Below are 72,089 nucleotides of genomic sequence, written 5' to 3'. Positions count from 1 at the left end.
TCTCTCAAAATAAATAGATAACAAAGACACAAACATTAAAATGAATATGCACAAGATTCTTTTCAAATAAGACATCATTTTCTACAGGAGGCTTATTATCTTTGAGTTTTGGTATTCATAAGGGTTCCTGAAATCAACTGTCTGTAGACACCAAGAGACAAGCATATTTACTTGCTACATGACCTGAGACAAATTACTTCTCTGATATGCAATGCTCTCATCTATGAAATAGAAATGCAGGGCAGATGGTGTAGGCAGGGACTCTACTACTGAGCTCCACTAGTCCAGGAGCTTTGTGAACAGAAACACTTCATAGCCACAAAACTAGGCCACTATTTCAACTAGGATTTTGGGGCAGAAACCTGTATTTTCTACAGTGGGGACTGTGAGCTTGTGTCTGGCCCTAATAATTGCTAGTCCAGTGAACTTAAAATGTGGAATATTGGCAACTCTCAGTAATCCATGTACCTTGGCTCGAGCCCTTAAACCCAGGAACCTCGTTCTGAATGGAGGAATAAGAAAGGTAAATTCTAGCCACAAATATTTCCTCTGAATCTAATTACTCCTAAGTTTCAGGTAGCAGGCAGATGGTGTGATTTTATACTCTCTCCCCGCCGCCTCCCCCTCCCCCCCCCCCCGACTCCAAAATCCAGCTGTGGAAGACTTGGAGACAAAGAAAGAAATGTTAATTCTTTGTGCTAGAGACAAAAAACAAATCCACATTCTGCAGGAATGGTGAGGAAAGTTTTCAGAGAAGAATGACCTTGGCTTTGAAATGTAGGTAAGATTTGAACTAGCAGTGGGAAGAATGAGAAGTTCTTTGGGAGAAGAGATGGCCAACACGGGATGAACTAGAGATGATGAAGAAGTCTGAATGAAGCACAAGGTTTGCTAGAGGAGGCAGTGGGGTGTAGGGAGGAAAGGCAGCTTTGTGTCCTGGAATAACACATAAAGGTCAGCCAACTCTATCTTCTGGGGTATTTTGGCTTTATGAGGAAGGCTCTCACTATGTAGCCCAGGCTGTCCTCAGATCCTCATCTTCTTATGTCCACCTCCAGGCAGTTGACACTACCAAACCAACACCTGCTTTGTTCTTTAGGTTCCTAAGGTAAGGGCTGTGTGATGAATTATTTGAGCATCCAATCAAAGGCTGTATATGTTGGAAAAGAATATTCCTGGTATTGCACAAAGGAACACAAAAAGTGAAAGTAACTCATCAAGGCAATTTTTACTCTTGCAAAGAGGCATGCAAAGACCCAAAGCAAGCAAGTACAGTGCGGGTTGGAACTCATTCAGTTTTTGTGAAAACTGTGTCTCAGCACATTCATCGGTAAGAGCTCAAGCTCACAATATGATATGATTGACTGATTTATAATCAATCAGAGGGGAAGGTTCTGATGAGAGTCAAGTCTCAGGAATGTCTGGTTCCCCAAACTTGGGCAAACATGCACAAATGCATGAGTTTCACAAGACTAGGGAGGCTTCTTTGGTGGGTTAGCCATTGTTTTATAGCTTTTGTCAACGTCACATGAACTAGAGTCATTTGGAAAGAGGAAAATTTAATTGAGAAGATGCCTCCATCAGATTGGCTTGTGAGCAAGTAGGGTCATTTTCTTCATTAATGATTACAATGGAAGGCACAGCTCACTATGTGCATTACCACCCCTGAATAGGTTGTCCTGGGCTGTATAAGAGAGCAAGCTGAGCCAGGCAGTAAACAACAGTCCTTTATGGTCTCTGCACTAAGCCCTACCTTAAGTTCTTGCTTTGGCTTCCCTTAGTGATGGTCTGGGATTGGGACATGGAAACCAAACCAATGTTTCCTTCCCAAGTTGCTGTGTTCATGATGTTAATCACAGCAATAGAAAAAAAGCTAGGACAATAGGAAAGACTAAATAACTACACCCCTTCCCTATGAGACATGAAACAAGAAAGAAATATACAGAAAATCAGATGGGAATCAACTCACGAATTCCATAATGTAAGGAAGATATATTTCCAGCAGGGGGCTTATGATAGTAATGCTGTCATGCATTGAGAGTCTGATGTAGAAGGATTGCTTTGAGTTGGAGGCCAACCCAGGATACAGAATGAGTTCCAGGGCAGCCTGGGTTACAGAAGGAAACCCTTTCTCAAAAAATACAAAATAGGAAGCTCGGCATGATATCATGATATTAATTTCTTCCTGTCGTTTAGCACTCAGGATTTGGTAGCAGAAGGATCAAGAAGTTCAAGGTCATCCTCTACCACATAGCTTGTTTTAGACCAGCCTGAGCAACATGACACTGTCTCTAAACATAAAGTCCAAAGAGAATATAGGATGGCTATAAAGACAAAGTGGACCTGGCTATCCATTTCTTATAAATGAGACATGTTTTTAAATATTAATGATTCTTTCCAGGTTCAGTAGAAGGACATACTGAGGCTGGTTTCAGGTGATCACCTCCTTTTCAGTTGTATGGCATGATCTTTTTGTTGGACTCCTGGCAGAGGGAGTGGGGGGGGCTGTTGCCTCCTCCTGGAACCCTTTCCTCCTGCTGTGTTGCTGAATCCAGCCTTAATAGGAAAGCAGGTGACTAGTCTTGCAGCAACTTGGTATGCCATGGTGGGCTGATATACATAGGAAGCCTGCACTTTTCTGAAGGGAAGGGAGAGGGAGTCAATGAGGGGAGGGTTGAGGAGGAGAGGAGAGATGGAGAGGAAACTATGATTGGTCTGGGAAAGAATTAATTAACTGACTAATTAATAAAAATAAAACAAGAACTTCAGCTAGTAACAGCTGGGGAAAACTGGACTATGATGTAGAGCCAGCAGAAACCCAAAGAACAAATGGAAATCCTTCCATTTATAGACTTAAAGGGCAAGGTCTCTGAATGTTGCCAATTAGTGAAGGTACCACATAGGATACATGCCCATAATTTAGGCAACTAATCCTACTGACCCATCCTATCTTGGGCTTTCTATAAGCCAGGAGTTCAGCAGCTCAGGGAAGGTACTGGCTGATCCCTTCTACAGGGGCAGAATCTGTGGATCTAACATACTGTAAAAGGGGGAACCCCAAGAATTTGGTGCATCAATTTTAATTGGCTTTATTTGTAATCCTCAAACAAGGCAATACTTCAAAAAAAAAACCTACCAAAAACAATTGATGCTTCCACGTTCCTAAGGAGTTTGGTTTTGCAGACAATGAAAGCCTTGGAGAAAACAGAAAGAAGAGCAGAAGATTATTGGCCTTTGCCAAGTTCCTTTCCTTGTAAGGCAGGAATCCAGAAGACAGAAAAGGAGTGGTTAACATCAGTAATTCAGGTGACTCTTGTGCAAAATTTAAAGAAGAGGGAACTTCATCATCTTGTCAGTTGAAATTGACTCCTTTGAGAAATCTGCCTGAAATCCTGAATTTTGCAAAAGGCTGATAAATGGCTTACTTTTTTTTGTTGTTGTTTTTCATAATACATTTTAGTTGAAGAAATAGATCTAAAATCTTATCTAGTTGACAAATGCTCTGTATAAAAATCACCAGTGAGGTCATGTTTGTTCTTTTTCTCATATTAAATTTTAGAGCTCTGGAATATATTTTCTATTTCTAGTACCTACATTCCAAGTGCCCAGTAAGCAAGTGTCTTAGTTAGGATTTCTACTACTGTGATGAAACACCATGACCAAAAGCAACTTGGGGTGGGAAGGGTTTATTTGGCTTCCACTTTCACAATGTAGTCATCACTGAAGGAAGTCAGGACAGGAACTCAAACAAGGCAACAACCTGGAGGCAGAAGCTGATGCAGTGGCCATGAAAGGGCACTGCTTACTGGCTTGCTCATCGAGAACATTCAGTAGCGAGCAGCAGTCCAGGGCTTCTGAGCGTGTGTGTGTGTGTGTGTGTGTGTGTGTGTGTGTGTGTGTGTGTGTGTGTGTGTCTATGACCCTTTTCTTTGACCTCGTCCATGCTTGACTCAGGGCTATATGAAGATTCTTTGGAAATTGATCCAAGTGCAGCAGCAGAATTCGAGGGCCTGCTTTCCTCTTACCAAGTGCTCTGGGTGCATGGAATCTTTCAAAGTTGAGATGCTCACATGTGACAGAACCTCCTCTGGGAGCCTTTTTAACGTTCAGGTTCAGATGCAGAGGTCTAGTAGAGGAGGGGGCAGTCTGAATCTGCCTTTCTAGCTAAATAACTTATTTTCAATTTGGTAACAGTGGAACCTCAGCATGTGTGACTCCATTTTGATTTTTTGCCTTCTCTAAGAAACATTGTAACACGAATTCTCATTGGTCTTAATGATAAAAGCCCGGATTAACATGTAGGGGTAAACGCTGAGAGATCAGAGAGACAAAGGAGTCAAACTACAGCCACCTTACCTATTCAACTTCCCAGCTGAAAAGAAACTGAGATCCTGCCTTGTCACTTCCTGTCTGTCTGTACAGACCTCCAGACCTCTATGGTTAACTAGTGTTTAGCTCCACCCTCTGATCTTCAGGCAAGCTTTATTTGTTAGTGTATAAACAAGATATTACAGAGCTTATTTCAAAACAACTGCTTCCTATAATATTTAATATACAGAGTTACCAATCTAATCATATACAAGTGAAACTGTGAGCCAGTCACTGAGGCAAGAAACAGGGTTTTATATATATATATGACAAGAGGATAAGTTAATTGTGTGCAATGACCTTTAACATAGCAACCTAACCCAGAATTAGCAGCAATGGAATCCAGTCCATTAAAAGTATTAGTCCCTCTTCTTTCTTTAAGGAGAAGCAAATGAAGGGTACAGAAGGAGGCTTACCAAACACAGGAGGTCACCCTACCATATACAGTGAATTCCAAGCCATTCTTAGTTATATTGTTAGAATCAAGAAGCAGGAGAGGAGTACAAGGGAGGTGGAGGGGAGGAATTGGGAGGAAGGGAGTAAGGGGAGACTTTGCTTGGGATGTAAAAACAAAATATTAAAATAATAATAGTAGAATACAGAAGGAGCTGGATATGTTGGTGGCTCATACTTTCAACCCTAGCACTTGGAGGCAGAGGCAGCCTAGTCTCTGTGAGCTTGATGTTAGCCTTGTCTACAAAGCGAGACCTAGTCTCAAATACACACACACACACACACACACACACACACACACAGAGAGAGAGAGAGAGAGAGAGAGAGAGAGAGAGAGAGAGAGAGAGAGAGTAAAAAAGAAATAAAATGTCCTTCTTAAAGAGTATAGAAGTGTCCCTCGCTTCAATGGAGATATGGTTATAAGGGTGTCTTGCAACAAAAGCAAAAAACCTTTCAAAGAAAATGACAAGCTTTAAATATAATTTCTGGGACTGGAGAGATGCTAAAAGTGCTTGCTACAGTGCCCAATGGTGTTTGATCTCCAGAACTCACAGTAGGAGAAAACCAAGTGGCAAAAGTTGTCATCTGATCTCTATATGTACCGGGGCATATTTCTGTGCACACACACATACCACCATCACCACCACAAATAATAATAATAATAATAATAATAATAATAATAATAAACTAAATAAATGAATAAATAAAAATAAATATAATTTCTAGTAGCAAATGATCCTCTAGAGTAGAAGCCCCTGGTGTAAGCAATACCATCTTCTTAGTAGCAGAGTGAAGGGAAAAATTAATTTGACACTGGCACATAAGAGAAACTAAGGAGGCTATAGACAAAGAGATGCTACAAGACTCCTGAAGTTGCATGTGCTGCCACATGCTTGTCATAATGGCTGAGGCAGGGAGACCTCAAGATCGAGGTCTGCTGGAGATACAGGGTAAGGTCCTACCTCAAACAAAATAAAACAGGACCACTTACTCCCAAAAGTGTGTAAGAAACCCTTTAGATTGGATACCAATGAATTTATTGATTGAAGGGGGATTGAGACAGGGTCTCAAGCAGTCTAGGCTTCCATCTTACTCATTATGTAGCTGACATAATAACTCTGGGCTCCTTATCCTCTTGTCTGCCTTCCTAATGCTGGGCCACATATTTGACTATCCGTACCTTAACTGTTATTATTGTTGGTCTCAGCAGAGATGAAGCAAAGCAAAACCTGTTGTATGAGCCTGTGGTAAGGACATGCATTCTTCACTGTATGTCATTTTGTGATTTGGATTAATTTAACATGTGTGTATATTCTTTGTAGGTTTTTTGTTTTGTTTTGTTTTGTTTTGAGACAGTCTTGTCTCATGGAGCCCAAGCTCACCTTCAATTCTTTGTTTATAGGTGTATGCAACCATGGTAGGTACTTGTTTATTTTTAAGGAAAATCTGTTGTAAAAATAATTTAGTTACTAGAATCAAAGTTGGTTTGTGTTTGGTTTGATTTTTTTTTTTTTTGTAGAGATGTATAGTTTTTGAGACAGGATTCCATGTGTCCTGAAACTTGCAGCATAGAAGAAATGTTCTTCAACTTCTGATATCCTTGCCCTCCCTCTCCAGCCACTTGATTACAGGTGTGTACCACCATGCTCTATTTGTGCAGTGTGGGTGCTGGTAACCAACCCCAGCTGTGAGGCACCATGTCTATGCTAGGTATGTAAACCACATCCTCTGTGGGAACACCCAGTGCTCTAGTGCTCTTAACCATTGAGCCATCTCTTCAGGCCCTCTCCTCCTTTATGAGACAGAGTTCACTAAGTTGCTCATGCTGGTCTACAACTCTGTAGCCCATAAAGGCCTTGAACTTTCGAACTTTCATTCTCCTTGTCCCAGCCTCCCAAGTGGCAAGAATTACAGGCCTGCTCCACCAGACCTGTGTCAAAATAGACTTTCATTGAAGAAAAAGAGACATACAAAGAAACATTGTAGTTGGAAACACATGCATGTGTACATGAATGCTTGGGTGCTGATGAAAAAAAAACCATTTATATAAATGCAGAATATTCTGGAATAATCTGTTATTAATGCCATTCTTAATGAATGATATGCTAGAGAAAATCCTCTCTAAAGATATAAAAACCTTAAACAAGTGTTAATTAGGTCTTGATACCCTCATATCCCTGTGTATGTGTGAAAGCCCATGGCAAGGGGAGATGAAGGATATGGATGGAATAAAGCTGGTCCTGTAATGAGCATGAGCTAGGGAAGTTATCCTGAATCATTCAGGAGTGCTTAGTGCAATCACAAAGTCCTGTAAGTGAAAGGGAAGCAGGAAAGCAGAGCTAGCGCCAGATAGAGAGCTGAAGATGCTATAGAGAAAGAGGTCTTGGCCAAACAGTGAAGGTGATGACTAAAAGAAGAAAGGCAAGAGCACAGATTCTGCCCTGGAGCCTCCAGAAGCAACTCCTTTCTTTTTTTTTTTTTTTTTTTTTTTTTTATGTGTATTAGTATTTTGCTTGCATATGTGTTTGTGTGAGGATATCTGACATTGGAGTTACAGAGAGTTGTGAGCTGCCTTGTGGGTGCTGGGATTTGAACCTAGGTCCTCTGGAAGAACAGTCAGTGCTCTTAACCGCTGAGCCATCTATCTCTCCCAGAAGCAACTCCTTTCTGCTGACCTATTGGTTTTCTCCCAGCGAGACAGATCTGGGACTCTGACTCTCCAATTGTAGATAATAAATCTGTGCTCCAGCCAGTGAATTTGTAGTCATTTGTTCCAGTAGCAGCATGTAACTACATGAAAAGGGAATGGAGGTAAGAGGATTTGCTGGAGTACTTCTTTGTTTGATATAGACAGGATCTTCTAAAGCAAAGGGTGGCCTTGAACTCCTGATCCTCATGTCTCTGCCTCCTGAATGTGGTAATATAGGTTTTCATCAACACATTCACTCTCTCTGGAATGCACACACTCGGTCCCAGAACAAGTCTCAACTTATCAAAAAACATAAAATAATCTCCTGTTTGTATCAGACCACCATGGATTAAAGCTGGGTTTCAACAACAACAGAACGCCCACAAACTCATGGGAATTGAACAATGCTAAATTGCATCACCCCTGTGTCAAGGAAGAAATAAAGAAAAAAATTAAAGACTTCCTAGAATTCAATAAAAATTAATACAAAACATACCAAAACTTATGGGACACAATGAAAGCAGAGTTAAGAGGAAAGTTCATAGCACTAAGTGCCTATATAAGGAATGTGGAGAAATCTCACACTAATGACTTGAAAGCACACCTAAAAGCTCTAGAACAAAAAGATACACAGCAAAGAGGAGTAGATGGCAGGAAATAATCAAACTGAGGGCTAAAATCAATAAAATAGAAACAAAGAGAACAATACAAAGAATCAATGAAACAAAGAGTTGGTTCTTTGAAAAAATCAGTAAGAATCATTATGTCATGCTTCAAAACCCTGTACTCCACAAAATTGGAAAATCTAAAAGATTTATTGACAGATACCACATATACAAATTAAATCAAGTTCAGATAAACAGTTTAAACAGACCTATAATTCCTAAGGAATTAGAAGTGCTCATTAAAAGTCCTCCCAACCCCCCCCCAAAAATCACATTAGTGTGTAAAGTTATGGATATAGTTCAGCAAGTAAAGTGCTTGTCATGCAAGCATATGCACAGGTCACCGGGACTCACTTAAATAGCAGGTAAGTGTGGTGGCCTGCTTATAACCCCAGTGCTCTGTAGATGGAGACAGGGGATCTTGAGAGCAAACTGGGTAGCTAGACTAACCAAATTGTTGAGGTCTGGGTTCAAATGAGACACCTTGCTTCAATACATGTTGAAGAGCAATTGTGAAAGACCCAAAAGCCTCTTGGTGCCACAAACATGCACACACACACATGCATGCACATACCTATGCATGTATGTGAACACATATACACGCGTATGTACACTATACACACATATACATGCAAAAAGAAGAGTCTAAATTGAAAAGTACAAGCGTTCCAGAGAGATTTGGATACATTGATGGAAGCCTATAGTATCACACTCAGGAGGCAGAGACAGGAGGATCAGGAATTCAAGGTCATCTTTTGCTACAGAAGAGCTGTATCAAATACGAGTTCCAGCAACTCATCTTTCTCTGTTTGGAAGAGAAAAGGAAACAAAATTACGAAGTCAAAAGTTAAGTGAGGACTGTATATGGAAATTTTCATCAAAGGTCTGGAGCCCACAAAGAGAGAGAGATTGATTCTGAGCAGATGGGTCCCTGGCCTGCTAGCCCTGTGACAACTGAAGACTTTTCACCTGTACTTGATATCAGTATTCAGCTTTGCTGGCTGTATTGGAGTACTCCAGAGAAACAAAACAAATAGGATATAACTGTGGAGAGGAAGAGGTTTATGTCAATGAATTGGCCCTTACGATTCCTGAGGCTGCCAAGTGATCAGATACGTGGGAGGTAGCAGTGTGCTGGGGAAGCAAGAAAATGTTTTACTTTCAACTCAAAGACAGGAATAAAGCCAATATCCAACTTCAAAGACCACAAGACAAGAAGAATTCTCTCTTGCACTAGGGAAATTCAGCCTCTTTCCTCTTTGTTAGCAGTTAACTGACTGGATAAGCCCACCCACATTACAGAGGACAATCTGCTTTCCTCGGTCTATTGATTTAAATAGTAATCTCATGCCAAAACACCCATACAGACACATCTAAAATAGTGTTTGGTCAAACATTCTCAACCCTGTGGCCCAGCCAAATTAACACATAAAGTTAAGCATCACAATGGCTAAAAAAGGTTTGAACATCATTGACCTAATTAAAAAAAAATCCCCCATTTTACTGATGACTAATGTGAAGCCAGGGAGTGAGCCTTTGATCTTCTCATTTTCTCAGCTATATTTATTTTTGTTGATCCATTTCAAGGTGCAGGGCTTCATTTCCCTGTGGGGTGCCAGAAGAGTCCATTTCCTTGTTTTGTCCAACTTCCAAAGGGCCCTGTATTTCTTGGCTCACTCCTTTCTTCCTTTCTGGTGAGATCTGTAGGTTAAGCTCCCTTTATATCAAATCACTATGGCAGGCTTTCCCGACCCCTTCATTTACTTACGAGGACTTTTGTGATTATCTTCCTCCCATTTTGACAACTCAGAAGACTCTCTCAATCTCAAAAAGGCCACTGGTCAATTAGCAAGATAAACTCCATCTAACTTATTTTTGAGTCAGGGTCTCATGGAGCCCAAGCTGCCACTGAACTAGTTGAATAGCTAAGGATGACCCTGGACTCCCAACTTCCCTATCTCCACCTGGCATTACATGTGTAGAACATCTGGTTTTTATTTTTTAAAAAGATTTTAATGCCAGGAATAGTGGCTGAGGCAGGCAGATTTGTGTGAGTTTGAGGGCAGACTGTCCTATGGAGTGAGTTATAGGCCAGCCAGGGATATTACACAGAGAAATCCTGTCTCAAAAAACAATGAAGTTTTTGTTTGTTTGTTTTTAATGATGTGTATGTGTGTGCTTGCCTATCTCTATGTGCACCATGTACATGCAGCACCCATGGAGGCCATAAGAGGGCATCATCAAATTTCCTGGAACTGTAGTTACATGTGTTATGAGCCACTTAACCTGTGTTGGGAACCATACTTGGGTCCTCTGCAAGAGCAATATAAACTCTTAACCACTGAGCCACCTCTCCAAGCTAATGCCTTTATTTATATTTGAGACAGATTGTCATGTGGCTCAGGCTGGTCTGAAACTATCCAGCTGAGATGACAAGCATGTGCCACCATGCCCTGTCGATACAGTGCTAGGCATCAGAGCTTATGGCTTCCCAAATGCTAGTGCAAGCATTGTACCAGCTAAAATATATGCCCAGCCTGTTCTACCTACATCTTATTCTTTCCTACCCTGTAACAATTTATGCACAGATGCTGGGTGTGACAGTTAATGTTGCCAACTTAACAAAGTCGGGAAGTCCCTAGCCTGGAAGTCCCTTCCACTTTCTGGAATCTAGGCCCCTCTTACAATAGGGTATTACTCTTCTGAGCCAGCATTATAATCTCAGAATGTCTTCTTTCACTGACTGTCCTGTCTAGAAAGTAGTTATATCTCTTACAGCGTAGATTACAGGACCAACCTGATCCATTCTCATTATTGAATAGTACACTCCACCGAATCTAAGATGTTTCTGTATACATGAGGACTTTACACTTACTATCATCAGTACTGGGAATGTTGTTCCCCCAGATTATGGCACTCTTTCTCTCTTCCTTCATTATCTACTCCTTCCAAAATTGTCATGTGGCCTGGCACAGTGGTGCAAACCTTAATACTGGCACCCTGGAGACAGAGGCAGGCGGATCTCTGTGAGTCCAAGGCCAGCCTGGTCTGCAGACTTAGTTCCAGAAAAGCCAGGGCTGTTTCACAGAGAAAACTTGTCTCAAAAAAAGAAATAAAAACAAGATTGACACATAAAAATGGTATTTCTCTGTCCCATTCTTTGTCTGCTCTTTTCTTGTTTAGTATTTATTCATCATAACCCACTATACACCATTTATAACATGCCTTTTTTAAGGTTTCTTTTTATTTGTGTATGTGTTTGTGTGCCTGTGTCATGTGTCAGTTGGATTGTATGCCATGTGTGAGCACCCATGGAGGCCAGAAGAGGATGTCAGATCTCCTGCAGCTGGAGTTACTTGATGTGAGTTCTGGGAATCAAACTCAGGCCCTCTGGAAGATTAGCAAATACTTTTAAGCATGGAGCATCTCTCTAGCCCATGAAGTTGCTTCTTTTTTGTTTGTCTGCCCGTTTGTTTACATACTAGTAATGGAACATAAAGCCCCAAACATGCTGGGCAAATCCTTTACCTAGCAACATACCCAGCCTTTCTATCTTGAGTAAAGGTCTCATTAAAAGTTGCATAGGCTGGCCTTGATTTTACCATTGTCATGCTTTGGTTTCCTGGGCAGCTGGATTCCAGGTTTGAGCCACCAAACACAGCTTACTAGAAGGTGAGGTCTGCCAGACTAGAAGTTAGTTTCATTCACTGCAATGTCTTCATGATTTAGGACTAAGCTTGCTATCAACTAAGTGCTCAATAATTTTGTGACGCCACCTTAGTCAATCTTCTATTTATTCCCCTGTCACACATAGTTTCAGTGTACACTATCTAGAATTTGGATATTCAGCAGGTCTTCTATGCAGCCTTCCAAATGCTCATTCTACAGTCAAAATGACTTCGAAAACAACAGATATTTTTACCTTGGTGACTTTGGTGGTGCAGGACCATAATCCTAGCACTTGGGACTCAGCAGCAAAAGATCAAAAACAAAAGCTTCAGATCTTGTTTGTTTCTTTGTTTGTTTAGGTTTTTGAGACAGGGTTTCACTGTGTAGCCCTGACTGTCCTGGAACTCACTCTGTAGACCAGGCTTGCCAAAAAACTCACAGAGGTCCACTTGTCTCTGCCTCCTGAGTGCTGGAACTAAAGGCATGTGCCACCACTGCCCACTTGTTTGTTTGTTTGTTTGTTTTGAGATAAGGCTTCCTTATTTATCCAGAAGCTGATCTTGAATGCCAAGCAATCCTCCTTCAAAGTTCTGGGGTTATAATCATGTGCCACAATATTAATTTTCTTTCTTTCTTTTTTTGTGAGACAAGACCTCATTCTGTAGTCCTGGCTGCTCTGGAACTTACTACTATGTCATACAGGCTGGCTTTAAACACTCAGCAATCTCAGGAGCCATTTCACCTACCTGTAATTTACTGCAGGAAGCAAAGAAATTTGCCTTACACCAGGTCACCATGACATATACTCTGTTATTGATACAAGGTTGCAGAGATGGCTCAGTGGTTAAGAACACTAGCTATCCTTCCAGAGGACCCAGTTTTGAATCCCAGAACCACATGGCTGCTAACAACTGTCTCTTACACCAGTTTCAGTGGATCTGATGGTCTTTTGGTCTCCCTGGGCACCAGACACACACACACACACACACACACACACACACACACACAGAGAGAGAGAGAGAGAGGGGGGGGGGAGAGAGAGAGAGAGAAATTAAAAAATAAGTAAATCATTAACAAAACCCACAAACGAATGGAAAAGTCTTGGAATGTGATTTGTTGATAAACTGTAAAATTATTTTTGAAAATTCTCATCAGTTCATGGATCTTGCTTTCTACAACTGCTCTATTAGATTCACATGCTGAAGCATACATTGCCAAATTGCCCTTTATTGTATGTTTATTTGAGAAGCATGAATATTTCCTCCCTAGAGTGCAATAAAAAGGCTGAGGGACATTCTGCTTAATGCAGATTATAATTTAATAATACATTTCTAGCTCTTTTCTTCTGCCTCACTGAAATATTTAACGTGTACATCCCTGTAAGATGAACAGAATGGCCATTCTCCCTACCCCCACACACCTCAGTTCTAGGGACTGAACTCTGAGACGTGCATATGCTAGGCAAGTGTTCTTTCTATCACTGGGCTAATCATGCTTGAGTCTCTTTTTTACTTTTCATTTTGAAACAGTCTGACTAAGCTTCCCAGGCTGACCTTGAATTCACTATGTAGGTTAGGCAGGCTGTGGAATTGGGATACTCCTGCTTCATATTATCAAGTGCTAGGATTAAAGACAGACAACACAATGCTTGGCTTCTGTTTTCTATTTGTTTTGTTCTGAGACAGGCTCTCTCTATGTAGCTTTGGTTGGCCTGAAGTCCCAATGCCAAGCAAGCCGGCCTCAAAGTCACCTGTTGCTGCCTTCTGAATGCTGGGATTAAAGGCATATGCCATCACACAGAGAAATGACTTTTTTTGAGCACCGCTTCAGTGACAGACACTGTCTAGTTGTGACACACATTATAACACCTTGTACAGTCAGCTTCAATATGGCCCTCCTTGGGTTGAAAATATATTATCTTCACTTTACCCAAAGAAACAGGTTCAGACTGGAATAATCGACAAACAGCAACGTCAGATACTCTTTTTCTATGTTGTTCCCCAAATTTCCCTTTATTCGTGGGATGGAATATTTTATTCCCCCCTTTTGGATTTTAGGTGAAATGGAGGGCATTCTCAATTCTTTTCTCTTGGCTTGCTTGCTTGTTTGTTCTGGGGTACTGAGAACTGAACATTGACTCTTTTGCATCATAAGCAAGCAAAGTACCGCTCATCTTCATCTTCAGCTGTCTTCCTGGTATTTTTCTTCGAAAACCTTGCTATGTAGCCATGGCTGGCCTGGCACTCACTATGCAGCCTACTTTGGCTGCACACTCACAGCAATCCTCCTGCCTCAGATTCCTGAGTAGCTGGAATTGGAGACCTAAGCCAGCATGCTAAACTGTGATAGATTTCAGAGTGATATCCAGGGTTGAAAGGAGACGGAAATAGACAGGAAATGATATGCAATTTAGAGGAAGTTAAAGAAAATGAACCTGTTCCCCTTTTCCTTTCCTCACTTCCAGTCCTGCCCCTGTACCACTTACATTTGAAAAAAAAAAAACAATGAGAAATGGTACAAACTATTAGGAGCCGCATGAAACACAAATGACTGGAGTACATTAAGTACACTGAATGTTCGCGGAATGTCAAAGACTCATACCTTTATTACATACATATACCAGTGCTTAAAAGGAGGCCAGGGTCACCTTGAACCCTTGAAATATCACCAAGGTAATAATGGCAACAAAAACAAGATTCTAATAATAAGAAGCCCTAAGCAGTCATGTAGCTCTTAACAGCCTCAATGGCCCGTATAGCAGCTTCTCAGCTATGAGTAATGTGTGGGCCCTCTCTGTCAGGAAGAATTCACTGAGCCACTTGCTGTTGATGCTTTATTTTGACGTTAAATATGTTACATCATAAAATGACACATAAACTCCTTATGCTTTATGCTGGTAGACAACTGTAATACAGAAGGGTTTTGCATGTTAAACGTAAGCAAAGTAAAGAATTAATGCAACTTTAGTTATCAATATTCAGTTAGTATGATGGATGGCATTGATGGGTTGAAATAAAACCTCATTCTCCAATGTGAATATTATTCTGTGCATTGCTAAAAGCATTTCCTTTGAATCGATTTGATATGGTCTGCCTTTGTGTAGAGTAAACACTTATGGATTGGGGTTGACCTCTGTGTGTGTGTGTTTTAGTTTTCTTTTTTTTTTTTTTTTCTTGGATCCAAAATAGTACTCATTGGCACTATTAGGATTTTGAATGGAGATGCAACAAACTCTGTTGCTAACTTTCATTACAGTAAGTGCTTCTGGGATGGTCATCCTAAGATACAACTGGAGGATCAGTTTCAGAGACAGAGGCAAAGAAGAGCATAAGCCTTGGACTCTCAGATCTGAAATTGTGTCCTAGCTCTGGCTTTTCCACATTCCAGCTGTGTGTGCTTGGGTAAGTTACCTAACTTCTCTGCTTCTCAGCTTATCTCCTCTCTAAAATGGGGAGGGAAATAATAGCACTTTAGTTTTTCTGACAAGGTCAGCAAGATACTTCCATGGTAAAGGCACATGCTACCAAGCTTGACAATCTGAGTTTGGTCCCTGGGAAAGAACCAATTCCTACAGGTTGTTGTCTGAACTCCACACATGCCCTATGGCATGCACTCAAACACAGAGACTAAATAAATAAGTAAATACCTGTAATTTTCAAAACCAGCCAGCTGGTATGTTGGTACACACCTTTACGTCCAGCATTTAGGAGGCAAAGGCAGGTGGATCTCTACAAGTTCAAGGCCAGCATATTCTGTATGTTGAGTTTCAGGCCAGCTAGAGCTATATACTGAGACCATGTCTGAAGCAAACAAGCAAACAAACAATCAAACACAGCCAACAGAAATAGGCACCATGGCCTACTTTCTCGACATGTGCAATGTTTTAAGAGTGAAACTCTAGAGAAACTAGAAGTCAACCAGTGCCACTTCACAGCTCCTCTGTAACTTGAGAACGACATGGGCAGTTTGCAAAAAGACATCCCTCTGCTTTCCCCCACTTTTCGCTCACAATATCTGCATCTACTGACCCAGGTTCGTTCGTAGAGTAGAAGTGGAAATCGGATTGAGTATATAAAGGGAGATAGAGAAAAGACAATGCACATACACAGTTGGGAATCTCTGGAACAAATGCCTCTAGACAGCTGATGCTATCTAAAGCCCACCGACAGGGCCTTGCTTATTTGCTTCCTGGCTTGGAATGAGGCCCTTGATTCCTGAGGCCCCCAAGGTTGAAAATAGCCCAGCCACCTGCCAATGGTTGGTGTATTTTTAGGTCTAGCAGGACTGGAAACCCAGATCTGTATGCCTGGAACTTGAGCCAGGCTGCTTGGTGGGTCTTTCGCCTCCATTGGTGGCTTGGCCTGGGCTGCTAGATATAATATCCCAGTAGAGGAAAGAGCTACTAGAATAGACTGGAACAAAGAGAGAGGAAGATGTGTTCGTTTGGGGAACATGTATGCCAGGTTTTAGCTAGTGGGTATATGGTAAAAGGATATAAACAAGTTTTGTAAATGACAGGACCCCACAACAAACAGAAATCGTAGCAGTGGACTGTTTTTTAAAAAAAAATGGTATTGTGCCTTGGAATGTAACTCAGATTTGCCTACTGTACACGGTCCTGGGTTTGATCCTTAGCACTACAAAACAAACAACCCCCAGCCACACACACTCTGTACTGACCAGGTCTAACAGCACAAGTCTGTAATCCCAGTCCTAGTGAAGCTTGGTAAAAAAAAAAATATTGAGAATGCTAAGATTTCCTGGGCCACAGGAGGAGTTCAAGACCAGCCTTGGCAACTTTCCAAGACTGCTTCAAAGTGAGAAGAGAGATAGGTATATCTCCCGGTGATGGGTTCTTTTGACTATCAGGCATGAGGGTCTGAGTTCAATTCCCAGAACCACAGAAAAATTTCTAACATGCTAAAGCAGATGGGAACAGTCCATGACAGAGACAATCTCTCAAAAGAAATCAAAAGAGAGGCTGAGGTTATAGCAATGGTAGAGCACTTGCTTAGAATATATGAGACCCTAGATTAGATCCCCAATAATTTGTTTTAAAAGTTTGATAGTCACCTCATGGTTATAATCCCAGCACTCTGGAGGCTGAGGCAAGACAGTTGTCAAAGGACATTCTTGGATATATAATAAATGCAGGCTATCTTAGGTTACAGAGTGAAACTTTGTCAAGAACAAGGAAAAACTGCTAAGTGTTGTTGTGGCTCATGCCTTTAATCCCAGCACTCAGGAAGCAGAAGCAGGCACAGGTGGATCTCTTTGAGTTCAAGGCCAGCCTGGTGTACAGAAGAGTTTGAGGCCTGCCAGAGCTGTATAGAGAGAATTGTACAGGGTAGGCAGGCGCTATCACAGCCCAATCCAACACATGTGAAATTATTCATACAATTATTGTCTTGTAAAATTATATTATAATAAGCCAAGGATTATGTTCTCACAGTTTTTAGAGGCAGGATGTCATTTAGCCCAAGCTGGACTTGAATTCTCTATGTAGTCAAGAATGACTAAACTGCTGAACCTTCTCCTGCCTCCATCTTCCAAGTGTAGCGAGTATGACATCTGCTATCAAACACCCCAGGTCTTTCCCCATTTTACTATTTTACTGGAGAATAAGAATAAGAGGAAGACTGTCTACTGTGGATTAATCCATCTGTATACTATGAGTAGGTATTACTCTCACTGGTTTTAATAAAAAGCTGATAAACAAGTAGCCAGTTAGGAAGTTACTGGGAAAGCCAAACTGAGAATGATGGGAAACAGGAGGGTGGAGCCAGAGGGATGCCAGCCAGCTGCCCAGGAAACAAAATATGATAGAGAACATGTAAAAACATGAGCCACGTGGCAATATATAGATTAATGGAAATAGGTTAATTTAAATGTAAGAGTTAGCTAGTAACAAGCCTGAGCATTTTTAATTAATATAAGCCTCTTTGGGTTTATTTGGAAGCAGGTAGTTGGGACAAGAAAACTCTATTGTTCTATCTTGATAATTCAAGCCCTTCTTTTAGCCCAACATGATGTCACATTACATGGAACACACACATCCAGATAGAGAAGACATGAGTAGATGAGATAGTGGGACAGGAGAATCTAAGCTAATAAGGAAGCCAGAAAACTTTTTTTCTGAGCTGGTTTTGGTAGTCTGTATCACCAACCTTTGGAGGACTGCAAGTGAGGACAAAACTGGCTAAGGTTACAAAGTAAAAGCCTAAGCAAGACCTTGTCACAAAATGAAAAATAAAGGGCTTGGCGAGAGCACACCGTTAGTTCTAGCACTTGGTAGGCTGTGAGTTCAAGGTCAACCAGAGTTACATAGTGAAGCCCTGTCTCAAAACAAATAAGCAGAAATGGGAATTTAGCTCATACCATGTCTGAGGCTCTTAGTGCTCAATCATTGTCTTAGCTAGGGTTTCTACTGTGTAAAGAGACACCATGTCCACAGAAACTCTTATAAAGGAAAAACATTTAATTGGAGTGACTTACATTTTCAGAATTTTACTCCATTATAATGCTGTCACATGGTGGCATGGGGGTAAACTTGGTGCTGGAGACAGAGCTGAGAGATCTACATCTTTACTTGCGAGCAACAGAAAATGGTCCATCTCATCAGGTATAGCTTGAGCATAAGAGACCTCAAAGCCCAACTCCACAGTGATACACTTCTTCCAACAAGGACACACGTCCTAATAGCATCACTCCCCTTGGGGGTCATTTCTTTCAAACTACCACATCCCACACCCTGGCCCTCAAAGGCTTATTGCCATATCATAATGTAAAAATGCATTCAGTCCAACTTCAAAAAAAATCTCCATAGTCTATAATAGTCTCAACAATGTTTAAGAAGTCTAAAATTTCAAAGTCTCTTCTGAGATTCATGTAATCTCATAACTGTAATCCCCTGTAAAATCAAAATAAAAAAGAAGACATACCTCCATCATATAATGACACAGTATATACACTACCATTCTAAAACATAGGGAAGGGAGCATAGTGAGGAAATACTGGACCAAACAAGACCGAAAACCAACTGGGAAAACTTCAGACTCTGCATCTCCGTGTCTGATGTCAAAGCGCTCTCCAGATCTCCATCTCCTTTCAGCTGTGTTGAGTGAAACACACTTCTTTCTCTTGGGCTGCTTCCCCTCCCTGTTAGCAGCTTTCTTGGCAGATATTCCATGGCTTTGGCATCTACAATATCTTGGAGTCTCCAAAGCAATACGAGCTTCATCTTTAAAGCCTCATGCCATGGCCTCTCTAGGCCTCCATTCATGGACAACCCTGACGCATGGCTGGCCTCAGTGGCTTTCCTTAGTCACAGAGGCAAATTCCATAATCCCTTTTTTTCTATCATTAATGCCAGAACCAGGTAGCCAAAGCTGCCAAGTTCTGATGCTGACTAGGGCTAAAACATGGCCCCTTTATTCAATTGCGTCTTCACCAGCTTTCTGTTTTTGATGGTGCCTTTCACTGCCTAAGCTTGGATGTCCCTAAACTGGATCTGTAGAAAAGGCTGACATTGAACTCAAAGATCTTACAATTACATCTTCGCCAGTTTTCTGTTTTCAATGATTTCCTAATCTTGGCTGTTCTTGAAGCTACTCTGTAGACCAGACTGTCTTCAAACTCAGAGATCCACTAGACTCTGCCTCTGGAGTGCTGAGATTAAAGGCATGCACCACCATACCTTGCTCTAAGTTTTTTTTTTTTTTTTTTAATCTCTTTTCACAAGTTGGAAACTTAGCTGCTTGGGATCTTGCCCTGAGGTCACCACTCCCTTTATTTGATTTCTTAATCTGTTTATTTCCTCGACTATAGGATTTAGCTCCATTCCATTTTCTCTTGCTCCTTTTCTAATTAAATATTTTTCCTTGCTCGACTTTCTTCTTTTCATTATAAATCTTCATTAAAGTTACCACTAGTAACCACATAACAGAGTCTATATTAGGCTGTTTTAAGTTTTCTTCTGCCAATAGAATTAATCCAAAACTCTTCACTTTAGCCTCAAGCAGACTTTTTGGACAAGGGCAAAGGGTAGCCACATTCCTCACCAAAATATCACAAGACAGATCTCTAGGCAACATGCTAAAACTCTTCTCCTCAGAAACCCCTTGAGTCAGTCCCCCACAGTTCAAGTCATTATCAGCACCTCTGTCATTCATGCTCCTACTAGTATGGCTCATTAAGCAGTGCTTAAAACATTCTACTGCTTTCTTAACCCAAAGTACCAAAGTCCACATTACTCCTAACAATAAACATGGTCAGGCCTATCACAGCAATATTCCACTCCTGGTACCAATTTCTGTCGTAGTTAAGGTTTCTATTAATGTGAAGAGACACCCTGATCAAAAAAAAAAAATTCTTTTAAAGGAAAAATATTTCATTGTGCTGGCTTGCTTACAGTTTCAGAGGTTTAGACCATTATCATCATGATGCCACATGGTGGCATACAGACATGGTGCTGGAGACAGAGATGAGAGTCCTACATCTTGACTTGCAGTCAACAGGAAGTAGTCTGTCTCACTATGTATAGCTTGAGCATAGGTGACCTCAAACCCCATCCCACAGTGACACACTTCCTCCAACAAGATAACACCTACTCCAACAAGGTCACACTTCCTAATAGTACCACTCCATTTGGGGGCATTTTCTTTTAAACCACCACAATCAGCATTTTAAAAAACAAAATGAACAAAATTTTTTCCCTGGAAAAAAATTATAGGACTAAAAATCACTGTGCATAAATGGTCATAGTTTTTTTTAATGTGGTTTTAGTTTTATGAGACACAGTTTTAAGTGTCCAGGCTTCTTGTGTAGGCCAGGATTGTCTCAAACAAACAAACTATATAGTTAATGTTGACCTCTAACTATGGCATTATAGGTATATAGCACCCCACCTATCACAGCAGAGGGTTTTTTTTTTTTGTTGTTGATGTTAAGATTTTTTATGTTTATGGGTATTTTGCCTGTATGTTTGTCTGTAGTGCCTGAAGAGGCTATGGGAGGGCAACACATCTTCTAGAACCTCAGATTGTTAGTCACCATGTCCATGCTGGGAGCTGAACCCTGGTCCTCTGCAAGTGCAACAAGTTGTCTTAACTGCCGAGCTACCTCTTCAGCCAAGACAATTTTATTTGTAATTGCTTTAAACCAAAACCAGCACAAATGTTCTTCAAATGGTAAATGGATAACCTGTAGTATAGTTATAGAATGAAGTATTTTTCAGTAGCAAAAGGGAGGATACTAGTTGGGCTTCACATGCACACCTATAATCCAAGCACTTTGGTAATCTAGGCAGGAAAATTGCAAGCTCAAGCCCAGACTGGATGACAAGAGAGGACTCCAGTTCAAAAAGGAGGAGGAGCAAACTATCATGTACACAAACACATAGATTAACCTAAAAGTAATCATGATGAGTTAAAGAAGGCAAACGTAGTTTATCGCTGTATTTGTACACAACTCTAGGAAATTCACATTGTTTCATAACTGCAGAAAGCATGTAATCAATGGATGGGGGTGAAAGGGAGAAGTAATGACAAAGGAGCACTAGGAACTTTTAGGGCTGACGGTTATTCACTATGTGACTGCTGTGGTTTCATAAATGTTGCACACATCATGTTGTATCAGTTGGAGCCTTAAACAAGAGCAATTTGTGATATGTCAATTCCACTTTAGATAATATAGCTAGAAGATTTTTCTTTTCAATTCAATTTTAGATCTAAAGGACAAATAGGAAATTGTGGTTATGGAGTTGGGGGAACATTTGATGGGATGAGGGGGGAGGAGAATGTTCCAGGCAGTGAGAACAGTATGCAAAGGTCCTGAGTGGGGGAAGACTAGGACATACTTCAGGAGGTCAGAAATGTCCTGTTGGGATTGAGTTGAGAGGTCAAAGAGAATCAGTGCAAGGAAATAAGGCTGCAGAGGGTTGAAGGGCCAGGAAGTTGCTAGTCTCTTTTTGGCAAATATCTGCTGAGTCCTCACTGGACACCAAAGCTGTGCTGGTTAAGAGTAAATTAGTTTTTACAGACACCCAATAACAAGGTACCAAATACTGGCTATCTTAAACAACAGGTTTATTTCCTCCAAGATATAGAGGCTGGGATGTTCAAGATCAAGGGTTAGTCTCTCTAGGGGAATTCTCTCGTTGGCTTTTAGACTGATATGTTCTTGAGCCAGGCATAACAGCACAAGCCTGTCATTACAGCCTTCAGAGAGATGGAGGCAGAAAGGTTAGGAGTTCAAAGCCAGTCTGGGCTGTGTGATATTTTGTCTTTATAAAGAAAGGAAGGGAGGAAGGGATGGAGGGAAGGAGAGAAGAAGGGAGAGAGGGAAGAAAGGAAAGAAGAACTGAAGAAATGGAAAGCCTAGAGATTTCTAATCTCATGGAATTTCCATTCTAAAAGGAGAGATAGGCAAAAAATAGCAGCCAAAATAAAGCATATAAAAGAAGTGAGTCAAATGTTGTGGTACATACCTGCAATCCCAGCACTCAGGAGGCTGAGACAGGCATTTTCACGAGTGTGAGGCAAGCCTGAGCTGCCAGACCTTATTTCGAAACAACCAAGCAAAGGATAACTTATTTGGAAAAATGAAAAGTCAGCATGAGGGTTCTGGGAATGTGAGCAGTGGGATAGGGGCGGTGGTATGGAAGGAATCAGGAGGATCTCCCAAGTTTGGATGTAGGTTCTTTATTCTAAGGGCAATGAAAATCTACTGAAAGGGTTTAAACAAAGCTGGCTTGTATTTCCAGACTCAAGAGACTGCAACAGAAGTGACTTTGAGGCCAATCTGGGCTACAAAATGAGTTTTGTGCCAAGCACGGGCTTGCTACAGAGTAAGAGTCCTTTTCAAAATAATTTTTTTTTGAAAGACAAGCAAACAAAAAACATTGTGCCAGATAGAGGGCTAAGTGGTAAGGGGCCCTTGCTGCGCACAGGTAGCACAATTGCCTATAACTCTAGCTCCGCGGGTCCAATGCCCTCTTCTGACCTCTGTAAGTAAGTGTGTGTGTGTGTGTGTGTGTGTGTGTGTGTGTGTGTGAGAGAGAGAGAGAGAGAGAGAGAGAGAGAGAGAGAGAGAGAGAGAGAGAGAGAGAGAGAGGTGACATAATTTTCTTTTGAAAAGAATCTCACAGTTCTGGGGAATGTTTCTCTGTAATAAGGCCCTGGATTTGATCTCTAGTGATTAAAATACATAGGAGATCTTTAGTGGCTTGGAGACGTCGCTCAGTTGGTAAACTGTCTGCCATGTAAACATGAAGATATGAGTTCAGTTCCCCACTGCCCACGTGAAAATGTGTTAGGCGGTATGTGCTTGTAAATCCAGAAATGGGGAAGGTAGCCAAGAGGATTCCTGGGGCTTGCTGACTAACTTGTCTAGCCAGTTGGTGGGCTCTAGGTTCAGTAAGAGAACCTGTCTCAATAAAAACAGGGTGTCCAGTAACAGAGGTAGACATCTGACATCTCTGACTTCCACACATATAGCCACATGTACACAATGCCACATTACATTACTACACACACACACAGAGAGATGGGGGGGGGCTTCAGACTACTATGAAAAATAAAATCATAGGTGGGAGCAGCAGAGAGGAGGGTCCAGATGAAAAATAATCTTGACTCTAAAAAGAATAGCATTGGGTAACAAATTAAAGATGGGCTGAAGAAATGGATGGATGGAACTGGTAATTGATTGAATCTAGACTGTAGATAAAAATAGACAAATCAAGACTGACTCCTAGGGCACTACCTTGCACAATGAGATAGGTGGTGGCACCATTTCCTAGTATAAGGAACACTAAGGGAGGACCTGGTTTGCAAAAAATAATGAGCGTGGTTTGATTTGGGATACAGTGAATGAATGTATTCATGATGCCCAAGTAGGGGCATCCAATAGCTATATGTGAGTCTGGAGGTCAGAAGAAATATGTAGACTAGAGGAATAGATTTGGGAAACCACAATTTATAAATGATAGAGAGCAAAGAGGATGGATGAGTTCAAGAGGGCTTGGAAAGTTCATTTTGTTTCTTCAGTGTGTTTGATCTCCAATTTTTATCCAGCAAGTTCTTGGGGTTTAGAACCAGAGCCTTGCCCAGATTAAGCAAGTGTCCTACATCCTTAGCATCCTTAGTCTATTTTATTTTGAGACCAGTTCTCATTAAGTTGTCCAGCCTGGCCTTGAACTTACTCTCTAGCCCAGGCTAGTCTTCAGCCTCTTGAGTAGGTGGGATTATAGATGCTGGGATTACAGGTGTGTGTTGCCATATCTGGTCAGAAACAGGGTCTTAAACTTAGCCTCAAGGTTTCAAAAACAAACAGAAGCCATGAAGCCAGGAATTGCAGTGCATGTCTTTTATCCCAATACCCAGGAGACAGAGGCAGGCAGGTGTTTATGATTTCCAGGCCTTTGAGACCCTGTCTCAAAAAAAAAAGGTCATGAAAGTATCATGTCCTAAGGTCCTGTGGATAGCAGGGACAGGATGAGACAGATGAGTAAGAGCTGATGGCTTTGGTAATTTGTTAGATTACAGGACACTTCAGTTAGCTCATTCCTATCAAAGGAACCATTCCTAAAGGAGTGTGTAGATCTGTATTTTTTTTTTTCAGATGGTCCTGGTGATGACCCTGGGTCTTGACTACTCCACCACTAAGCTATATAGTCCCTACCCATTTTCATACCTCCTTTTTCATTTGGGGGTTTTGTTTGATTGTTTTAAAATGACTTTTCATTGTATAGTCCTGGTTGGCCAGGAAGTCACTATATTGGCCAGGCAGGTCTCAAAGTTCCAAAGATTTCCCTGTCCTTACTTCCTATGTGCTGAACTTGTAAGTATGAGCCAACATACCTAGCTAGATATTTGTTCTTTGGTTGGTTTGGTTTGAGACAGGTCTCATATATCCCAGGCTGGCTTTGAACTTTCTATGTTGTCCAGAATAAGCTTGAAGTCTTGAATCCTCCTGTCTTTACCTCCTAAATCCTAGGACTACAGGTGTGCAGTACTATGCCTGCCTAGCCTTTCATACTTCTTAAGAGATGGGCACAGGGCTGAAGAAATGGCTCAGCATGCTTAACATTTAGTTATCTATTTTAGAATTTGAATTGTTTTTTAATTTGATACATTTATTTGTGTGTATTGTGAGGTGCACAAGACACAGTAAGAGTGTGGAAATCAGAAGATAACTTTTGGAAGTTGGTTTTCTCCTTCCACGGCATGGATCCTGGGCATCCAGCCCAGGTCATCAGGCTTGATGGATAGCACATTTATCAGCTGCAAGGTTTCCTGGGCTGAACTTGGAGCTTGCCTCAGCTTCTCCGGTGGTGGGATTACACATAAGGGCACCACACCAGGATCATCTCCATTTCATAAATGAGAAAACAAGGGCTACCATGGGCAAGCTTGACTAAATTCACACACAGCTAGGATGTGTCAATGGTAAAGTGGTAACCTAAAGCTGAATGCATCTTCTCCAAGCTTTTCATCAGTACACTGCAGTTCAGGACTCCTGCCTCCTGCCATACACTTTTGGAAACAATACAACTGGATTATAGGGCTGGTTACTTTGAAGTAGGAAATCACAAGGGCTGAAGTGCAGTGTAATTATACACAAGCTACATCTTAAGTATGTGTTACTGAAGGAGCTCCCTGCCTGGTTTACTCATCTCAGTCAGCAAATCAGCTGTGTCTCTGCGCAGCAACATTCCAGATGTGCTATGCCATCTGTGTTTTCCTTTCAAATACATTTGTTTGCTGTTGCCCAGATATGAGTTCTGTTTGTGTTCCAAGTTTGCTTATGGAGAAAATTGAGAAGTGGATAAATGTGATATTTTCTAGATCATGGATGGTCCCCTCCTCATGTGTGTGCAATATGCGCTGGGATTAAAGTTATGCACAACCTGATTTTTAAGAATATTCATATTATCATTTTTAAATTGCTGTTTTCACAAATGAGTGCATGAGCCTTTAGAGGCCACAGATGTTTGGTCCTCCAGAACTTGAATTATAAGCATTTGTGAGTTGCGCAACATGAGGGCTGGGAACCTGGGTCCTTTGTAAAGGCAGGATGCACTATAACCACTTAGCCATCTCTTCAGACTCCACAGTTTGAAGTATACTATCTTGGTATCTTCCTCACTTTCCTTTGTTCCTTTCTAAAGCTTCTATAACCTGGGACCTTGCTTTTCCCATTCCTCACATTGACTTTTCTCCTGTTTGACAGGTCATCAGGCTAACCTAGAAATTTCGATAATATTCAATGAAATCAATGTATCTGTAAGGCTCACATTTGGGCTTAGACTTTTAGGACACAGTGTAGAGAACATATTAAAGGGTGATACTAAAATCTCATGATGCATCTGAGGTGTAAATATGGATGGGGTGGTCAATACCTGTAACCTTTGCACTTGGAAGACTGATACAGAGACTCCCAAGTTTAAGGCCAGCCTGGAATCTCCCTGCCCTTCAAAAACAAAAAGAGTAGAAAGTTATTTAAAATACAAAATGGGAACTCTACAACAACCACTTGCAAAATGAGGTAAAAGTAGCCTGGTATGATGGTATACACCTTCAATCCCAGAAGCAGGTGGATCTCTGTGAGTTTGTGGCCAGCTTGATCTGTCTAATGATTTCCAGGACAGCCAGAGGTACATAATGAGACTCTGTATCCAAAAAAAATGTTGAGATAGTTATCTAATGTAGAAAATGCTAAGTATATCTGGATTTCTTATAGAAAATGGAAAAGCATAAGATTTGATGTATAACAGAACCTAAATGACATGGACATTTGTCCAAGAGCAGGGAGATACTGAAATATGAGGAACCCCTGTGCTGATTATGAAGATATGTGCTAGATCTTGGAGTCAACCTAAGATAGTATTCGGGTCACTGCATAATTATTGTAGACCCCACTCTTTTTTTTTTTTCTTTTGAGACAGGGTCTCCCATGACCTTGAACTCATTCTGTAGTCCTAACTGGCCTCAAACTTGAAGTGGTCCTTTTACTTCAGCCTTTCGAGTTTGAGGATTTCAGACTTGCAGTAAACATAGCATGCCTACTTTATGCAGTATTGGAGATTGAACCCAGGGCCTCAGGCAAACACATTACCAAATTGAACCACATCCCAAGCAGCCCCACCCCCTGTTGATGTAAAACAAAGTTAACCAGTTTCTGTAATTCTGGGACTTTCTTTAAAGCCCTGGATTGTGTGTAATAGTATAATGGACTGAATGTTCTACTCTCTATACAAATATACATCATTCCCTCAGCTCAGCTCAGTTAAGCAATTTACCCTAGTTTCCAGAAGTCATTAGTCCATGCTTTTCTGAAAGTCCATGTGCTTCAGATGCTTCATTCCACAGCCATCTTGTACAGTCAGCAAGAATTCCAAACTGGGCAAGGTGGTGCTTTCCTGCACTGCCAGAAATTGGGACCTAGAAGCAAGAGAATAAGGAGTTTAAGGCCATGGGTGACAGAGTCAATGTGATTGTTCATGAGTCTGAAGCCAACCTGGGTCACAGAGTGAAACTCTGCCTTAAAAGACAAAAGCAAGCTGGGTGTGGTGGTGTACATCTTAAACCCCTGCACCCAGAATGCAAAGGCAGATAGCTCTCTGTAAATTCAAGGCTGTCTTTGTCTACTAGCAAGTTCTAAGCCAGCCAGGATGATATATTGAGATGCTATCTCAAAATAAATAAATAAGCACACAAACAAATAAATAAGGTTTGGGCTTGAGAGATGAATCACCAGCTAAGACTACATGCTGTCTGTGCAGAGGACCTAGGTTTGATTTCCAGCATCCACATGGTGGCTCACTACCATCCATAACCCCAGTTCCATGGGATCCAATGCCCTCTTCTGACCTTCATGGGAACAAAGCATGCACATGGTGCACATACATACACATAGAATAAAATGAATAAATCTAAACTTTTTAAAATCAACAGATAAAAAATAATTCTTTTATCTCTTTTATCTCAGTGCTATGTCCAAGACATTCTTATCTTAGTCAACTTTATTTAGCAAGATGACTTGAAAACCTGTGTAAATATTGTTGTAATTTGACAGATACAAACAGTACAGGTGCCCTTATTACCACAACAGAAGATGAAAAACATCCTTAGCTTTACCTATAGGCTCTAAGTAACCCACAGTTCAAGTCATAGGGCCCCCTTGCCATCTCTAAAGCTACCCCAAACTCCTGGAGCATTGAAAGTGCTTCTCCTCTTTAAAAAAATTAAAAAGTCATGTATACAAAGTGTGAACATATAGCAGACAATTTACAAAGAATTAAAAAATTAACTGATGATTGTCAGTACGTGTAAAGATGTGGAGATGTGGCATGGCTATAAAATACAGGACAATTTCTCCTGTGGTTTGACTCTGTAAGTTTGGACAAAGAACCAGACAGGAGATTCAGATGGTGATGGCTATGCTATGGGTGGCTATTCCACAACAGCTATACATGTAACATACACACACACACACACACACACACACACACACATCACCACCACCACCACCAGCAGCAGCAACAGCAACAGCATGCATAATGACATGAACATGGTGTGTGCTTGATATCAAGCTAAGACATGAAGGTTCAAAACTGAACTTTGGCTGCCCCTGATAAGCTCCTAGTCTAGTTTGTGAAGTAGACAATGACCTGGCAATTTGAACAGTCAGCTCTGTGTGAGCTCCTACACTATATAAGGCACAGTGCAAAGCACCAGGTGTAACAGGGTGTGTCAGACTGGGTCTAGTCCTTATCACCTGAGAGACAAACAGGAAAATGATGACAGTACTTAAACACCATCAAAGAAGGCTGGGGGCTGTGAGAACTCTGCAGAAAGGTTCTAACAACACTAGTTGGTCAGAACCATTGTGACACTAAGAAAAATTTGGATCCTCACCAATTAGTTTGAGGCAGTAAAGATCCTGTTTAATCATATGACTTCCCTGGTAAGTTAGTTAGATTAACTGCAATGCTTATTTCCCCTGGAGCCAGATTCTAGAACATTGGGAGCAAGGATAAGCAAGTACAAGGAGGTTTTATCCAGACTAACTGTCGGCACAATTTGACTATTTGTTTGTTTGGCTGGAGATTCCTTCCAAACTCTGTTTCATGTCCCCCTCTCTTTTTATGTAAAAGGACTTTTTCAGAATGAATCCTAAATGAGCTTGTATTGATATGTGCCCAACTGCTTATATGGTTAACCATTTGGTGGGTCTGGTGTAGACTCTGGAATATGCTTTTTAAAAAGTTATTCTTACCCTTTGTTAACTTTGGAAAGTCATGTTCTAAATAAACAATACCCCCCCCAAAAAAAACTACCATATAACCTAGCTAGACCATTCTTGGATATATAGAAAATGAGTATATGCACAATGGAGTTTTATTCAGCAACCACAAGAAAATGAAATTACAATTGTGGAAAAATAGTTGCAGTTGGAGATCATTATATTAAGTGAAATAAGGCAGACTCAGAAAGATAAATACTGTGTGGTTTCTCTCTTTTGTTGATTCTAGATTTAAAAGTGTGTGTGTGTGTGTGTGTGTGTGTGTGTGTGTGTGTGTGTGCGCGCGCGTGTGGTAAGAGAGGACAGAGAGGATCAGGGGTGTGTGTTATGAAATTAGAAAGTGGATCACGAGAGGGGAGGAAGAGATTTGATGGGGAAACAGCAAATGGAATACTTGATATGAAACAGTAGGAAACCAGCCACAAGAGGGTGGGGGGGATGAATTAGAACCAAGAATGATACATACATAAGAAGGAAAATGCCATAATTACTTAAAAAACAAAATGTACACATTAAATAAGGGTATTGCCCCAAGATTTGTAATAAAGCACCTTGATTCCAAAGCAGATATGTATTAAGAATTTTAATACAGATAGCTCAGTGATTGGGAGTAGTTGATGCTCTTCCAGAGAACCTGTGTCAGTTCTCAGAACTCACATGGTCATTCACAACCATTTGTAACTCTGACACATTCTTCTAGGCTTTGCAGCATGTACACAGTGCACAGAACCTCCCTCTCACAGACACACATGTATACACACAAAAATAAAAATAAATATTTTTAATTTTTAAAAAGAATTTTAAAAAGAATTTAAATAGCAAAACAGAGCTTATGTTTGAAAAGCATCATATAGTTTGATACCATATACACCATACATGTTACCATAATACAACCTCCCAAGAGCCTGTAAATCATATAGGCTATCTTCATCAGATTGTCTGGACTTGTTGGAAGAGACCATCGAAGCCAGGTCTGTAGACTGTTGACATTCCCTCAAAGAAAAAAATGGGCTGGGGTGCATCATTGGACCATTACCTGAGGTTCCAGCCATTCTGCTCAGCCATTTGTATGTGTGCAATTCTGCCTTAATTACTCTTGGCCTCAATGGTCTCTATGGGTGCTAGAGTCAATATAGGCTGAGGAAGGTTAACAAGGGGATACCCCCTTATGCAGCTAAGAAGAAGCCATTGTTCATGCTGTGTGAAGACTTTCCAAAGTGACTACTTTGGGGTTACCCATACACTTGTAGGCAAGCCTTCAGTCATGCTCTATAACTAAGCCTCATACTCCTTGATTCCCCAGGTTGATCTTCAGTGGAATCATATTGGGGCCCTATAAGGAGGAAGCAGACTTTGTTTACAACTCTCCAGGGAAGATATTTTCTCTCTTTTTTTTGAACAAAATTTATGTATTTTATTTTTCTGAATTCATTGTCAAGTAGCTTAAGTATAATCATTAAAGTACAAATTCATATCTTAGCCATTCATTTTAACTCAAGCTTTAATTGAAAGGTATGATTAAAGGTGGAAACAAATTTCACAAAATATTGCATAGTTTGAAAGTTAGTCTATGATAAGAAATTTAATAATAAGAATTAAGTCCCCCCCCCACCAACAACGTCCTCAATTTAGTGGGAAAGAAAACAATACTGTAGGCTACTATTATAAATTCCTATAAAAGTTTATAATTTCTGAAACAATTACGACATTTCTGAATGTTATCATCTTCCTTTTAGCCTTTAAATGTTTTTAAAATGACTTACTTTTATGAAGCTTGAGTATATGCTCAATTTTCTCAACATCTGCCATAATATTGTCTATAATACAATTAGAAAGCAACCACACCTTAAATGATGGGAGAACAACACAAAGGTGCCTATTGTTAGATCACAGAAGCTACCCCTGTAGAGGGGAATAACCATGCTTTTCATCCTATATAGTGTATTCTCTAAAACTGCTAAGCATGTAGCAGACCCAGAGTTATGTGGGCCAATGGGATTAGCTTTCCAAATTAAGGCATTGTATTCTATTTAGTACCTTCATTAATCTGCTACACTTAGAGAACTCTACCCTCTAAGCTCAAAAAACCACTTACCTTCTGAAGTCTACAACTGTAGACTTGTTCTGGGAGTGGTTGCTGGGTTGTCACCATATTCCAGCTTCCCCTCATCCCAGCTCTCTAATGAACCTGGAAAAACCCTTTTTATTTTAATGCCCACTTTTGCAAAATACTTTATGTCACAGACGATGCATGGTAAGGTTTGAACTGATAGAGCCCAAAGATAGCCTGAACCAATAGGAATAAAAAAAAAAAAAAAAAACCTCCAAAAGCTAGGTAGTGTATTTATATGGCAACTCAATCATTTTCTGTGGTACCATATACTTCTCTGCACTGTTTTCTCCTGTGAGCTGCACCAGTTATGTCTTCCACAACCACATATTGTACCACAAACCAGTCTGACCTGCAAGAGGAGTGCAGACTATGGTCCTTTTGCAATGCTCTGCTGCCTAACCAGTTTGTGTTTGCAAAAGCAACACTTGGTCAGGTCAAGATGGAGAGATGTCCTAGTGAAGAAAGGGTGACTATTATATGAAGCCTTGCTTAGAATTCTTTCTGGGCCTACTTAGGATTTCTGATGCAGTAGAGATGGAGTATCATATTTAATTAAAGTGTATGCATATATGTTGTAGAAGGGGCATTGTGCTGGCAGCTGTGGCATGTTCTGAGGTAGAGTAGAAGGGAAGAAAGAAACATGTTACCTATATGAGGAAGAATTACAAAACAATAAGCAGTGCTCTTTGGTGACAGAATAGGAGTTAATGGTCCCTGTGGAAGAGTCTGCTGGGCTTGGTGGTATATGCCTGTACTCCCAGCATGACAGAGACAGGAGGATCACACTAAATTAGAACTATCTTGGTCTGTACAATGAATACCAGTCCAGGGCTACATAGTTGGGCCATGTTTTAGACAAATAAGATACAAGGTTCTTATGGAAGATTCTAAAAGGTTAGGCGGGAAACTGACATTACTCCTGGACCCTGAAAGATAGGTATTCAAAAAGACAGATAAGAACATTACACAATGAATCTGTGAATAAGGGTATCCCTTAGGCTCTAGCCTCTGACTAGCGGATAGTTGATGGCTACCCATTGTTGTAGGACAGCCAAGAAGAAGTCTTTGGGTGTTATACTTGTGAGGAGAGGACTTGTGACCATTGTACCTTATTCTTCCTTTTTGAGTAAATTAAGTTTGAATTTTCAATTTATTTTTGAGACAGGCTCTCTCTGGGTAGTCCTGGAACTCACTTTTTAGACCAGGGTGGCCTTAAACTCAGAGATCCCCCTGCCTCTGCCTCCTAAGTGATGGGATTAAGGGTGTGTGCCAATAGCCCAGCAAAGTGTTGGGTTTTTTTTTTGTTTTGTTTTTTTTTTAAACACAGGGGTTCCTAATTAAGCCCAGAAGCTATTGTTTCAATGAAACAACATGACCAAAGCAAGTTGGGGAGGAAAGGATTTATTTGGCTTACATTCCATATCACAGTTCATTATTAAAGGACGTCAGGACAGGAACCTGGAGGCAGGAGCTGATGCAGAGGCCATGAAGGAGTGCTGCTTACTGGTTTGCTCAGCCTGCTTTCTTATAGAACCCAGGACCACATGCCCAGAGACGGCACCATCCACAGTGGACCCTCCCACATCAATCACTAATTAAGAAAATGCCCTAAAAGCTTGCCTACAGTCTGATCTTACGGAGGCATTTTCTTAATTGAGGTTTCCTCCTCTCAGATTTTAGCTTGTGTCATGTTGACATAAGCTAGCCAGCACACTACCCCACCACACAGGGTCTTGCTATGCAGATTAGGCTGGTTTGGAATGCAATCCTTGGGATCTTTTTAAGTGATGGGATTACAACTGTGTAATTGCAACTGTGTTCTACCATGCCTAGCTAAAAAGAAAAAGAAAAAAAAATCTCTGGTTTTGAGACAAGGTCTCACATGTAGCCCTGGCTGTTCTAGAAACTGCTGTGTAGACAAGGCTATGTAGAACAGTTTTGACAAAAGTAGCAGTGGAAGGAATGAATCCAAATTGGAGCCTACTGTAGTAGCACGAACAAATAGTCCTGGAGCCTAACCAGTCTGCTGTGCTGATGTTAGAGTAGAGATATAGGGCTGGTCATCAAAACATGTTTCAGAGTAAGAGTCATTGGTCGTGGGTATTCATTGAGTGTATTCTGGATTGGAGAGAAGAGTAAATGAGACCGATGCCAATGATTACTACCAAATGAATGCAAAGAGATTGCTCTCTGAGAAAGCCTCTAAACCTCTCAGGGGTCAGAGGAAGAGGAGGGACAACCACAGGACAAAGAAGGAAGTAGTTTGAAGCATTGAGAAGGAAGAAAGCCCAGAAGCCAGGTGGCAACAACGAAGCCCCGCCCCCGGTTAGACCCCGCCCCCGGGTCCGCCTTCTCTCCCTCTTCTCACCCACCCTCCTGTTGAGACTCATCCTCCTGGGCGGGGAGAGGTGGCAGTCGAGTCCTCCCATATCCCAGCAGGCAGTGCAGTCTGGAGAAGCTGACAAAGGAGCAAGGAGCAGTCGCAGCTGCTTTGCAAGGAGCCACGGTTAGTGAGGTGAGAGTCCCCCAAAGTCCCGTCACCCACTTCCTCTGACTTGTGGGGCGGGGGGGTGGGAACGTGGAACTTACGTGGCCGAGGCCCTCGGTGTAGACAATGCCCAGGACCCGCAGCTAGAGCTTGGCTCGGTGACTGACAGCAGGGCTGCACGGTGCCGGGCTGCGGTGGGTGGCTGGGACTAAGCAGCGGGTCCACCTCTCTCTGTCTGCTGGTGGTCCTTCCGCATGGTCGGGCCAGCAGATGTGTAGTTACCCCTGCCTGGGCGAAGGCAGCCTCCCAAGCCTCCTACTGCCTGGCTGGCAGAGTTCAGTTGCCCTGGGGATGCGGCTCCAGGGACAACTCTTTGGTGGACATTGCCTGGAGGGTTGAGGGAGGGAAGTCGATCGACTACCCTGTTGGGGTGATACTGTCCTCGCCCTTCCTGCAGTTCAGCCGGTCCCCCCAGCGAGCAACTGGGAGGAAATGGGGGGGGGCGGGGTGGCTGGAGCCAGGCGTCCCGGGATGGCTTTGCCTGAAGGGACATGAAAGGAGGTGGAGAAACGGGGAGTGCTGTGGGGGAAGTAAACGTCTTCTTGGAATTATAGGAGAGAAAGGGGGTACGTGGCCTGTCTCCCCACCCCTCCCTGGACCTCTGCATGGATCCTGATGGTTGCACCAGCTGCTCAGCTGTAAACAGGCTCACATGACCAGTTTCACATGGGGCCGGGCAGTGTGGGGATAGAGCTATAAAGGCTGGGCCCCAAGCAGGTGGGGCTGATGTCTTAAGGAGGAAGGGTTGAGTCCCTCTGTAGACATCAACCTCTTTAAAGTTCTGTGGTTCCCCTGAGAGGGAAGTAACTGACATCTTTCTCCCACTGAAGTAGCATTGCTGTCCCAGTGGAAGTGAAGGAAATTTCACTTGGGAGAGCCACAGGGCAAATATGAAAAGGGTCCTGGCATTTTAAGGAAATGAAGAGATAGTAATCTTGAAAAATTGCAGTTCCCGAATTTTGCCTAAAAAGCAGTCCTGTTCTTTTGGAACACATTTTGTTCTTAATGTGAATTCCAGACAGAAGGAGAAAGCCTACTCTTTCGGGAAAGACACACGTGGGATTTAATACATTCTTAGTGATGAAAATCTTGCCCACACTTCCTGTAAGTATTGGGAAATCTCTTTGCCTATTAAAGACTACATTCAGGAAATTGAGTAAGGGGTAGACACCCAGCTTTTCAATTACACATTTATTTGGTACAGATCAGTGATGTGTTTGGAAAACAGGAAACATGGTCTTTGAAGCTGTACAGTCTATACACTCAAACAGGATGTGACGTTAAAATGGTTTCTGAAGGATATGAAGAACTCGAAAAGCAACATAGGTTTTCTAACATGGCAGGTAGTTGAAACTTTAGAATTTATCAAATCTGTGAGACATGGTTGTGATAGATTCCCTTTACATGTAGTATATATCTAAGTGTAATAGGCAGTATTTCCATGTAGAGTGGTAATCTATCTTCCTCAAATTGCCTCAAATATTGTATGTATATTTTTTTCTCACAAGGTATTTACATTCAAGTCCACTGTCTAAAAACATAAAACAAGAAAGTACAAAACCCATCCCATTACTTACTAAACCTGGCCAGGGCTACATAAGGGATGTGTGAAAATATTGCTACTCTACACTTTTTAATCTTTTTTTTGTTTTGTTTTGTTTTTTTGAGACAGGGTTTCTCTGTGTAGCCTTGACTGATCTGAAACTCACTTTGTACACTAGGCAGACCTTGATCTCAGTGAGATCCGCCTGCCTCTGCCTCCTACATGCTGGATTTAAAGGCTGGTGCCACTACCGCCCAGCTCCCTTCTTTTGTTTTTTAAAAAGGCTGAAGATAAGCTGCTAAACTGCATAGTATACTGAGTTCGAGGCCAGCCTGTTCTACTTAGTGAATTCCAGGAGAAACCCTGTCTCAAAAAATAAATAAATAAATAAAAAAGACAAAAACAAAAAGGCAAACCAGATCAAATAAACAAAATCACAATAAAGCAGAAGAGGGGGTTTGAAATAGAAATGGAAAATAGCAATCTGGCTGCCATAGGCTCCCAAATGTTGGGAGTACAGGTGTGAGGCAAGTGCCTGGCAAGTGCGCACTTTTTGACTGGGAGCTATTTTTGGACAAATATGTTGGCCAAATAAGGCAAGATGTTGGTAACAACTAAAAAGCATGATAAAAATAGGAATTGTATCCTGCATTAGCCTTGAGACAGGTGGATCTGTGTGAAATTGTAGCCAGCCCAACCTACACTGTGAGTATCAGACCAGCTAGGGTACATAGTGAAACTCTATCAAAAATGGAAGTGAATTAGTCATGTTGGTTGACCTGCACCTGTCTTGCTTTTCATCAGGTAATTGAAGATGATGGCCCATACTAAAGCATGCCTCCAAAATTAGAAATAACAGCTCTACTTGGCTTTCTTGACTTTCAGGGTATAGCCCAAAGTCTAATTCTTCTACTCAGTTCAGTTCAAACTTCCTGCTGAGTTAAATGGGTTTACTGTGAGTTTAGTGACAGGTTAGGAAAAAGGAGGCGTGAATGACCTCACTTTGACTGTACCTGACTTTGATCAGCTGAGCCAGTGCCTGGCTTCTAGCTTTCTCAGGTTCAAAATTTGTTTCTATCAGCACAACCTAATATTATTAGTCTCTGAGATTAGTTCATACCAACTAAATTCACAAAAATATGGATATGTTAATATGTCAACCTATTGACTTCCAATGGAAGGTGGGACAACCAAGTAGGCTAGAAGTCACATTATGTACAAACCAGACAACCTTTGCTCTTGACTATAAAGAAACACATAGGAATTCAAGGCCAGCATTGTTTACAGAGTTCCAAAACAGCCAGGGCTACACAGAGAAACCCTGTCTCGGGAAAGGAAAAAAAAAAAAAAAGAAAGAAAGAAAGAAAGAAAGAAAGAAAGAAAGATACAGGAAATGTTCTCAGCTTCTCTTTTTCTGGGATCTACAAATTGATAAATAAATTGTAAATTCAACAAGACTACAGCTTTTATGTAAAAGCCACCTCAGTGACACATCTGTATGACTGTTTTAGTCACCTGATTGACCTTTGGTCACTTGAAACATTTCTTAAATCTGATTCCATTCCTACAACTTTAGCCTTGGCTTACGTCATCTCATCACGTCATAGTCATCCAATAGTTTTTTTTCTCCTTGTATTTATACTGGAGGCAGGTGTTAGACTTGGATAGTCAATGTCCACCACTCAGCCACCTCCAAACTCATCAGGTCAGTTTCTGTTGCTTAAAAATCCTTCCGAGGTTTCACCCTACCTGTAACAGTGGTTCTGTAAGCTGCTGAATCTGAGAACTACCCAGACAACTCGATAAAAAAACAGGCCCAGAGACTACTCCCACCTGATCCAGTAAGTGTAGGGCAGACACTAAGAATTTCCATGTCTGACAAGCTCCAAACATTGGAAAATTAATGATCTTCCACAATCTACCTCCAACTTAACTTTTCCAGTTTTCCCTCTTGTTACTCTGCCATACATATTTAATGGTATGCAGTGGCACATGCCCGCTGTGAGTGGCCCCCATCCCTTTTGAGTCTCTGCACATTCTTCTTGCAGTTCCATCCCAGATATAGGCCATCAGTTTTTTGCTCCCAGAGCACACCGTGTCAACTAGCGCTTCAGTATATGGCCTAATATCACAATAGCATCATATTTGAATACTTACCGATTGTATACTTTTCTTGCTAGTCTAGGGTTTTGAAAGGTGAAATTATTGTTTTCATCATTTCTCATATTCCCTACCACAATTCCTAATCTAATTAGGCTAAGTATATAGTGAACAAATTAAAGATATGATTATTTCATTTTGTTATGAGACAGGGTCTCAATATGTAGCCTTGGTTGGCCTGGTACTAGTTATGTAGATGAGGCTGGCCTCCAACTCAGAAATCCTTCTGCTTCTGCCTTCTGAGTGCTGTGCTGTGTTCAATGATTTGCTCCCCCAAGTCTGGAATTAAAGATCTTAAAACTCTATGTGCCACATGTACCAGCTGACATATTCTAAATACTGAATTAATATAGATTTTTCTTTATATCTTGTAATAATCAAAGACACTAGAGTGTTGTAAATTGTTTATTAAAATGGTGAAATAAAGTTTTTTTTGGTTTAGCAGGATATTTTGGGTTTTTTTTGTATGTAGTTTTCTGGGTGTTTTTTGTTTGTTTTGTTTTTTGAGATAGGGTCTCACTATCACTATATATACTCTGTAGGCTTGGCTGACCTTGAAATTACTGAGTAGACCACACTGCCCTGAAAGTAACAGAGAGCTGCCTGGCTCTGCCTCCTGAGTTCTGAAATTAGAGGAGTTTTTGGGACAGGATTTTGTTATGTAACTCTCACTTGTCTGGAACTTGCTATGTAGACCAGGCTGGCCACCAACTCATAGTGACCCTTTTGTATCTATATACCAAGTGCTGGCATCACAGGCTTGTGCTATCACACCCAGCAATACATTTACAAAAAGATGTTTCTCTAAGACATTGCTTTTTTTGTGGTACTTGAGGTCAATTCCAGGGCTTCATGCTTGCTACGTAAGCTTGTTACTACCCAGCTACCCTCCCAGCCCTTTTAAAGGTTGTGTTTGCTTATGCATTTATTTATCCATTCATTTGCTTTTTGTGAGACAGGTTTTCACTCCTAGGCCAAGCCATCTTGGAACTCACTATATAGCCCAGGTTAGCCTTGAACTCACCATTGTTCTCCCTCAGCCTTAGGGTTGAGACTATAATTGTATACCACTAATTTTACTTATTTTTGAGACAGGGTTTTTTTTACTTTGTAGCCCAAGTTGTCCTGAATATGCCATGTAGACCAGGCTAGCCTTGAACTCATACAGTTCTACTTGCCTGTGCTAGGCAAGTGCTAGGATTATAGGCATCAGGTACCATGCCCAGCCACTAATTTTATTTTGCTATGTGGTCTTGCTATGTGGCCCAGGCTGTCCTTGAACTTGTGATCTTCTTTTTAAATTTTATTTACTTATATTTTATGTATGAGTGCTCTGCATGTACACCTGCACACCAGAAGAGGGCATGAGATCCTGTTATAGATGTTTATGAGTCACCATGTGGGTGCTGGGAATCAAGTCAGGACCTCTGGAAGAGCAGCCAGTGCTCTTAACCCTTGAGCCATCTCTCCAGGCCCCCTTGTGATCTTCTTAAGATGCCAGAATTTATAGCCTGGCCCCACTGCTTCTGGCTAAGGGTGTTCTTTCATATATACCACTCAGCTTTTATTTTTGAATGTGGATTACCTTATGACTGTATGATTTGTAGTAGTCAGCTCCACCAGAGAGATAGCATATTACACCCAAACCCTAACAATGTAAAACAAAATGCTCTTGAATAATAGGCATTAAAATATGAGAATTATGATATCATTGGTGGCATTACAAGTTCTGATAGGTGATACTGGAATTCATATTTTGTTGCTGAGTTTTTATAACATGGAAGAGAAAGGGCTTTTATATTAAAGAGCCTAAAGTAGTAAAACTTATTGCTCTTAGCTAATTTGCATTTTTTCTTAGATTTTGGCAAAGACGATACCCAGTGTGGAGGACTAAGATAGCCCCTGCACTCAGATAAAAGGGGCCTGGCCTAAAGGTGGAGCTGAGAAACAAAATAACTTGTAGTGTAAGTAGCTGCCCCTCTGTGGCTAAGCAGATGGATCACGAATTCCTGGTAGGTGGAGGCTAGACTTTAATAAAACTGAATTGTTTTTTAAGATTTATGTATTTGTTTTATGTATATTTGTGTGTGCTTAAGTTGTATGTATGTGCACTACATGTGTGTGGATGTCTACAGAAGCCAGAAGAGGCTATTGGATCTCATGGTGACTGAAGAATTACAGGTTGTTATGAACCACTATATATGGATGCTGGCAACTGAACCAGGGTACTCCTTAAGGACAACAAGTGCTTTTAACCTCTGTGTCTTTCTCTAACCCTATTCTTCTGATCTGTAGTCAGACGTGTTATCCATTGTGCCACTGGCCCGCCATACTCTAGCCCTATTCTTAACTGTTTTTAAATTTGGAACCATTGCAGAACAAGAATCCTGCCCTTCTGATAGGCTCCATTTTCCCAAAAAGGCAGGAGATAAAAATATACTTTTAATATAGTTTTCATGCTTGCTAATATTCCCAGTGTTTTAAATCTACAGCGTTGGAGTCTTTTGAAACTTCCCTATCTTTCTAGGGGGCTTATCTTTTTCCTTCCTCTGCTCAATGCAAAGTGAGGAAAACAGCAAATGACCAGCTCTGTGGGCAATAGTTGAGACCAGCAGCAAAGAGTGTGAAATTTCAGGGTTGCCAGAAATGGTAGCATCCACCTGTGATCTCAGCATGCAGGAGTGTGAAGCTAGCTAGCATGGGCTGCATAGCAAGAGCCTGCCTCAAACAGTCAGGATAAAGCATTCAGTGTTGACATTGCATCCTGTGGGAGAGTAGTTTGTAAATTAGTCACAAGGTGGTGTGCACACATAAGCTGTTCTTTCCAATTTTACTCAGGAATGTTCTGTACTTTTAGGGGAGGGTCAAGGACAAGGCAGTTTCCCATATCTCCTCTCAGCAGGACTGCCTGCCTTTATGGTCAGGGCCATGTGGGAGTGTCGTGATTTATAAACACTGCTGGCCCAGATTGACTCTGAGGAGATGAAAGGGAAGCGAGAGGCAGTTGGGAATGTGGCTCCCTTCTTTCCTCTCACCCTAGCCTGTGGTCAGCAGTCAGCTCTCTGCGTGCAGTGCTATCTTAGCATTTCTATTGCCGTGAGAAGATACCATGACCACAGCAACTCTTATACAGGAAATTGGGGTGGCTCACTTACAGTTTAGAGGTTCAGTCCACTATTGTCATGGCGGGGAGCATGATGCTAGAGAGGTAACTGAGAGGTTACATCTTGCAGGCAAGAAGATCACACCTCCTAATAGCGCCACTTTCATTTGGGGGCCATTTTCTTACAAACCACCACAAATGCCTTCAACTAAGATCCTTTGTCTGTGTTTTATGTGAACAGCTCATGCTCATAGATGAAAGAACTGATTATTAGTAGACACCTGTGGGAAAACCAGTGGCCTCAGTATCTTCCAAGTGCCTGCATTGAACTTGGGTCTATCATGAATTCAGAATAAGATAAAAACTAATGTGACATTACGGCTAATATGTAACTGAAGAGACCAAATATCAAAATATTGAATCCATACAAGAAGAACATTAAAAATACAACCTTGTTGCCAGGCATGGTACCACAGATAATAATTTTATCATCTGAGAGGTAGAGGAAAGGGGATTAGGACTTAAAGGCTAGCCTGGGCTATGTGAGACCCTGTCCCAAAAATAATTCCAGTCCTTATACAAAGTCCCGAGTTCAATACCCAGCATAGAAAAAGGAAAAAGAAATGATAACACAGTGGTAATTTAAATTATGTTTGGGTCAGGCTATTTAAGACTAGGGCACATACAGCAGAGTCATGGGGGTAGGACCTTCTAATTGAGATGCAGAGGAGATAAACAGTATAAATGAGAGTGAGTGGACAGTATTTCTGCCTTTAGTAACCTGTACAACTCTGGGAAAATGTCTTAATCATCCTGGGCTTTTCTTATCTGTGAGGTGCTAACACACTTTGACTTGGCACACAGTAGACAGCACCTTCATAAATTGATTTGCAGGAAAGTTTTTTTTTTTCCCAGCTTAGCATATAATCTTTCCCCTGGATTTTTTGCACGTTATCATTTTGTAATATGAAGTAGGACAAAGAGAAAGTGTTGGTCTCCAGGAAAAACATCATCAAAGGCAAGTGTTGTGCTTCACGATGTTTGTTGGCAGCGCTAATGCTAATCTGCTGACCTGGTGCTAATTCTTCCCTTATCACCCCTGCTTGGAGTTGAGGAGGCAACTTCTATGCAGCCAGGATAAGTGATGAATGGGATAAGGGGTATGAAAAAGAAACAGCAAACTGCTCAAAAGCAATTAAGCACTTCTTTAATGTTGACAAGTGGATGGCCTGTTTGTGATTCATGGGGAAATGAGGACATCTTTAACTCACAAAGAGAAAGCCTCAAGATGAAGCTTTTATTTCACGCTAATAAAACTCCTCCTCTGACCTGTGCCAACTAAATTCTCCTTAAAGTTAGAACAGTGGCTTAGCACTTGTCTGTGTGGTTATTTTTGCCTTCACAGTAAGATTTGTGAATCATCTCATATTTCTTTCTTTTTGTTGTTGTTTGAGACAATCTCATTCTGAGAGTCTCTACTGCCTGTTTCCCTACTAGGGTGACCTTTGCCACCACACCTGTATTAAAAGGCTTGGAAAGTACATATTTTATTATTTACTTACCTGTTTGGACTGGTAATGTAGCCCATGCTGTTCTGGGACTCCCTACACAGCTGAGGTGTTCCTTGCTTTTCTTGTTCAATCCTATCTTATTTTGGTAGGGAAAGCATGCTGGAGACCAGCCCTACCTCCGAGCTTTATTATCCCAGCCCTCCTTTTACTTTTAATCTCCCTGACTAGGATTTTGTTTGTGGTCAGTCTTTTATTTAGTACTAAGGATTGAAACTGGCACTTCTTCATATATGCTAGGCAAGTGTTCTACCACTAAGCTGTAGACCAATCCACTATTTGTTTTGATACAGTCTCATTAAGTATCCGGCAAATCTTGAATTTGATAGCTTCCCGTTTTAACTTCCTGAGTAGCTGGGATTACATGTTTGTGTTAATAGGTCCAACTTTATCTTACATAGTGAGGCTTGATTCATGTCTGGCTACACAAAGAGCTTTCTCTATTGTTTTGGCAGGTATCTTGTATCCTGATGTGTGGATGTACCACACTTTAATAAAGCCCCTATGGATGTACCACACTTTAATAAATCCCCTACTAATGGATAACTGGGCTGTTTCCAGTCTTTTGCAATGGAAAACTAGCTTATATTGAGTACCAAGGTCTTTTCACCAAACTTCACATAAATCATTTCCTTTAATCCTTAATACTTCATATAAAAGCTTTCACGAATATGTAACTTCATACATGGTGGCGGCGGTGGTGGTGGTGGATGTGTTCCAGAAATATTCTAAAACTAAAGTTAATGGCTCTGAAGATATGAGGATTTTATTCTAACAGGATAGTAGTTGTTCCAATTTGTATCTCCATCAGTAATACAAGAATGTGCCTGATTTCTGATTTCGCTCACCATGTGCTGACAAGGTTTTTTGTTTTGTTTTTGTGTTTTCTTGATCTGATATCATAGCATGGCTTTAGTTTGTGGGGTTAATTAAATAGCATTTTGGTTATTTGTTTATTAGTTTGAGACAGGGTTTCTCTGTGATTTTTAGAGGCTGTCTTGAAACTAGCTTTTGTACATCAGGCTAGTCTCAAACTCACAGACATCTACCTGCTTCTGCCTCCCAAGTGCTGGGACTAAAGGCGTGCACCACCACCACCACCACCCGGCTTTTAAATAGCCTTTTGTAAGCTATGTCCCTTTCCTATAAAATATTTTGCATTTTTGTGTGTGTGTGATAGGCTCTCATGTAGTCCAGACTGGTTTCAGGTTTGCTGTATAAATAAGGCTCACGTTGAACTTCTGATCCTCTTGCCTCCACTTCCCATGTGCTGTGATCACAGCCCAGGACTGTGTACTTGTAAAAGTTTATGTAACTAAATTTGCAAGTTTTCTGGGTTTTAGTTTTATGTCATTGGTAGCCTGAGAGTTTCTTTTTTAATTCCCAGTGGTTTCTTCTAGAGCTTCCCCCCCCCTTTTTTTTTCTTTTTTCTTTTCTTGGTTTTCTGAGACGGGGTTTCTCTGTAGTTTTGGAGCCTGTCCTGGAACTAGCTCTGTAGACCGGGGGCCTGCCTCAAACTGACAGTGATCCACCTGCCTCTGCCTCCTGAGTGCTGGGATTAAAAGCCTGTGCCACCAACAACACCTGGCTCTTCCCTCCCCTTTTAACACTTAAAGTTTTGATCTGTTTGGAATTGGCCATGGCATTAAGCAAAGACCTAATTCAACTTATTGTTTTCTAGATGGCTCCCCAGTTTAACCAATACTTAATGATTATGTCTTCTATAAATCAAAACTGCTACCTTTTAATCATAAACTGTTTCCCTCAGAAGTGAGTTCTAGAATGAGTCATAGCATATTACTTAGTCATGTCAACTTTGGATCTCCCTAATAGCCAGGTTTCTTAAGAATGAAATCACACAGCTTATTGTTTTCTATTTAAAATATATAGCAAATTTCTGAGAGTGCATTATGCCAGTGGCAGTGTATACAGCCTAGTGCAAAAGAAAGGAATTCAGAGGTCTGTGTGGTGGCTTGTGCCTGAAGGCCCAGTGCTTGAGACGCTGATGCAGGAGAATTGCTGTGAGATTAAGAGCAGATTTACCAGAGAGCCTGTCGAGAAAGAAAGCAGGGGTAGGGGATGAGGGGAGTGGAGAAGGATGGACGGGAAAGAAAAATAGATTTAGTGAAAATAGGCTAAATTATCATTACTTCAGTTAGATGCTTTACAAAATATTCTTTCCCTTGTGGAAATATTTTGGCATAGTGGAAAGAATACTGGCCTAGAAGGCAGGAAGCCTGATGATATTCTGTTATTGTTGTTTGTTTCAGGCTGGTCGATTCATAATTAAAAATCACTACGACCAATAATAATAAGAAACACTTAGCACACAGTATAGTCCAAGAAAGACTCTAACAGATCGTTAATCATTCAGTCTGTGTAATTAATAAAAGTCTGGGTAATCTGTTATGAATTATACAAACATTAGATATTGTTAGTCGTAAAAAACGTCAAGGGGCTGGCTCGGCTTATTGACAACTAAAGTCTGGAACAAAGCCAACACGGTCATGAGCTACGTCCGTGCTCTCTGGTGATGGCTAGAGAGCTGCAATGGTGTCTGAGACAGCGGGGACTCGGTGCCTTCCCTTTTTGCCCTTGCATGTGCAGCACTGTTGTTCTGAATGCCCCCTCCTAGTGCTCATGTGTACACTTTCCTGCTTTGCTTTCATTTGTGTTTTGTTTTGGACTGTGTCTCACTTTGTAGTTCAGGGTAGCTTCTAATTGTGGATCCTCTTGCCTCAGCCTCCAAAAGCCTGAAACTACAGGTTTTTCGCCTCCAGAGTTGAATTTCCCTTTTCCTTTCTTTTCATTCTGTTTTTTTTGTTTGTTTGTTTGTTTGTTTGTTTTTGAGATGGGTCTGACTTATGTGCCTGGCCACGCCTACAACTTGCTGTGTAGTTCAGGCTAGCCTCAAAATCAGAGAGAACCACCTGTCTGTGCCTCTCCCGTTCTCCGGGTTTCTCCTGGTTCTGCCTAGTGTTTGGATGTGGGTCTCTACATCTGCTCTCACACGTTGCTGGATGACACCCCTCTGTTTGCAATTGAACTAAACACAGATATGTGAGTGAGTATAGCAGAATATCATTTGGCATCATTTCATTGACTTTTGTTTTCCAGTCATGTTTGGTTCGACCCTAGGTCTCTGTCCAGCTTCTGGTTCCTGGCCTTCCAGGCAATGTCAGGCATGGGTTCCCTCTCATGACATGGGCTTCCAGTTGGACCAGTCATTGGTCGGCCACTTCTACAAGTTCTGTGTCACCATCTTGTAGACAGGTCAGATTGTAGGTCGAAGGGTTTGTGGCTAGATTGATGTCCCAATCCCACTGCAAAGATCCTTGCCTGATTATAGAAAAGGGTACTGGGAGAGATGACTAGAATTGGGGACACTAGAGGGGGGTGAGCGATGAAGAAACCCAGTGCAATGGAAGCCCCCTGCTTCTGCTTCTTCAGTGCTGGAATTATAAGCATGTGTCTCCTCCATAGTTGGTTTTAGGCAATACTGGGCACTGAAGCCAGTGTTTTGTGCATGCCAGGTAGGCATTCTACCAGCTGAGCCACATCCTCAGACTGTTTATTTTTATGGTTATTCTTAGGGGGTTTGCTAAATGAGAATATTGACTATAATGAGGTTAGGAAATAAAAGCAGAAGCATCACATTTGACAGACAGACTTCTGCCAGCCACAGCTACCTGGAACACTTTCAAGAAGCCCAGTAGGAATCCCAAAGTCCTCTAAAGTTGAAAAAAAGCAGCTTTCATGAAGCCTGTGTAACTTGACATACAAGTAGAAGAATGGTGCCACGTGTGCCAAAGAGTACTTATTGACTTTGTGTTTTCAAGGGAAATGCCAAGAACTGCTTAGCAAGTATAGTCATTCAGCTCCCAGGCATCTTGGGTGGCTTCATTACAGTAGGAAAAAACAATTAACAGAACCATATTCCCCATACTTCAACACAGCTCTAAATAAATTATTACTAACATAGTGGAAAGGTGATTCTTAAGTTTTCTACAAGAAATAATGGAAATTTTTAGTTTTCTTAAAGAATGAGTGTATGCGTGTGGGTATATACACATTATGGAGGTGCCCAAGGAGGCCAAAAGATGACATCAGATCCCCTGGAACTAGAGTTCCAGATAGTCATCAGATGTGGGTTCTGAAAACTACACTCTAGTCCCTCTAAAAGAGCAAGAAGTACTCTTAACAGCTGAGCCATCTCTCCAGACCCAAGTTTGGTTCCCAGCACCCACATAGACCACCTGTAACTCCACTTCAGGATAAATAGAAGGGCAGACAGACATACAAACACAAACATACAAACAAAAAAACAAAAAACAAAAAACCAATTTTTAGGGACTGTGGAGATAGTTGCTCTTCCAGGGGATCTCGGTTTAATTCATGGTACCCACAACATCTCATAACTATGTAGCCCTAGCTGTCTACATTGTCACTATGTAGACAAATCTGCCTTCCTCTGCCTTCTGAGTTCTAGATTAAAGGTGTGCACCATCATACCTGCCTTAACTTTCCTTTTTTCTCCCTCCCTCTTCCTCCCTCCCTCCCTCCCTCCCTCCCTCTCTCTCTCTCTCTCTCTCTCTCTCTCTCTCTCTCTCTCTCTCTCTCTCTCTCTCTGTGTGTGTGTGTGTGTGTGTGTGTGTAAGTCAGGACAGCTTTCTTGACATGGTTCTCCATGGGACTTGTGGATGGAATGTAGGCCATCAGGCCTGGCCTGATATCAAGCATCTTCACCCGCTGAGCCATCTTGCTGTTCCTTAAATATTTATATTTGTGTGTGTGTGTGTGTGTGTGCGTGTGTGTGTGTGTGTGGTGATGATACATTAGTGAAAATTAGTATCATACAGTTTATTTTTCTCATTTCTAGATTGCCAAAATGCTTTGGAGTTTTTAACAGGATCTAAGAAAGTCCAAAATAGATTCGAGACTGTAAAGACGGAAGCTGCAGCAAGGGGGATTCAGTGCCAATGCATCAACAAAAAAGACAACCAGAGTTAGTGGAAGGAACTCTTCCTGTTTTTGTGTTTCCCACGGAGCTGATATTTTATGCAGATGATCAGTCAACACATAAGCAAGTGCTGACGCTGTACAACCCCTATGAGTTTGCCTTAAAGTTCAAAGGTGAGTCTCATAGCCTCTGAATCTTTTTTACCACTTCCTACTAATTTTTTACTTCTAAAATGAATTGATTTAACCACACAAATGACATTGTGACTTTTTCTTTCAGTTTTATGTACGACTCCAAATAAGTATGTTGTTGTTGACGCCGCAGGTGCAGTGAAACCTCAGTGCTGTGTGGACATGTAAGTCATACTTATGTAACATGCCCTCAGTGCTGTGTGGATATGTAAGTCAGACTCATGTAACATGCTCTCAGTGCTGTGTGGACATGTAAGTCACAGTCATGTAACATGCTCTCAGTGCTGTGTGGACATGTAAGTCATACTTATGTAACATGCCCTCAGTGCTGTGTGGATATGTAAGTCAGACTCATGTAACATGCTCTCAGTGCTGTGTGGACATGTAAGTCACAGTCATGTAACATGCCCTCAGTGCTGTGTGGATATGTAAGTCACACTCATGTAACATGCTCTCAGTGCTGTGTGGACATGTAAGTCACAGTCATGTAACATGCTCTCAGTGCTGTGTGGACATGTAAGTCACACTCATGTAACATGCTCTCAGTGCTGTGTGGACATGTAAGTCACAGTCATGTAACATGCTCTCAGTGCTGTGTGGATATGTCAGTCAGACTCATGTAACATGCTCTCAGTGCTGTGTGGACATGTATATTTAGAGTGTAAAATGGTCCCATCTCAAAGTGATTCCTAAGTAGGTAATTCTGTTCTTTTTATTTGAGGCTAAAAGTTTATCAAAATTTAAGAAGTTTCTGAAAGATTCTATATAAGGCAATCCAATACCTAAACAATTTGGGCCAACATTTTCTTTAATAATTCTTCATTGTTTTAGTTGGGGCAGCGATGTTTATGGTCAAGTTCTGGCTTATTCTTTGAAAATTCTCCAGCAGTAATAGAGAATTTAGCTTTATTTGAGACATCCTGCTACTATAGTGACATTTGTGAAATGAATAATACTACATTCTAGAACAATAGCAGTATAAGATCGTCTGAAAGGATTAAGCTAAAAAGCCTGGGATTGAATTGAAACAGGAAGAGAGTGTGTGTACCTGCTCATCTATAAAAGGCTGAATGCTTCAAGCAGTTCATATTGAATTTGTACTTTAGAAACTAGTAGTGGCCAAGTGAATCTACTAGCCAGCCCCTAATTTAAGCTACCAAGTCAGCTGTCCCCCTATGAGAGGCAGCTCTTTCTTCCTCAGCTCAAAGCAATATTTGTCAAACCTCTAGCTCCACAGATATTTACAGTACATTCATAACAGTAGCAAAATTCCAGTTATAAAGTAGCAACGAGATAATGTTATGGTGGAGGTCAGCACAACATTCAAGGATCTCACACAGATCTTTATTTTTTTCCGATTTTTGAGTCAGGGTGTCTCTATATAACAGCCTTGGCTGTTGTGGAATTAGGTCTCTAGACCAGGCTGGGCTTGAACTCACAGAAGTCTGCCTGCCTCTGCCTCTTGAGTGCTGGGATTAAAGGCCACACTACCTGGCAGGTGATGTGTCTTTTTTAAGAACAAATTTTTGCACATGTCTTTGGGTTGTCATTAAGTACACAATAAGCAAGGATATTTCAAAGAAATGTAGTCTTATCAAATAAACACATTACTCTTGACCTAATTGTGTTTTCATTCCCTTGGAAGAACCAGGTACAATAAAGGGAAGATTTCTCACCTCAATAACAAATAAGAAACAATGGGAATTTATTATGTTTGTGAGGAAAAAACTACGATTTTATGTGTTCCAATTTAGAAAGAAATTTTTAACAGATATATAGAAAAAAAAACACTGCTAAAGGCAATTTTCTTCATCCTTCTTTTACTCGAGACTTAGATTTTTGGCGCAAGCCATATCTCAGTAGTAGACTGCTTGCCGTGGGTTCAATCTTCAGCCACACACACAGAGAAGACTTTTATCCTATGTGTGTGCTTTCATCTAATAAGTTCACAATTGCCCCTTTACTTCCTTTCTTTCTTAGGCTATATGATTGTTCCCCCCTCCCAGGGTCATTAGCAAATTTTGAGTATTTAGTTATAGTCAGAAAGAATATTTTGATCCTATTGAGATTTCTGACGCCTTCTGTTTGACAAGCCCATGGAAACCTAAACAGACTTTGTAATTATTATTATTATTTTGCTGTTTTCAGTGTGATTCGTCACAGAGATGTTCGATCCTGTCACTATGGTGTGATAGACAAATTCCGCCTCCAAGTCTCAGAGCAAAGCCAGAGGAAGGCTTTAGGAAGAAAAGAGGTTATCGCTACTCTTCTCCCATCTGCAAAGGAACAACAAAAGGAAGAAGAGGAGAAAAGAATAAAGGAACATTTAGCGGAAAGTGTATTTTTTGAGCAGTCATGTCAACCAGGTAGTATTGCTTCTAAAACCTTATACATTTCCAACTGTAATCTTGGAGCTAAGACTAACTACTACTAAGATAACCACTTTTGCTATGCCTTGGTGGCTCACCTTTAATCCCAGCACTCGGGAGGCAGAGGCAGGCGGATCTCTGGGAGGTTGAGGTCAGCCTGGTCTACACAGAGAGTTCCAGGACAGGCTCCAAAGCTACAGAGAAACCCGTCTCAAAAAAACAAACAAAACCAAAATTAACCACTTTCAACCTAGTCAGCAAGTGGGGCTGCAGGAATGCCTGCTGCAGTAGGTAAGAGGAATGGATGATTGCCACGCTGGACTTTGAAATGTATGAAATGCCATATATCTCCAATATATACATATATATTTAAAGAATGCAGGTACCAAATTTATAACACCAGTACAATTTAGCAGTTATATACGATTGTTTCTATGACTTTCCTATATCCTTTTTCATTTAATTAGTTTGAAGGAGGAGAGAGATTCATTTTGGCAATAGGCCAAGCTTAGTGTGCTGTTCATATTATTTTGGAAAAAAAATCTCATTAAAGTTGAAGTTAATTAAACTAAGTAGATTATAATATCCCCTGTGGGCTATTAATTGAATCCCTCTCCATTCCTCATTTCCTTCCAGCTTAGATACTCAGAATCACTATAATATATATTTTCAACAACGACAATCTCGTCATATCCAACTTTCAGACATCAATCCCCTTTTTTCCCAACAACTTCTAATCATTGTCCTTCTGTTCTGTTAGAAGACTAGGGAGATAAAAGTTTCCATAGGAAAAGGTCTTTTCAGAGAGTGATATATGAATGCAAACCAGCTGTCTGTGAAACTGAAATGTGAAAGTCAGGAGTGGTGGCTGAGGCAGGAGGATTGCCATGAGGGTTACCTACTGAGACTGTCAAAACAGAAAAAGTGACTCAGTGGCAGAGCATGTACCCAGCTTGAGCAAGGCCCTAGGTTCCATCCCCAACAAAAACAAAGAAAAAAAACCCATTTTGTAAATATAGTACACATATATGAAATTAAAATAAAACTAAAAAGTAAATTAAAACTAAGAGAAAAGGGAAAGAAATTGAAGCTCATATTGGGGATATTTTACAAATGTCCTTGTTATTATATCAACCCACATATCAGTGTGTCCTTCTTCAAATATTTATTTTAGATGACGGCAAGTGCTATTTTGTGATGCCATTCTGCAGTTTTTCCAGGCTGTACATGGAGTGCCCAGACTTTCTGCTTAATACCAGGACTACAAACTAAGCATGAATTTCCTAGAAGTAATTGTTAGTATCTGTTAGATACAGAGTGTAAGGCCAGCCTGAGCCACATGAGAAGCTGCCCCCCCAAACAATAAAAACTACACTGCAACAACATAATTTCAAAAAGGAAAAAGCCACTACAGTGTCATACACCTAACAAGGTGGCTTATGTGAGTGTTGACTGCATATGAAAATATAGCTTTATATTTTGTGCATCTTTTCATGTAAAAAAGAAACTATAAAATTAGGAGAAATACATAATATATGCTTTCATAAACTACTAGCCAAGGCTACCTAAGACATTTAAAAAAGATAGAACTGAATATTGGTAGATTTGTTTTAATTACTTATTTAATTGCTTATGTTAATAATGAACTGCAAAGGCTTGGTCACACACATTTGAGTCTGCACCTTCTGGCTTCAGAAAATTATGTTCTTTATTATTGTTTGTATTGACCTGAAAACCACCATTTTATAATTAAGTTATGAGTGTTGATGAAATGCACTGCCAGGCAGGCATTTACAAGTATCTGTTAGAATGAAGTTTGTATAGTGAGTGGCAAAAGTTTCAAATACAGGGCTGGAGAGATGCTTCAGTAGTTAAGAGCACTTGGTATTCTTCTAGAGAACCCAGGTTGGATGCCAAGCACCCACATGGTGGCTCACAACTGTCTGTAGCTGCAGTTCCAGGAGGTCTGACACCCTCTTCTGGCCTCCATAGGCACACATGTTGTGTGTAGAATAAAAATAATTAAATCCTTTCAAAAGTTTCAAGTACATTAGCAAGGGGGGCACAGTTCTATAGCATATGTTGTCTATATAAAATTATTGTACATTTTTGTCTTTGCACGTGTCAGTCTGCCTTGTATGAGGCAGGATCTTCACAGCTGTGCTCATTGGGTCTCTGCTTCCCCTCTTGCTATTGGAGAAACCGAGAACTAAGGGCTTTTAAAGTTATTTATGCTATTGTTTCATCCCAAGCAATCATTACTATGAAATGTGACTTTGTTTTACCTTTTGGCTTTGGTGAAGTTCAATTAAATTTCACAATAGCTAAGGTATTAATAATTTAGAAAAGTTCCACTTAATAATAGAATGAACAGCATTATTTCATTAATAAAACACAAATTGTGTTGCTCTTGGCTATTCCTTTTAATGAAAGGAAAATTAGTCGGGAAAGGTACATGGTAGAAAAAATGCTGTTACTGGATTATTAGTCAGGGTTCTCTGAGGAACAGAACTGATAGAATGAACTTGTGTGTGTGTGTGTTCATATTCTATATATTATAGTGTGTGCGTGTGTATGTGGTTTAATTAAAGTGGCTTGCTATGGCCCAAGTAGTCTGACATTGCTGTTTCCTGATGGAAAGGCCAAGTATCCATTAGTTGTCCAGACCTTGAAACTGGATGTCTCAGCTGTCACAATCTGGTGCTGGGAGTCGCAGGGACATCCAAGAGAGCTGCCAGTTTTTAGTTTACATTGGAATCCTGAACAAGTAGGTTATAGCACAATTGAAGGAATGGTTCAGGATACATGACTTTACCAATGAAAGTGAGAAAAAGCAGACAGAAAGCAGAAGCTTCCTTCTTTGGCAACCTTTAATGTGGGCTGTCACCAGAATGTCTGGCCCAGATTTAGGGTGGATCTTCTGAGTTCAAATATCTGGAATTACTGTGTATCTTCCACCTCAGGCTTGGCAGCAGATTTTGTGTGTGTGTGTGTTATTCGTGATTTTGCATGGATTCGGGGGTCAAATTCAAGTCCTCATGAGTTATCTTTCTAGCCCTATATTTACTTTTGAGACATGACCTCACTAAGTTCTCCAAGCTGGCCTTTTGATTTCAATCCTCTTGCCTCAGCATCTGAAATAGGATCACAGACTTATGCCACCATTTCCTCTGGAATAGATGGGATTATAGGTGTGAGCCACCACGTTTGGTCATGTTTCATTTTTATTGTGACTCAATATGAGATTAGAGTATGTTATCTAGCATAGGCTGGTCTTGAACTTATGATCATCTGACCTCAGCCTTCTGAATGCTAGGATGATAGGCCTACACTATTATATCAGATTCTCAACTAATTTTTAGGTGCATAAAAGGATGTTGCAATTTTTGTTGTTTGAGACAGGGTCTTACTAGGTAGTGTTGACCAAACTAAAACTCTCTCTGTAGACCAGGCAGGTCTTAAACTCACAGAGATCCACCTACCTCTACCTCCCTCAAGCTGGAATTAAAGGTATGTGCCATGGCCACCCCCAATATAGTGTTGTTAAATATAGGTCCTATGTGACAGAGTTGTATCTTTAGATGTGTAAATCTCATATGATTGAGACTTGTATGAACTGAATTACAGCTCCCATTAGCCTCTTCTCCCAGGTCCTGGAAGCCACAATTCTCTCTGATCTATGAATTTGATTATTTTAAATCCCCAGTTTGTCCCAGTTAGCCCATTATATGAATTGAACCTGTTGTCTGTGGGAAAAGCATTGGATACACAATCCACTGCAGGGTGTTGGTTGTTTTCCTCTTATGATAGCTATGCCGACAGACAGTTGCAGCTCATTGCTGAAGCCCTGTATTCTAACTATCATACCAGATACCAGGAAGCCTGAAAACAATCAAAATTAACAGTTTGGAGTGTGACTGCTGTTATGCCTATTGCATTCACACCAGTGTAAAGTTGAGCCTTCTTAAGTCAGGACTTCCTGGGATATCCAAGCCATTCACTGGTGTACAGGAAGAAAATGTTGAATGCCCACTTATTTCTAGCATGTTCTTTTAAAGCTATTTATATGCTTTCTCTTTGGTATTTGCGCTAATACAGTAGTCATCTATACAACTGCAAACAATGTTGGGTGTGGCAGCACATAATCTTTAATCCCAGCATTAGGGAAGCTGAGGTGGGTGGATTTCTGTGACTTTGAAGCCAACCTGGTTTACATATTGAGTTCCGGGACAGACAGGGCTACATAGAGAGATCAAACAAACAAGAGAAATCATAAAGCACACTTGAAGGACTATTTTCTATTGTAGCCTACAAATGGGGTTGGGGAATTTGTAATCTCTGTTCTTTCCACTGCTTCCCTTTGCCATTTAAGCAAGACGCTGTATAATGACTGAGGGTTAAATTGGAGACTTCCATGTAAGTGCAACACGAATGTGTCCATGGGATTAGAGTAGTGATGAAGGGTTGATAGAAATAGCCAAAGCATGGTCCTGATGCATGGTGGCCACTATCAGTGAGGGAACTTTCAACTTGCGTCTTGCATTGGTTTTAGAAGAAAGGTCAGGGATTATCTCTTTTTTTGCTTTAACTACAGAAAACAGAACTGTGTCTTCAGGACCTAGTTTGCTAACTGTCTTCCTGGGAGTGGTGTGTATTGCGGCCCTGATGCTGCCTACTCTGGGGGATATGGAATCGCTGGTGCCTCTCTACCTCCACTTAAGTGTGAATCAAAAATTAGTGGCTGCTTATATCTTAGGTAAGGGTTTTAAAGATGCTTTGGTACTGATGTGAGGGGTTACTGATTTCCAATGTTATAAAATGTGTATAAAGCACATACATTCCAGTTGGGCAAAGAATTGTAATCGGGAGGTGGACAAAGGAGGTTTAGGAGTCCATCCTCCATCCACTATAGGCGATAATGTCTTAAAACAAGAGTCTTTCCTTCTCTGATGCTCTCCTGTCACCTCTACTCCGTGTCCCCTGTAATGCTCGTTTATTCTGCTCTTTTCCCCTCTGAGACAAGGTCTCACGTAGACCATTCTTTCCTTGACTTCCCAACCTTCCTGTACTCACCTCCCTAGTTGTGTAGTTATAATTATATACCACCACACTAGCCTTTCTTTTTTACTTTTGTATGTATGTATGCATGTCATGTATTTGCTTATTTATATTAGTTTCAATTTACATTCCAACCACAGTTCTCCCCATGCGTCCCCCCTTTACCCCCCTCCCATGCCTCCCCCCCTGGACCCTCCATCTACTCCTCCCAAAGCATAAGACCTCCAGTCGGGAGTCAGCAACGCCTGGCAATTCAGTTGAGGAAGGACCAAACCCCTCCCCATGTCTCTCTCTTATCTTTTTTTTTTTTTTTATTCTGGGTGATCACATCTGGATTTCTGTTTTGCTTTTGTTTTTACTTTCAAAAATGTCCCTTTTATTCTCTCTTTGTGTTCCCACTCTCCCTGTTCCTTCTGCTTTGACCTCATCCTTCAAACCACCCATCACATTGTCATGAGGTTGATTTCCCTCGTGTGTCAGTTTCATGATGTCTCCCTACTCTAAAGATCTCCATTGGTCCCTCAAAGTCCATGGGATAAAGTGTAACAGCATAGCTTGGCGTTTATACCAGTGCTGTCTTACAAACCTCATGGAGCTGATTTCTAGCTATTCCACTTTATAAATCCTTCAGTAGAACCTGTTGAAGTATTCATTGATTCTAGAAAATCTTATCTGAAATTCTGGGCCTCCATGTACACTCTTGTCAGGCCATGCCCTTTCTTGAAAAGCCTGCCGTTGTTCTGTACCTTTCTGTATCTCCATCTTCTAAGATTTATCCCAGTGTCCTATTTGGAAACAGCATTTCTGACTGCTTCAGTCCTAAGCAGTCCTAAGCAGTCATCTTCCTTCACTGTGCTCTTCTTTATTGCTCCCCGAGACTGAGCATGCAAGACAGTGTAGTGCCGCATGCCTTTAATCCTAGTACTCAGGAGGCAGAGCAGGCAGATTTCTCAGTTTGAAGCCAGCCTGGTCTGCAGAGTGAGTTCCATGAGAGCCAGTGCTATGTAGTACATACCTTGTCTCAAAAAAAAAAGAAAGAAAGAAAGAAAGAAAGAAAGAAAGAAAGAAAGAAAGAAAGAAAAGAAAAAAAGGATGGAGCATGTTCTTATGTTATTGAATAGCTATGGTTTTAAATGTGAAATCTCTCAAGGAAAGTGGCCCTAAAGCCCTGACATCAATAGGCTACTGATGTCTATTTGGTTTTACAGACACATTTAAATGGCATATCTGCTGTTATTATGGCTGATGTGACTGATAAAGTAAGAGGTATGTTTGATAGTGAAATTAGCTATGACCAGACATAAGTGATTTCATTAAATCTATCCAGTGACTGCCTATTGTTGTAAATTGGATTTCTTCTGTATAATATCAACTAAATTAAAATCGACTTTGAGTTCTTGGTAGAGTGCCTGCCTGTGGCACTGTATTTTATTTGCTTGCTGAGCTCCAAACTAGTGTTTATTGAATGGTAAATTTTCTGAAATGCATTTCTCTAACTGCCCTCCATTTTTTTTTTTTTTTCCCTTTCAGGTCTTATCACAATGGCTATACTTAGAACATGAGCAAGGATTAAAACTGACGTCTGAAGTAAATTTATCTTAAATACGAATGTGGACTGCCTTTTATCTCTATTTCACTCCATTAACACACTACAAAATATTGAATGATTTCAAGTAACTGCAAATGTGTAATATATATTTTCAATTAGTCTATAATTTTATTTGAAGGACTCTAGCACTTTATGTTACAGACAGCAAAAATATACTTCTGAGTGATACATAGGGAATTATTTGAAGAAATTCTTTTTAAAATCTATACCTATTGTGCTAATAACTTTAAATGTTATTTTTCATCTCTTTTGGTCTAATTCACTTTGATAAGGGTCGTGGGTCCTTCAAAGTTGAAGGCCTAAACAAGCAACTGACCAGCTTGAAGATAAAATGACATTTATTGCCTAGACCCAAGCATCAACATTACTATGCATATCATAAATCTTCCTCTGCCATTGCAAGGAGTTGCTGTAGTGTATGTTACAGTCAGTATGTAAGAGAGTTGAGAAAACAAGGTACATTCTGAGGGCTCTCAGAACACAAGTTGTATTTAAATCTAAATCATCTTATGAACCACAGACCAGGCTGTGCTCTGGATACCAGGCACCTCATAGAAGCAGTCTGGTGTCTCTGTTTGGCCTGAGAGTTCTAAAAGAAGGTAGGCACTTTTTTTAAACTTGATTTGTTCGTCCTAGCTTTTATGCTGGTTAACCCTTAATGATATTAAGGGGAAATCACCTTTTGATTTTCTCTCAAGTCCCTTGCTTGCCTGAGTGTAAGTGACTTGCCCTGGTTGGGAATGTCAGATGACAGTTTCCAAGGCCATGATTTTTTTCACCTTCAAACTCTAAGCCAAGTAGAGAAAGACCTAGATATCTGTGTCTATTTTGTATCAGTCACTGAGACATTTTAAAGTTTTTATTTATTGAAATAATTACCAAAAAATGTCCCCTAAGCACAACTATTTCCATTTCTTTATAGCATTTTCTGACCTCTGACATCTGTGCAGTTTTAACTGTTCTTGTCACAGCAACTGATCTTTATTGTCCTAGAATTTTTATCTGAAAGCACAATGCATCGAGTCTCTTGAAAAATAGATTTCTCTTTCAGCTCTTTTTAATAAACTTTATGCACTGCTAATGTAGCATTCTCAAGGAATATATGTAAACACAAATGTATGCCTGAAGTTGAATTTTTGCAGGAAACAGTACTCTGCTTCTAGAAGCTTTTTGTCTAGTATTTCATAGAAAATCATTGTTTAACCATTTGAGGAGCATAAATCATTCAGTGGATCATGTCTGTACATTGTATAATGACTGAAAAGCACATAAATGTAATCAACTTTGAACTCATAAAAACATGTTTGTGAGGTTCTATCTTGCTTCTCCATTTTTTGAATTGTGTGTGCCTCTGTGTATGTGTACATCAGAAAGATATTTCAAACAGCAAAGAAAACGGAAACCTGACTTTTATTGATTTAAACATTTTATTTGCATCACCTCTGAGGAATGCCCAAGTATTATCTGACTTCTTCTGTGTGTTAACATGGAAAACAGTAATAAGGAAATAGTTGCAGTTGTAGCTTAGAATGTATAGGATTTTGGGTTCGATTACTAGTATGTACAAAAAAAAAAAAAAAAAAAACAAAAAACGAAATAAATGACAGCAATATCTTGATTTTCTATACATGCCAGGAAGTTGATTCTCTTTTGAAATTGTTTTAATTTTCTTTTATGTTTCCCTGTTTTATACGTATCACTTGCATGTGTGTATATGCACATATGTGTGCTTGGTACCCACACAAGACAGAAGAGTGTGTCATTTCCCCTGGAACTGGAATTACAGATATTTGTGGACTATTATGTGGTTTCTGGGAATTGAACCTGTGTCCTTTGGAAGAGCAGCCATTTTATTTATTTATTTGTGTTTGTGTGTGTGTGTGTGTGTGTGTGTGAGAGAGAGAGAGAGAGAGAGAGAGAGAGAGAGAGAGAGAGAGAGAGAGAGCTGCATGAGTATAGATACCATTACAGGCCAGAAGAGAAGGCTGGATCCCCTGGAGCTGGAGTTACAGGGTGTATGAATGCTGGAAGTGGAACACTAAGCCATCTCTCCAACCTGCTTTTGTTTTATTTGCTTGTTATTTTGAGACATGCTCTAGCTCATACTGGATTCAAACTTATTGTGTAGCCCTGGGTAGCTTCAAACTGATAGCCATCTTCCTGCCTCAGTCTCCCAAATGCTAAGATTTCAGGTGTGAACTACTATACCCAGCTATGTTTTTTTTTTTTTAACTTGTTCATTTTTTACCCCACTTGGTTTTCTCACCCTCTTTACCTCTCTTTCAGATGTAGCCTTCTTGTATAGTTAAAGCTGGCCTTGAACTGGTTATGGAGCTGAAGATGACCTAAACTTATCTTCCTGCCTCCTACTTCCCCAGTACTGGGATTATAGACCTGTACTCCTATATTTGGGTCAACTCATTTTTAACATCTTATGTAGCTTAACAGTTGTGTTTCAAAACCTAAAACCTAGCCAGGCATGGTGTTGTATGTGTTAATCCCAGTAAGTGCAAGTCCAGATGATCAAAAGTTCAAGGCTAGCCTTGACTATATAGTGAGACCCTGTGTCAAGAACAAATAAAAACTATTACAGAGTGCACAGTGAAAATATCTCACCTCACTATCCTTGCCCAAACATCCTACCCAAATGACTACTTTCAGTCATTTAAACATAATTTCAGGAAAGACAGCTCAGATGGCTCAGGAGTTAAGATCACTGCTGCCTTGCCAGAGGACCTGGGTTTGGTTCCCAACATGACAACTCACAGCCATCTGTAGCTCTCCTTCCAGGGAATCCAACGCCCTCTTCTGGCCTCTGTGTGTACTACTACACTTGTATCACAGACAAAACAATCCTACATAAAATAAAAACAATTTGAAAATAAAAAATAAACTTTGGTGTTCCCTTGTGTAAAACATAAGAATTGTGAGTCTTTCCAGAACTGTGAGTTGAGCCAGTCCTGTTTTTGTAGGCTTGGTTACTATATAGAGACGAATTCAGAGAAAGGGCAAGGTTGAGCATCACAAGGTAAAGGTGGCTTGAAATAGTGTCTAGGGAGGTACTTGACACTGGTGTGTGAGCCATTATTTCCATTCCACTCTGAAAGAAGCTTCCCTCTCAGTGACTTAAAGGATGAACTCAGACTAGTGAGTAAAGGATGCAGCTAGACAAGGGGCTGCCATATGTATTCCAAAGTTCAATGAAGGAGGAGGCAGAGCTGGGAAAACAAGGATGATTCATCCTGAAAGCAGCTACTAAACAAACAGGAAACTTGCGACAAGAGACAGGGCAATGGTTATAATTATCTGTCACTGCAGGTGTGTCTGCCACCTCAATGTTGTTAGGCCAGCATAATCCAGTCGTCCCAGTTCACTTGAAAAGGAACTGTGCAAGGTCAGCAATACAGTTTGGGGTTTCTAGAGGGATTCTGGGAAGAAATTCTAGATATTTCCATTTCAGCAAGCAATTAAGCGGGAAGAGCATGGCAGCTTCTCAGGAGATAGCTACGGAGGCGCCTGGGCACACACACGGAACCAGACGCTGGGATTTAGAAACTGCTATTATGAAAAAGATTGGAGATTGCAAGTGGCACCAAATGCTCTGACATTTAGAGAGAGCTTGCCTAAAAAGAGCAATTTAGAACTGAAGGAAGTTGGGGGAGGTGCTGTGACTGTTCAGCCATGATAGAAGATTCAGAGTGGAGGAATCCACCAAAACCTCGTGATGCTATTCTAGTTGCAGAATGTCAAGTTAAGGATTATTGCTTGAAGAAAATATTTGCTATACCAATAATCTGGAAGTGATAAACAGCATGCCAGAGCAGAAAATTACTCTCCAGGACTAAGTACGGAACAAGGTAATGAAAGTAGACCCAGATACAGGATGTTAAGGACCACTTATATCAAAAGTGATGTAAGTCAATGCCAGAGAAAGGAGGAATGAACTACAACATTGTCCTAGAGGCCCAAGATGGGTAATGCTGGCTGTTTCCCTCAGTTTGTTCATTTAGTTTTTGTCTGATCATTTGGGTAGCCCAAAGATGTTCAACACATTAAAGAGACAGCTACCCTGAGTTATGACAGCTTTGGTGCCACTAGAGGGGAGTGATTGTGGGGAATGTCCAGCTCACTAAATGCATTTTCTCATTAGCTGGGTAATTGCTTTGTGAATCACTGACTTAATGAACACATGAGGTGGTGGTGAGTCAGGATGTGATCAAGGTAGATGGCAGACAAGCTTGTTTAAAAAAAAAATGATTTCTTGGGGAGGGGGCAGATTTTAGTCCATCAAGATAGAGGAAAACAAGATAATTCTGTCTTGAATCAACAGAGTGTAAGTTGTGCCAGTGTTGAGAAAACATCTAAATTCTGGCATGGAAGGTAGATGGCAAAATTGGCATTCACACACAGGCACGCACATGCACACCATGCACGCATGCATGCACATAACTCCACAGTAAATTACTTTTGTACAATTGTAAGTCTTTGGAGTCAAGTTAGGAATGATTTTATTTGGATATTGAAACAAAAGCTATGTTTTGAAAAAAAATTGTATTTTTGGAGTCAGGCATAGTGACATACACCTATAAACAACCAGTACTTGGTGGGTGGAAGCAAGAAAATGAAGAATTTGAGAGTTCAAACACATCCTTGGCTATAGTCAATTTAAGGCCCAGTGAGTTATATGACTTTTCTCTCAAAAACTCAAACCAAACAATACAATGTGTATTTGAATTTTTTTGAGATGGGTGTTCTCACTATGTTATCCAAGCAAATTTTGAACTCCTGGGCTCAAGTGATTCTCATATCTCTCTTCTTGGGACATTTAAAATAAGTTATTCAGCCTTGTGCTGTGGCTCACACCTACCAACCATCCTAGGATGTGAGAGGCAAAGGCAGCAGGGGACTTAGCCATTAAGAGCACTAGCTGCTCGTCCACAGGACCTGAGTTCAATTCTCAGCACCCAAATGAAAGCCAACAATTCATCTGTAACTTTAGTTTCAGGGAATCCGACGCCCTCTTCTGGCCTCTGTGGGTACTGCATGCATGCAGTGCACAGGCAGACGAACATGCAGGCAAAATAATTATAAAATATTTTTTAAGAGGGCGTCAAAGACAGAAGAATTAAGGCAAATTTTAGGTGAACATAACCTACATAGTAAGTTCCTAGTCAGCCTAGGATATACAAAGACCCTGTCTGGAACAATAAACAAAAAATTGCTTGAAACATTTTGTGGTAACGATTATTAAGCACTGTGATAGGCTCTTTCAAATGATAACAAGCCTCTTGCTAGTGCTGGGAGTACTTGTAACAAGCCTCTTGCTAGTGCTGGGAGTACTTGTGCATACCTATAATCCTAGCACCTTGGAAGTAGAGGCAGAAGGTGGGAGATCAAAGTCATCCTCCTATATATCAAATTCAGAGTATGAGATATCCCTTTTCAAAGCAAGCAAGCAAGCAAAGGAATAAACAAGAAGACTTTTGTTATTCTGAGTGTGGTACTAGTGTCACATACACCACCTAGGAACTTAGCAATGGAGACCTTGAGCTTCACCCTAGACTAACTCATTCAGGGTCAGAATCTCACCAAGATCCCCAAGGGATTTGGATGTATATTAAAAGTTGAGAGGCACCATCTGCCTGTAACAATGTACACACTGCATAGCCTTCCAAAAGTGTCTTGCAACAATTCTACAATGTAGACATTTGCCCATTTACAGATGAGATGCCTAGCATTGAGACATAGTGTTTGGCTTTTCCAGGATCCCACAGCTAACAAATTTAGATTTGTCTATCTTACCAATGTATGATTTATAACATGTCTCTCCCAATTAAAGGGTTTGATTTTATGGCAACTCTGAAAAAAAAATTGACATGTATTCTTGCAATAGCCAGTCCTCTCAGACACAACAGCAGAAAAGCAAACTGTTTGCTACTGTGCTAGCAATCACTTGCTCCACTGAAAAGCCTTTTCACCATCAGCCACTTATTATGGTATCTTGTAGACAGCTAAATATTTCAGTGGTCAGGAAAAAAGTAGAGCAATTGTCGAAGTTATTCCCTCTTACCAGTTACTGTTGACCAAACATGCATCAAACTGCAAACTGCAAGCTTTCTTGGAAGAAAGAGAAGATTTGCTATAGACCCAGATAATTGGTAAATGTATTTCAAAAGCTGTCAGGTCAGTTTGGCATCATCCAGGCAGGAAGGGCAGGTGGTTGACTGATAGCTGTTTCCAACCACTTGAAAACTATACAGGGATGGGCATTTGAAAGGCTTGGATCTGGCTGGCCAATACAATGGGCCTTTTTATTTCTGGATAGTTTTTTTTTTTTCTTTTTTGACTGGAAAAGTTAGAAAAAGTTCCAAGTCAGGAGCACACTTCCAGGTTATCAGGAACTCATTACATCTCAGGAACTTCTATCTGCTAATCCTAGAAGGAGATTACGCTGTTTCCTTCTCTTTTGATGCCCTAATGACTTGGGAGGCCTGCATTAGTAGATCAGCAAGGCCACTTGGTTTTGCAATGAGCTGATGTGATGATTAATTAGCCTGTAGCAGGAGTCTGATGATGTTGTCAGCTCAAAGCCCCAGGGATCCAGTACAGGCAGTCAGCCCTCACAAGCATGCACGCACACACGCACGCGCGCGGAGTTCTGACTTTTACAAATAATCTGGACATAATTTATGGTTGTTAAACCACAATCAGAGTCTTGTTGTGTAGTGCAGATTCACAGATATTCCCTCACCCCTTGAGTGCTTGGATCACAAGCATGTGCCACCAATTCCTTGCTTAGGTGTCCTTATGAAGGAGATAAAATTATGTTGTTGTTTTTTTTTTTCTTTTGAGTCAGGGTCTCATGTAATCTAAGCTGGCCTTTAACTTAATATATATTAAGGATGATCTGGAACTCCTTATCCTCCTGCCTCTACCTCCCTAGTGCTAAGACTACATGCATGAGCCACCATATTTGGTTCATGCATTTCTGGGGATTGAACCCTGTCCTATGTGAATGCTAGTTGACCATTCTACCCACTATATCCCTAGCACAGGAATAATTCTGTTTTTCAATTAGATTTATTCTGTATGTGTATAGAGGTCAGAGAGCAACTTGCAGGAATCAGTTCTCTCCTCCCACCATGTGGGTCCTGGGAATGGAACTTTGGTTATTAGGCTTAGCAGCAAATACCTTTACTTCTTGAGCCATCTGGCTGGTCCTAGATCAAATTTCTTCATGTATCTTTTCTTTGCCATTTAGATTGCTATTTGGTTAATTAGTTGCACCATTTTTAATTGATTTATTAATATCTCATGGCCTTTTCCTTGTACTTAAAAATATAATGAACAATGCTAAAAATTAAATCAGCATAAGAGAAAAGGGACACCAAGAAAAACAAAACAAATCAACAACGAAGAACCCCTTAAGGTAAAATACGGAAGCCTTTGTAAGAGATGCAGTGCAAGCCGATATTCCCAGAAGCACTTGGGAGGCTTAAGCAGAAGAGCATCGTTAGTTTGAAGTCAGTCTTGCTTACATAGTGAATTCCAGGTGGACTTAGGCTAGAATGAGCCTTTGTCTCAGAGAAAAACAAAACAAAATAGTGTCAGCTCTTTATGACATGACATTATCATCTAAATTGTGTTGGGCCTCATAGCTATCCTGGGATGCATTTGGCTCATGGGCTTCAGGTCAGAGGTGCTTGCAAGAGTTACTTAGCAGTTTTTTTTTCCTTAATGCTGGAGAGATGGCTCAGCTGTTAGGCCAAGTTGGGTTCAGTTCCCAGCACCCATATGGTGACTCACAACCTTCTATTACTCCAGTTCCAGGGGGTCTGAAAGCCTCTTCTAACCTTTGTGGGCACCAGTCATGCATGTGGTACACAGACACATGCAGACAAAACACACACACACACACACATACACATGTAAGTGAAAATTTAAAAATAAACGAAAAGTCCAGGCTGGGTGTAATGGCTAACACTTTTAATCCCAGGATTTGTGAGACAGAGGTAAGTGTATCTCTGTGAGTTCAAAGCCATCCTAGTCTATGGAACAAGATCCAGACCAGCCAGGGGCACACAATGAGACTTTGTTTTAAAAAAAAAAACATTAATTAAAAATCTAAGAATGCAAACACGGAGGGAAAAATGGGTATTCACTGCTCTTGTTACAGGACCTGATTGTCTCCCAGCCCCCACATTGGGCAGCTCACAATGGCATGTCATTCCAGCTGCATGGAATCCAGAACCTTCTTGGATATCCTTGGTATGCCTCTGCAAACACAACACACACACACACACACACACACACACACAGACAGACACACACACACAACACACACACACACACACACGCATACATAAAAAGAAAGTACATCTTTGCAAAACAGAGTACTGTGAACCGTGTCTTGTCTCCAAAACCTCTACACTGGTGTTATAGTTCCCCTTTGTCCTCGGTGATTAGCTTTGGAAAGGGAAGAAGAGCTGTTGTTGGCTGTTTATCTGTTGTGGGTAAGGAAACTGAGGCTCTGAGTGTTCATATTACTTCTCTTCCCAGTAGGGCCTCACAGCAAGTAAGGGACAGAGGCCACGCCAACATGCTAAGCAGGTATTGCTTATACTTTTCCCACTCCCTGTAAACTTGCAACCGCACAGGACAAGAAAGCAGAGTAGCTGAGAATGTGGGCAGTGACCATTGTTCTTACAGGCAAGGACACTCTTACTGAGAACGTAGGGAACTAGGCCCAATTGCCAGAATTGAAAGTCTCTTTTGAGGCAGATACTAGCCCCTCTATCTCTGGCCCTGGCTGTGGAAGGAGCTGCTAGTCTGAAGTCATTTCTTCTAAAGGGGGCCACAAGTCTGTCTTATTATTCTTGTTGTTATTGTGATTAAGTGGTTATGTGTATGACCACTTTGCCTGCAAGTGTCTGTATGTCTGTGCACATGCATGCAGCACCAGCAGATGACAGAAGAGGGAGTCAGATCTATGGGAACTAGAGGTATAGACAGCAGTGAGCCACCTTGTGTGCTAGGTATCTAAGCCAGATCCTCTGGCTCTTAACCACTGAGCAGTCTCTCCAGCGCAGGCTATGACATCTCAGGTTTTGAGCCTGGTTTTGTGTATTGCTGGTCAGGTAAGGAGACCTTGGAGTTCTTTATGATGGAAAAGGTAAATTAGGCCTAAGTATAAAGATGTTCGAAAAAGCAGCCCAAGAGAGAAGGTAGTGGATCCAAGTTAATTCTAAGTGTAGTCTAAGTGTAGACTAGCCCAGGCTCCCCTTGGGCTTTCTCCTCCCAGTCTTTGCATGACTTGGAGCCCTTTCCTGACTTCATTTCAGTGGGCTAAAGTGTCCTGTGGAGCTCCTCTACTCATACACGTCCCTTTGAGGTGCTGGTCTGTTCAGATGATCTCAGAGAATGACCCTTGGAGATAGCTATCAGTCACTCTGGAAAATTTCAGTTGTTAAGAGAATTCTGGAATTTCCTGTGAGCCTTCCAGGCCTCCTAAGCCTCAAACCTTTCCACTAGGTAAAAGGACCAGAAAAGGGAGATGCTTGTTTGAGATTACAGACCCTTAAGAATTGCTTGTGCTGTAAAACACCCACCTTGAAACCCATCATAGGGGTTCACACATCATTCCAGCACTTGGGAGGTGGAAGCAAACCGATCAAAAGTTCAAGGTCATCCTTGGCTCCATAGTAAATTCCAGGCCAACCTGGCCTACGTGAAACTCAGTTTCAAACAAACCAACCAACAAACAATTCATCCCTCAGAGAGCCAAGGAACCAAATACAAGATAAAAGGCTGTGTCTGTCCCTTTAAGATTGGCTGAGGGCACAGGGATAAAGCATAGGCCTGAACCTCCAGCCACTTTAGATTCCCGGAAGAAAAAAAAGCAAAAAAAAACTCACACACCAGACCCCTGTCCAGTTCTGGACAATTCTTCCTGATGATGACACTACATACTGAAGCAGAAGCAATCGTCATGTAGGGACCAGATAACTGCCCCCAAGACAAGACTGGAATGAGAGTGTTGATAACCTTGAGGAACCAGAACTGAGACAACAATCAAACAGGCTTCAGCCTGACCAGGACTGTTCCTTCCCACATGCCCCCTGTTCCTTTCCCTACTCAAAGGAAATCCCATGTTTTTCCCCCAAAGACAGACTTGGGAATCACTAGATGCTTTTATCTGTTCCTCTTTCCAATCCACCCTGAAGAAATAGCCTTTCTCTATTTTCACCATTTGTCTTTTCTTTAGTTTGTATATTGTAGCTGGTTGGCTGAATCTAGACTTTTCTTGGGAGAGTTGCCTGCCAGAACCCAGACTTTTGTCCCCTCTGACCTCCACCTACTATGTGATAGGGACATCGGCATGCCAGAGAGCATTTGTAACAGTTAAGTTGAATAAAGGTAAGAGTTTGCTAATCACGGAATGGATGGGCAGGAGGACTGTCCTTCCTCTAAACATTAATGTGAAAGTCTTCAACAACCCTAGAATGGCAGAGCAGGCTTAACTTTGTGAGTGGAGCTTTTAGGAGAAAAGTCCAGGCACGGCTAACCCTAGCACACTAGGTTTGGCCATTCCTTCCCAACATGCCAATTCAGGGTAATAACTAATATTGAAAACTAAGGGAAGATTTATTTAGTGTGGTTACACTGGGAAGGGGGAACAAAAATGGAGGCTCAATTTCCAAGACACTGATGTGAGATTATGTTTAGCCATGGGCAAGGCATATTGATAATTCAACAGTCCTGATCAAGGCGTGGTCTTCAACACTGATCCATTGTCTTAACTGGCTCTCTTGGATCTGTCTTACAAGGTGGTCTGAGAAGTTGCCAGAACTGTGTGAAGTCCTTTTCTGACAGTCAAGTTCCTCATCCCGTGAGCACGAAGCCTCACCCTTTACTTGCTCCCAGTATGAAATTTCTGGAAAATTTTCAGTTCTCTTAGCTAGAGGCACAAGAGTCTTCCTTCAGAGCATCTCCCTTCTTGACAGGACACTTGAAATTTGTGTGTGATTCACAGCTTGCTGTACATTCAGCAAGGACATTACCGAAGGGTTGGGTGCATGTCAAGGATGGCAACGCCATAGCAATGAGCCTGACTTAAAACTAAGGATGTTGATCCCTTTTCTTGAGTAAATTACCTTTTTGGGGCCTTGAGGGAGTTCAGTTGTCCATTTTTTGAAATAGGCTATCACTGTGTAGCCCATCCATGCTGCCCTTGAATTTATTATACTCCAGGCTCAGCCTGAGTGCTGGGGTTATAGGTACGCATTACTACACAAGGAAATTGTACTTTAAAGTATCAGAAGTACAGAAATAGCAGGGGTTGAGCTAGTGGAGGAAAGGTAGGGGAAGACTACAGTAGTAAGGGGCACGTGAGGGAGATCTTTGTGGAGAGGAAATAGCTCAAGATTTGGATTGGATTGGTAGGTCCACAAATGGATACATGTACTAAGATGGGACAGAAGTGAACACACATTGTATCTATGTCAAATGTTCTAGTATATATCTTTTCTATTATATATCATTGTGTGCAATATATTTATTGAGGGAGGCTGGATAAAGGGCAACTTCTTGTAAATCTGCACATTATTTCAAGATGTAACGTTAAGAAGACGACCCAGGGAGATGGTTCAGTGAAGAAAATGTTTACCATGTAAGGAAGTATATGGACCTGAGTTCCAATTTCCAACACTTGGATTAGAAACAAGCATGGTGCCGTACATGTGTAAGCACAGGAACGGACAACAGGGACGTGACTACTGGGAGCTTGCTGTCCAGACAGGTCAGCCTGAATGACAAACTCTAGGTTCAGTCACAAGCCATGTCTCAAAGTCTAAGGTGAAAGGATAGAGATGACTCAGCAGTCACAGAGCAGAGGTCCTGACTTCAGTTCCCAGAAGCCACACTGGGAGGCTCACAGGCCATTGTAACTCCAGCTCCAGGGGATCTGGTGCTCCTTTTTTGGCTCCTTGGGCACCTAGGCTCACACATGAACACAGATGATTAAAATATAAAATTAGATATTTAAGGGAAGCAATGTGATAAAGTGATTGAGGCAATCCTAACATCAAGCTTGGGCTTCCACATGCAGCCATATGGATGAGTATTCCTGCGCACACAGATCCAAATGCACACGCCACACACACACACACACACACACACACACACACACACAGGTCCAAATGCACCCCCCACACACACACAGATCCAAATGCACACACCACACACACACACACACAGATCCAAATGCACACACCACATACACATACTCCAAGTGAAAAAACACACAGGAAGGAAAACTTTGAAAATAAGAAAAAGAAAAACCTTAAAGCACAATCCTACATTTCTTTTCGGTTGCCTACAGAACCCTTCATTTTCTATTTCCCTTTTGTGAGAAGCCTTTTTCCACACAATCCATAGATTCCTTGCCTCTTTTTTGCTGTTGTTTCTATTGTTGAAGCTCCGGCTACCCTTAAATTCACAGTGATCCTCCTGCCTCAGTCTCCAAATATTGGGCTTACAGGCCTGTGCCACTAAGTGTGGCCACTCCTTGATTCAGTGTGTGTTGGAGGGTAGGAGGACCATGGGTGAAAACATGGCTTCAAACATGCTAGGCAACACTCTACCAATGAGCGTCATCCACAACAACCTCAGACATTAAGATGGAAAATAAAAATCGATTTCCTAAGTCTGTACTTCTAGTTCTCAAGGAGAGCAAGCTGAAGATACATACCATTTAATTGTGATGGTTAGCTTTCTCAGCTTGACACAACTGAAAATCAACTTCGAAGATAGTTTCATTGAGTTGAATTGTGGGCTTGCATATGTGGGAGGTTGTTTAATTAATTGCTGTGGGAAGAACCAGCCCACCCTGGTCAGTAACATCCCTAGGCAGGGAATCCTGAACTCTGTAAGAGTGGAGAAATTGAACCGAGTATGGACAGGCATGTGAAAATGTATGCATTCATTTGTCTCTGCTTTTGCTTGTGACTAGCTGCTTCAAGCTCCTGCCTCAGAGACATCTCCGCTCTGATGGACTATATCCTAGAATTGTAAGCTAAAACAAATCCCCCTTTCCCTTGGTTGCTTCTTTTGCTTTTGGAGACAGAACCTCACTAGGTAGCCCTGGCCAACCTGAAACTCACAATATAGACCAGGCTGGCCTGGAAATCAAAGAGCTCTGCTGTCTTTGCTTCCCGAGTGCTAGGGTTAAAGGTATATGCTACCATGCCCTCCTTCAGTTGCTTTGTGTGAGGTCTCTTTGTCGTAGCAACAAAAGGAAACTGGGATAGAAGTGGGGGCCATTGCTGTGATAACCCTGACAGTGTAACTTTTTTCTTGTGAGGTCTTTAAAGACAGGAATCCCGACAGATATGCAGACAGTGGAGCCCTAGCTCATGGAATTATAGACACAAGGACTCTGTGAAGAACAGAGGCCTCTGCCTCCTGAGTGCTGGGATTGAAGAGCTATGCTACCACACCTGACAAGAACAAGGACTATTTGGCTATTTGGTTCTGTGTGTACTCACCATGCTTGGGATGAACAAGCAGCGGCAATTATCAAGGACATCAGTATCCCTACAGTAAAGCCTCCAGTGCTGCACTGGGACAACAGGAAAGTGTGTTCTCAGAGCCAGCACCCGGAAGCTGGGTTACATGTCAAGCCTGCAGCAGAACGTGGCAACACTGTAAACACTGTCCACGTGTCTCTGGTTTTGAAGGCATGCAAGATGCAAGATTGAGGAAGTGGTGGAGTACATCCCGGGCCTTGTACCCTGTGACCTGGTCAGAGTCCTTGTGGAAAGAGGCCTTAACAAACCATTGCAGGGGGGCTATGAAGGTAAATAAAAACCTCTGTTGCAATGGAGAAGTCAGGGTACTGGAGATGATACAACCAGGTCATGGGATGTCCACGGGGTGTGTGTCGGGGGGAGGCTGAAGGTGTAAGGGGGAGCTGGAGCTGGGCTAAGTCCAAGAGAGAAATGTGTGTGCATGGCAGGTGCTAGATAAGGAGGGATGGGATCACCTAAGCGCTTTGGTGACAAAATTATGTTATGAGCACCAGATGCTGGACATTGGCGCTACAAGAGTTGGTATTTTCCTTGCTGAATTGTGGCTTTGTTTTACTCTTACTGTTCCTTGTTTTCACTTTTAAGACAAGAATGATTGCTCTGTGCCATTACTTGTTGGAAGGCTATAGATTATTATTATTATGCTATTGTTTTATAGACGCACACATTAAGAGACTTGTTTCTTTTCAAAAGACTTGGGATTATGAATTTCGGACTGCATTTTACACTATGAGAATGTCTGTAAGGAGTTGTCTTCATTCAATTAATTGATTTGGGAAGACCCAGACCACCATAAGCAGCACCACTCCCTTGGCCTGTGAGAACATCTGTTGGGCCTCGTGTTTAGTCCCTAACCACAAAAACAAAACAAAACCCCTAAACCAGAGGACAAGGAGAGTCAGAGAATGCATGCACCCTTCGTTTATTGTAACCTATGGATCTATTGTTTCCATTGGAGCTGTCGGTTGCTGAAGACATGAACAGACTGGAAAGGTTCTGTATCTGATTAAGGTAAGTCTTCTCCCTGTATGGAAAAAACACAGAGACAAGTTAAGCTCCTTCAGCAACTTCAATGTGAAAAGAAGCATAATGTGGGAAGAAGAAAGGGAGGTCAGGAGGCTGAGAAGCCAGGCCATGGATCTGAAATGAGTGAGGCCACGCAAACCCTAGAGTTCCTCTGGGCTCAGAGGCGCCTGTGCTCTGGAGGTAGAGATGCATGAGACATTGCCTCCTAAAGTAAAGCACTTGGGGGAATAGCAGTTCAGCTAGCTTCAAAGGGTGCAGTTGGGATAAAAGCCCTACATCACTTCCTCGAGGGCAGTGGAAAGAACAGATGGATGGAGTCTGAGCCTTTCATGGGAAGAGGTGGTTGTGCTGGGCAGGTTAAGGATTGTGAATGGATATAACCATCACAGGCTATCAGATTTCAGACACACATGATCTTACAGAGGCCTCATCTTGATCTTACACAATGCATGTACCTCCCTAAAACATCTTCAGCACCTTGATCTGCTTTATGCAAACCAGAAGTTGATGGATGCTTTCTCATTCATATACGTATATTAGGTTACAGACAACCCAAGTAACTCTGCCATTTACTAGTATATGATCTTGGACAAATTGTCTAAGCCACCATCCCTTAGACTGTTAGTCTTGACCCAATGTGAGCCCTGGATGAAAATTTGGCAACAGTTAAACGTTTCTGAGCATACAACTATCAAAATTTAAGCCCAGGGGCTAAAGTTGTGGGTAGAGGGCTTGCCTATCATGCACAAAGCCCTGACTTTGATTTCCACTATTGCATAAAATAAGGCACTGTGGCGCTGGCCAGTTAACCCAGCAATAGGGAAGGAAAAGCAGGAGAATCAGAAGTTCAAAGTTATATTCGACTGCATAGTAAGTTCGAGGCAAACCTTGCATGAGACCCCCATCTCTAAAGAAAAAAAAAAAGCTTAAAACCAAACATACAATGAATTTGGGTTGTCCGGCAGCTGTTGCCTGTGTTGTACCAGCAACTCCCTTGAAGCTTGCTTCTATGTGTACAAAGGGGATACTTTGCACTATACATACTGTCATGCCAGACAGCACCAATGACTCCTGCCTGAAATAGCTTAGCTTGGATGTAAGTGAACA

At 41.2% G+C, this 72,089-nt stretch overlaps 1 protein-coding gene across 2 annotated transcripts; it reads left to right on the top strand.

The window, feature by feature from the left end:
- The first annotated feature begins 33,625 nt into the window (after positions 1-33,625).
- Positions 33,626-57,687, top strand: Mospd1 (motile sperm domain containing 1). 2 transcript variants are annotated; one of them, XM_051178601.1, is made up of 6 exons: positions 33,626-33,776; positions 47,063-47,316; positions 47,423-47,498; positions 49,483-49,700; positions 54,298-54,350; positions 56,292-57,687. In XM_051178601.1, the coding sequence occupies exons 2-6, from the start codon at positions 47,163-47,165 to the stop codon at positions 56,361-56,363; spliced, it is 573 nt and encodes a 190-aa protein (XP_051034558.1). In that variant the 5' UTR covers positions 33,626-33,776; positions 47,063-47,162; the 3' UTR covers positions 56,364-57,687. The 2 variants fall into 2 exon arrangements, with proteins under 2 accessions (XP_051034558.1, XP_051034557.1); XM_051178600.1 differs by having other exon boundaries at positions 54,298-54,459.
- The last annotated feature ends 14,402 nt before the right edge of the window (positions 57,688-72,089 follow it).

The sequence above is a fragment of the Phodopus roborovskii genome, unplaced genomic scaffold, assembly GCF_943737965.1.
Source record: "Phodopus roborovskii unplaced genomic scaffold, PHOROB, whole genome shotgun sequence".
Taxonomy (NCBI): domain Eukaryota; kingdom Metazoa; phylum Chordata; class Mammalia; order Rodentia; family Cricetidae; genus Phodopus; species Phodopus roborovskii.
The sequence above is the reverse complement of the archived record's forward strand: the minus strand, read 5'-3'. Positions and strand labels throughout refer to the sequence as shown.

What these genes read in the sequence shown, in the direction of transcription:
- Mospd1 (XM_051178600.1), top strand. Translation starts at nt 47,163, where the DNA reads ATGCATCAACAAAAAAGACAACCAGAGTTAGTGGAAGGAACTCTTCCT. An exon ending in TGAGCAGTCATGTCAACCAG is followed by an intron (nt 49,701 to 54,297) that starts GTAGTATTGCTT and finishes CTTTAACTACAG; the next exon opens with AAAACAGAACTGTGTCTTCA. An exon ending in AGTGGCTGCTTATATCTTAG is followed by an intron (nt 54,460 to 56,291) that starts GTAAGGGTTTTA and finishes TTTCCCTTTCAG; the next exon opens with GTCTTATCACAATGGCTATA.